General features: G+C 43.0%; 1 protein-coding gene and 1 pseudogene across 2 annotated transcripts; one reads left to right on the forward strand and one right to left on the reverse strand.

Moving 5' to 3' along the window:
• The first annotated feature begins 16,298 nt into the window (after nt 1-16,298).
• Nucleotides 16,299-17,384, forward strand: LOC147433510 (uncharacterized; annotated as a pseudogene).
• A 2,382-nt stretch (nt 17,385-19,766) lies between these two features.
• Nucleotides 19,767-54,038, reverse strand: LOC147433511 (uncharacterized). 2 transcript variants are annotated; one of them, XM_086489731.1, is made up of 7 exons: nt 53,970-54,038; nt 53,340-53,464; nt 53,146-53,249; nt 20,717-20,854; nt 20,533-20,631; nt 20,327-20,458; nt 19,767-20,229 (listed from the first exon to the last, which is right to left on the reverse strand). In XM_086489731.1, the coding sequence occupies exons 2-7, from the start codon at nt 53,446-53,448 to the stop codon at nt 20,011-20,013; spliced, it is 801 nt and encodes a 266-aa protein (XP_086345857.1). In that variant the 5' UTR covers nt 53,449-53,464; nt 53,970-54,038; the 3' UTR covers nt 19,767-20,010. The 2 variants fall into 2 exon arrangements, with proteins under 2 accessions (XP_086345857.1, XP_086345858.1); XM_086489732.1 differs by lacking the exon at nt 53,970-54,038 and having other exon boundaries at nt 53,340-53,963.
• Between the last annotated feature and the right edge of the window lie 18,051 nt (nt 54,039-72,089).

The raw sequence follows: 72,089 nt of genomic DNA on the forward strand, positions 1-72,089 counted from the left end.
TCCTCTGCAACAGTGTTTGTCACATTTATTTCTTGAATCTTCACTGAGGACTTGTTCTTCTCACCATGGTCTTCAGCTTTCTCTTTGCCTTTTTCTGCTTTCCATTCTCTGCAGTCTCTTTTCATGTGACCTTTCTTGCCTTAATGGTAGCATTCTATGTCACTCTTGCCTTTAACATTGCGGGACTTGCTACGAGACTCATTCCTCTTTCCACCTTTGTACTTTTCTTTGGTCCTTCCCCTGACAACTAAGGTTGTTCCTTTGCCTTTGTCCATTGTCTTTCTATTGGTTTCTTCAGTAAGCAGACTTCCTTCTACACCTGCTATGTTCAAACCATCTGGAGGTGCAGAATTACTCAAAGCTGTGCGAAAAGTGTCCCAACTTTCCGGCAATGTGATCAACAAGAACATAGCTCTAACAGGTTCATCAAACTTGACACCTTGAGCTGACAACTGACTGTAGATGGTGTTGAATTCATTCCGATGATTGGACATAGGTGTCCCTTCTTTCATCTTCAAGTCGACAAGCTTCTTAAGCCAGTATACCTGTGAAGCTGCACTCTGCTTCTCATAAAGATCACTCAGCTTTATCCATGCTTGATAAGCCGACATCTCGTCTGCTACATTGAAGTAAACGCTTTCTGCCAAAGTCAGCATAATGGTAGAAAGTGCCAATTCATCCATTTCGCTCCATTCATCTTCGTCCATATCTTCTGGTTTTATCCCCTTCAGCTTTATAGGTTTTATCTGCTTCTTTTGTACCAACACGTGCCAAATCTGCTTCTTCCACAATGGGAAATTGGTTCCATCCAGCTTCTTGATATTGTAAAGAGCAGTGTCCTGTGATCCAGCCATAGCTACGCTTCACAGTGGTTTACTTTCCTGGGAAAAATTAGGCAGAGTTTCCCCCGTAAACTGACCTCTGAACCAATATCAACCTGTCAAATGAACCAAGAAAGCTTCAGATTCTGCATAAATTTCGACAGAGTCTCCTTTGTAAAATGGCTCTGGTGTACTCAAAAAACAAACCAAAAACAGCTCAAAAAACACTGTCTCTCTGACACTGTAAGCTGCGGGTAAACCTGTCCTGCACCTGTACTGTCTCTCACTGTCCTGTCACTATCCTGTAAGCATAGACTGCGACAATGCCTCAACGGCAGTAAAGCAAAGATGCAATCCCAACTGTCTAACTCACAGTCAATACATCCTAGCTGCCTATCTAAGGGTGCTCGAGGGATCGCTCCAAGACCTGTATCACCGAAAGGATCTCAACATTCGAGAATCCCCCAGCTCAATAAAACCTCACTCGACCCTCAACAAAGTCTGCAGTAAATCTGACAGTACATAGACTTCCCACAAAGTCATACATCCACAAATTTCCCACTATATGTTGTAACCGATGCGGCGGTTGTTTGCTGCGTGACTCGCAGCCAGCAAACCCTCAACAGACATACATCATCTCTCACAATACATCCCATGTGGAAGTACCTGCAATGTCAGGATGAAATCTGGAATATCAAGCAGCAAACACAAGCTACCTGATGAACTAGTGGATGTCGCCTACAGTCTATGTGTAGATACGCCCATGTCGTATGTGACACGCCTCCAAGAACTGTGAGCCGTCCTTCGATGTGTAGACAGCCATAAATCAGCACTCTGGAAGTGCAGATATCCTCAGCACTTGCAGTCGTAGGCCGAAACCCCAAATTTGCAGAGTCGGATCTGCACCCGCTGAGACCACGTAGTCGAAAATGGCCTGCGCAGAACTTTGTCGAAGCCGAACGGTGGCCGAGATGACCTCAGAATGAAATTCTGAGAACACCGGGTCCAACGGGTGTTCCCACAAGGTTTGGGGCCGTGTCTTCGCCTGTCGAATTTCACTCCAATCTGAGCTGGTGACTCTAGCCTCCTGCAGTGCTGCCCCGAGCCTCGATCTGAGCTCTGATACCAGTTGAAGGAGTACGAGCGGAAGTGCGACGTGAGAGAGAGTGCGAGAAGAAGAGCACGACGATATGGTGAACTCGCTCTTTTGTAATGTGTAGAGTAAATTCAGCTCGCTGTATTTACTGGTTTTTGCCCTGTTTCAGCCCCAAACAGTCCCCTAGTTGTCCTCTGCTAGTGGGGCACGATTCCAAAGGGTTCTAGCATCCGTATGGCTGAATAATAGTCAACTTGAATTGGAACAGCCTACTCCACCTGACAGGTCAAATGAAGATCTGTTGGAGTGGTTGGATGCTACCAAATCTATGCCTTGTTATGGAGTCTCTATTCAAACTTTGCCTAAGGGTACACCCTCTTCCAATGTTTCCACAGTAACTAAACCCAATCAACCTTTTGAGTCACCTCAAAGGGTGGAGGTCATAGCACCTACTCACCATGCACCCTTGGTGGGAAGCCTTTGGATTGGGTGAGCCTACAAAGATTCATAGTAGTTCAACTCCCCCACATCATCAGCCCCATTGGTGACTCCTTCTCCGACCAAGAATAAGCTCTCCTCTATGTCTAGAAAACTCCCCTTCGTAGAGCTTCCTCTAGACGGGATACAACAAAATAATGTTGATTTCAAGCTTGATGAGTTCCTTGCTCATGGTGTCTCTCTCGCCCTTGACACAACAACCTCTTCACCTACAGGGCATTCTTTAGCAGTGCCATCTCCAGACCCAGTAATAAAAGGAAGACACTTTTACAACTCTTGTACCCACCCCATGCTGCTAGCCAAGATGCAGAGAAGATTGCTATGGTCCGTGTCACAAAAGATAAGGTTAGCTTTATTCAAGGTTATAGAGGCATCAAGCAATACTGATTTTGGACAAGACTGGTTTGAAAAACTAGCGGGAAAACTAGATAGTATGCTACTCTGTGGACCCTCTGTCAAGAATCAAACCACCACAAAATCCAACTTTGAATGGGAGGTTATCTGTGCATGTGCATGTGCACCCACCCCTTCACCAACCCCCCTAGACCCTACCCCCTACTCGCCCCTACCCACTTGCTACCCATCCCCTACTCGCCCCTACCCACTTGCTACCCATCCCCTACTCGCCCTTACCCACGCTCCCTCCCTCCCCCTCTTGCCCCTATCTAGCCCCCCCTCGCCCCTACCCACGCCTTTTCCCCCCTCGGCCCTATCTTCTCCACCCCTACCCACCCCTTTTCTCCCTGGCCCCTATCTAGCCCCCCCTCGCCCCTATCTGGCATAACCCCCTCACTCTATCCACCCCCTCCCTTGGCCTCTCTCTAGACCCCTCTCGGTCGTATCCCCTCACCCTACCCACCCCTCCCCTACCCACCCACCCACCTACCCCTTCCCCTCTAGAGTGAAGTAACAAGGCCCATGAATACATAAGAAGCCCAAAATGAATGCTGCGAGAATCATTCATGTGCACAAATTGCACAAATTGCACAAATTGCACAAACTGCATTTACACTAGCTTTGTGGGATTTGTTAATCTTGGTAGTCTTTTGTTGCTACCTTCTGGTCAGCTTACCTCATTGGCCAAGGTCATTACTTCTTCAGCATATCTTGCAAATATCGACATTGCTTCATTGGTACTTCTTCCTGGGAGCTCAAAATCTTTTCCAAACATCACCTTCTTCAGTTCAGAGTGTACTACATTTTCTTTGGTGTTCCACTCTACTCTCTAGTTTCACTGTTCTTTCTCACTGGGACGGTGTGGTCTTGTGGCGGGAAACCTGTATAGCAGGGCTAAGGCTACAGTGTCATTGACATGGGACAAACAGTTAGTTGCAGTTGGGCTTGAGTTCACACTGGTCGGACTCTTGCTTGGGCAGTGACACGTGGCAAGGGCTACAGTGTCACTAGCATGGGACAAGCAGTTGGTTTCAGTTGGTGGGCTTGAGTTCACACTGGGCGGACTCTCGCCTAGGCAGTGACATGTGGCAAGTGTTACGGATGGTGGTCTAGTGACACCGTGGCCAGATCACCACCACCTCAGTAAGGAGATAGGCTTAGCTGGATTGGGATATCTGCCAGTTGTTGGTGGCCCTTAGGAGATACATATGTGTGGTTGGTTCTAGTGGGGGATATGCACCATTATCCACATCGTATGGTTTAGCATCTAGTCTTGAGTCCTGAGTCTAGAGTTCTGCACGCCATTGGCATCCTCCCTGCACAATGGAGCCTCGACACCCCCATTGTACCTTGAGTCATGAGCTTGGAGTTGTGTGTGCTACTAGACATAGTTGTATGGTTCTTTGAGCTTGTCGAGTTCCATTGAGTTGAGTCTGCAGTTGTGCTTTGAGTTGTATCGTGTCTTGAGCCATATTTCGCTTCTGTGTTTGAGTCATGTTCTTGTGTGATGTTTCTTCTGTTGGAGTGAGGTTTCATGCATACTGCATTGAGGAGCACCAACTCTAGAGAGCACGACACCTTTTCCTCGCTACATGGGGTCATATGACATAACCCATACCCAACAGTTGATCTCATTGCTCCCACTTTTGAGATCTCCACATGTTAAAGTTTGCACATTCCTTGCCAAGATAGCTACTATGCTGCTAAGATATTATTTGAAGTACAAAATAGTCAAGATTCTTTTTTTTTTAATCATATGTCATGGTCTTAAAGAGATTGATGGCACCACAATAGGGTTACAAGCAAGGTATGCCTGTTTGACTTGACAATCAATGTAAATTATGTATTTGAAATTCTTTTTCATTTTGTATAATAATGCCAATGGAAATGTCTATTAGAGTGTTTGAGACTTACTCAAAGACAATTGTTTCGCTTCAAATCTATGCTCTATGTATGTATGCAAAGGGCTTTATTTTAACAAAGGGGCTTGTAGATTGCAATGCTCTCTATGGATTCGCAATGCAATATTCCAAGCCAAGGATCAAGGCCCTCCATTCATAAGACACAAAATATGGTATGATATGCACTACAATTTAAGAGAAAATGCCACCCTTTTGCTATTTTAGGCTTGAAAATTAAGTTGAATTGATGGCCATCCCATCAATCAAGGGATAAGTTCGAAAGCTTTGCTGGCCATGTATAAAACAAGGCTAGGAAACCTTTGAACGGATGAGCACCGTAGCCAATCGATCAAACCGTGGGGTAGTAGACGGAAGGGTAAATGTCCCGGAAAAGACTTTGTTAGAGACACCCAAGGCCCATTATTAGTACGCTTTTCAGCAATCATAAGTTGACACACACAAGATTCCAAAGTATATTCCAAAAAAAATTCTCTAAATTGAGGGGTGTTTGACTTGAAAGGCACTTGTCTCACAATTGGCTCCTTTATTCTAGAAGCTAGGTTTTAAATGAGGTTTAACATATGGAAAAACATGAAAGAGGCACTACTACTACCACAAATGTTGCTCAATTGCCACCAATCGCTACCAACTTGTAAATTGCATATAAGGATCCTAACACTGTAAATCTTGGATAAGCCCCCCCCCCCCCCCCCCCCCCCATGAGCTTAATTTAGCATTGTAAATCATATATAAGTTCCTAACATTAAAAATAAAATTTTCAATTAGCCCATTAAGAGCATAGTCTAGGTGATAAGATGTAGAAAATTACTCACAGGGATAAATGGCCCAAGTCTTGTTACAATGGGCTACTTTGGAGTCCCAGCTCCAATAACCCTTTACCCACCAAAAAAGGGACAACACTTTTTGTGTCAAGCATAGAAGATTGAAAACCATTGGAAGTAAAATTTAAGAGTTGAACTAGGAAATGGCTAACAAGTTGTGAGGACAATTATAAAATTGGGGGATGAGAATGGAGAGAGTTTTTTAGGGATCTTTTTTGGTGATTTTTACTTGCAAGAGCAAAAATCAAAAAAATCTTCCTAAAAAGCTCCCTCGTGGAGAGAGCTTCAAGAGGAAGCTCTCTCTCTCTCTCTCTCTCTCTCTCTCTCTCTCTCTCGCGCGCTCTTGCACACACACACACACACATATATATATACCCCTTGAAGTGGATTGTAGCCAAACAATGCGTAGAGGGTACTATACTTCTTGTGGAATGGCCTTTGCGTGCCGTTCGGCTACAACCCACTTTGAGGGGTTTATATATATATATATAAATATATATATATATATATATATATATAAAGAACATATAGATACATATATATGTATATATACACACACCTATACACATGTATATCTATATAAATATGTGTATAGATATCAAAATATATATGCTCTCACTCTCTCTCTCTCTCTCTCTCTCATGCTCAAGCTCATTCAAGAGAGAGAGAGAGAGAGAGAGAGAGAGAGAACGCTCATGCTCAAGCTCATTCTCAAGTGTGTGTGTGTGTGTGTGTGTGTGTGTGTGTGAGAGAGAGAGAGAGAGAGGTACACACACACACGTGCACAGAACAAGAAGGGGGAAGAGGGAGAGAGGGAGAGAGAGAGAGGGAAGGGGGAGGAGAAAGAGCAAGAGAGGGGGGGAGAGAGAGAGAGAGAGAATGTGTGTGTATGTGTGTGTGTGTACATATATATGTATCTATATGTATATTTATGTTCTTATATATATATATATATATATATATATATATATATATATATATATATATATATATATATACCCCTTAAATGGGGTTGTAGCCGAATGGCGCGTAGAGGCCATTCCACAAGATGTATAGTGTCCCTTTGCGCACCATTCAACTACAACCCCCTTTAAGGGGAATATATATATATATATATATATAAACCCCTTAAAGTGGGTTGTAACCGAACAACGCGCAGAGGGGGACTATACTTTTTGTGGAATGGCCTTTGCACGTCGTTTGGCTACAACCCACTTTAACGGGTTTATATATATATATATATATATACAAAGAATATATATATACATATAGATACATATATGTGTACATATACACACACATACACACATGTATATCTATATAAATATATGTATAGATATCAAAATATATATGCTGATCTCTCTCTCTCTCTCTCTCTCTCTCTCTCTCTCTCTCTCTCATGCGAGAGAGAGAGAGAGAGAGAGAGAGAGAGAGAGAGAGAGAGCTCATGCTCAATCTCATTCTCAAGTGAGTGAGAAATAAAATGAAATGTTATATTAATGTCTTCAAAAGGCCAAAATGACTTATGAGACCAAAGCGTTACAATGTGGTGAATCTGATACAAGTAACAAAATGAAATGATGAAATAAAAGTACTATGACAGAGAGAGAGGACAGAGGAGAGAAACGGTGAACAAGAAGGGGTAAGAGGGAGGGAGAGAGAGAAAGAGAGTGAGAGAGCAAGAGGGGGTAGAGAGAGAGAGAGCAATGATATGTGTGTGTGTGTGTGTGTCTATACATATATATGTATCTATATGTATATATATATATATATATATATATATATATATATATATATATATATATATATATATAAACCTTTTAAGGGGGTTGTAGCGTAAAGGCGCGTAGAGGCCATTCCACAAGATGTATAGTGTCCCTTTGCACATCGTTCAACTACAACCCCTTTAAGGGGAATATATATATATATATATATATATATATATACACACACACATATATATACATACACATATATATGTGTGTGTGTGTGTGTGTGTGTGTGTGTGTGTGTCTGTGTGTGTATTATATAAATATGTATATATAGACATAAAAAAATAAAATATAAAAATATATAAAATATATAATCCCCTTAAAGGGGGTTGTAGCCGAATGGTGCACAGAGGAACACTGTAATTCTTGTGTAAACAACTTTGCCCGTCGTTCCGCTACAACCCCCTTAAGGGGTTTATCACTACAACACTAATTGAAGATATCGACGAGTATATATCGACGGCCATGCTTTTCCACGCGTATATCGACGACATTAGCGGACGTCGCTATACGCGTCGCTATACATGTCGCAGTGTGCGTCGATATACGCGTGGAAAGGCTTTTATTTGCCACGCGTATATCGACGCGTATAGCGACACAAAAAAATTTGAGAGAAAAAAGCGAAACCCGCGCGCAAGGGCCATTTTCCCCTGCTCGGGTCTTGGTCGAAACCTGCTGCGCAGGTATTATGTCCATCTCCACCCTCCCCAACCCCTCCCTCTCTCTCTCTCTCTCTCTCTCTCTCTCTCTCTCTCTCTCTCTCTCTCTACATCGTGTGTGTGTGTGTGTGTGTGTAGGAGAGAGAGAGAGAGAGAGAGAGAGAGAGAGAGAGAGAGAGAGAGAGAGAGAGAGAGAACGGTGTGTGTGTGTGTGTGTGTGTGTAGGAAAGAGAGAGAGAGAGAGAGAGAGAGAGAGAGAGAGAGAGAGAGAGGTGTGTGTGTGTGTGTGTAGAGGAAAGAGAGAGAGAGAGAGAGAGAGAGAGAGGTGTGTGTGTGTGTGTAGGAAATAGAGAGAGAGAGAGAGAGAGAGAGAGAGAGAGCGGTGTGTGTGTGTGTAGGAAAGAGAGAGAGAGAGAGAGAGAGAGAGAGAGAGAGAGAGAGAGAGAATTAATGTATGCTTAGGAAATTAAAATTAAAGAAAAAAAAATTAAAGAGAGAAATGAAATGAAATGTTATATTAACGTCTTCGAAAGGCCAAAGTAACCTATGAGACATGAGACATGAGACAAGAAAGTTACAATGTGATGGATCTGATACAAAGTCAGAGTAAGAAGATGAAAAAATAAAATATTATGGAATCCTAAACTGCTGGGTGTGGACTAAACGGCTAAACGAGCTAGTTGGGATAGGTAGATCTCCTCCATGGCCAGTACTCTGACCGGGCGTTGTGCATGTCGAGCCAAAGTGACCTAGCTAGATCCTCTGATGCAGCCTTTGTCGATGTTGTGTAGTCCTCCGTAGACGTGGGCGTCTAGATCTCCCTAGATCAGTCGCTCGTTCGATCATTAGAGAGATAGGGAAGTAGAGAGAGAGAGAGAGAGAGAGAGAGAGAGAGAGAGATAGATAGATAGATAGATTTTATTATCGTCCTCGGAGGTCAAATATGACCTATGGGACCAAAGTTACATGTGATGTAGTATGTGTATGGCGGATGAGTGACTCTCGATGCTCCAAAATTGTAGTGATGAGAGTCGCAATGGAGAGCCCACACTTTGGCTGGGAGAGGAAAGTGTGTAGGTCTAAGTTATGGCTGAAAATGTGAGAGAAGCAAGTTCGGATGTGATCAAAAGCTGAGCACTCTAGTAGTGTGTGGTACTCAGACTCTCGAACTTGCAGTGAGCATAATGTGCACAATCGATTTGACTCTTCTCCATTGCCCCAACGCCCTATCTCGCATCGAAGGAAATGGGAGCTAAGCCGAATTGCTGCGATAGTGCGTATCGCGGACAAGGGAATAGGCTCAAGCATGTAAGTGTGAGTACGGTTTCCTCTCTCAGTGAAGAACATGGTTTTGTAGTTGGGGGCAATATAGGTGGTGTAATGTATGAAGCGTGACCCACCGGATTTCTCCCAAGCCGTAATACATTGGCGTTGTAGAAAAGCTTCATTCACTTGAGAGTCAATTGAAGCATCATGTAGCAAGTGTAATGCATCCCATCTCCCAAACCACTTCTTTATGTCTTGCATCCATCCCGTGCTCAAGATCTTGCTTTTATGCGTCTTTTGAACTTTTTTGCTTGCTTCCCATGCAATTGTAGGAAGTCGATGTGAGGGGTTTTGACGCATCTTTATCATGTACTCCACAACCCTTTCCATGCCCATAACCTCAATTGGAAGAGATCCCGACTCAAGAAGTAGGAGCATATATGGTGTTTGTGTCTTAATTTGGAGAAAGTTTGTAAGAAAACGCTTTTGGACATTCTCAAACTCTTTCCAAGTAGACTTTGAGATGCTCCCGCCCCACACTTCAACTCCATAAAGAAGAACCGGTGTCACCAATGCATCAAAAAGATACTTCTTGAGAACCCAACACTTGATGTTTCCCACATTACACATGTTCTCAAATGCATAATATGCTCTCTTTCCCGCTTCCAAACGACGCATAGCACATTCATGCCACTTGTGATTGGATGGAACCTCAAGGCCAAGGTACTTAAAGCTCTCAACAACTTCAAGTGTCTCGTTGTTGTACACAATGCATGGCTTCTCCTTATGGTTGGTTTTCACAAGCATAACCTTTGTTTTGGATTCATTTACAATCAGCCCACTATGCAAGCAAAAGTTCTCAAGGACAACCATAAGCTTTTGTGCATCTTCTAAAGTGTGCGCTAGAAGCACTACATCATCCGCATACAACAAAAGCATGATTACCGCATTGCAAATAGTGACCTCTTCAATGCCTTCTTCTTGCATAAAGTCAAGTACCATTTGTTCCAATTGATCGATGCATAGACCAAAGAGAGTTGGTGACAATGGACATCCTTGTTTAACCCCAATAGTGCTTACAAAAATTTCTGAAATTTCTCTTCCCATGCGCAATTGACAAATCACCTTCTCATAGATTCGAGAAACCGCAAGCATAAACTCACTTGGCACTTGGAGTTCTTCCATCCTTCTCCACAAATTGTTACGTGGAATCATATCAAAGGCTTTCTTAAAGTCCACAAAACAACAATACAATCGGAAAGAGAGAAAGAGAGAGAGAGAGATAGGAAATAGAGAGATAGAGAAAAAGAGTTTTATATATATATATATATATATATATATATATATATATATATATATATATATATAGAGAGAGAGAGAGAGAGAGAGATAGGGACGTGGAGCTCCAGGAGTTATGGCAGAGAAATAGGAAAATAGAGAAATAGAGAGAGATAGGAAAATAGGGAAATAGAGAGAGAAAGAGAGATAGCGAGAGCGAGAGAGAGAGAGAGAGAGAGAGAGAGAGAGAGAGAGAGAGAGAAAGAGAGATAGCGAGAGCGAGATAGAGAGAGAGAGAGAGAGAGAGAGAGAGAGAGAGAGAGAAAGAGAGATAGCGAGAGCGAGAGCAAGATCGAGAGAGAAAGAATGAGAGATAGGGTACGTAGACAAAGAAGAAACTATGGAACTAAAAGAGGCAAAGGGTTTTTGCCTGCTACATGCATTGCCATGTACACCTGGGAGTGCACGTATGTGTCTACCCATATAGGATTTGACCAATAAAGACGAGATTTTGACCCGGTGGTCCTGATCTCCGTACACCTCTAGACCGAGGTGTACGGAGATTGGGCAAGACTAGAGAATGCGAGGTATTTTACATTGTGAGGAGTATATATATATATATATATTAAAACAACATTCATAATCATTGTAGAGGGCAACATCATCAACTAACATGGAGGAAAAGATTGCATGCTCGTGCACACTCTGCAAGTATCAAATCATGCGCAAGCATAGGATATGTAATGAGCATGTGCACAAGTACGGAGAGTTTGCTAGAGAAACCGTACAGAATCTACGATACGACTCCTATGGAACGGGCATTGATTTCCGCGACATAGCACCTACATCTGAGAGAGAGAGAAAAAAGATTATGCGTGAAGGTCCGACCAATATAGAGCCACGGATGGAAGCAAAAAAGGGCTTACAGACAAAAAACGACGGCATGGAGGAGATGCTGGATGCCTTCTTCCAGACAAGCGAGGAGAACGCGAACGAAGCAGCACCAGAAGCCGTGCGCCTATCTCCTGAAGACATGTTGAGGAAGTTGGCACGTCAACCAATCTATGAAGGCGCCAAAATATATGTGCTTCGTACTTGTCTGGCGTTTTTGAATCTTCAGTCAGTGTACGGGTGGTCAGATGCAAGCGTCACTGCTTTTTTTAGGTACGTAATTTACAAAAGAGATTTTCTGATTGTAACGGTGATATGCTCGGAGAGCTTTTTAATTTAATGTGGCTTAAACAGGTTATTGCGGGAGAAACTTCTCCCGGCTGGCAATGAAATGCCCCCCTCCAGGCCAGACGCAAAGCAATTTCTGACCTCAGTTGGCTTGGACTACAACAAGATTCATGCATGTCCAAATGATTGCATTCTTTTTTGCAATGAATTCGCAGATTGTCTGTTGTGTCCTAAGTGCGGAGCAATGCGCTACAAACAAGATGCAGTTGGCGAGACAGTGCCAGCTAAAGTGTTGCAGCATTTCCCTATTATTTCTAGGATAAAAAACATGTTTCGTTGTGGTTCCATTGCAAAGTTGATGCAGTGGCATTCTACGAATAGATCCACTGACGCAACATTTAGGGTGCCCGCTGATTCGAAGGCTTGGAGGCACATTGAAGATACCTGGCCACATTTTAAGAGTGAACCACACAATTTGCGTTTGGGCATGGCAATGGATGGAGTCAATCCATTTGGCTTGAGAAGCTCGTCATGGAGCACTTGGCCTGTGTGCCTTATCAATTACAACCTCCCGCCGTGGCTTGCTATCAAGAAGGGTCATTTGATTTTAAGCTTGATTGTACTTGGTAAGTTCAAGGCAAAAAACATGGATGTTTATCTAGCTCCACTAGTTGACGAGCTCTAGGAGTTATGGCATGGGATCGACATAGCAGATGCGGTTGAACCAGTAGGACAACAGCATGCAAGGATCCATGGACTTCTTATGTGGACTATGCATGATTGGCCAGGATACGGAGAAGCTTCTAGTAATGGTTGTTGATTTACAAAATTCTCGCTATTCGCAAGCCCTTTGCCTTGGCCTGATTCATGCTTTGATATATGCAGGACTAACAACTTCGGGATACAATGCATGTCCAATTTGCGGGCAGTCTTTGGATGTGCGCTATTCTACCTCTCTTCGAAAGACAATTTATCAAGGCCACCACCGTTATCTTCCAAATGGCCATCACTTGCGTGAAGACCAGCTTGGTCACGTCGAATGTCTTTCTATGCATGTACAAGAGTGGCGTCGCTGATGGGAGCAACATGAGGGGCAACCTGTTCCAAGAATGAAACGTTTGTCCATTCTCCATACGTTGCCGTACTGGGCTGATCTACTAATTAACCATTTGTTGGATCCAATGCATATATTCAAGAATGTGGGAGAGCTCCTCTGGAAGACAATCATGGGAATGAAAGACAATCAAGCTTCACGAGATGATTTGCAGTCGGTTGGAAAGATGCCAGAGCTGTGGCCTTTCACCAATGCAGCTGGTCAGACAAAACTTCCAAGAGTGCCATGGGTATTGCTAAAAAACGAAGAGCGACAAGTGAAAAGGGTGATTTCAGAGTTCAGGACGCCAACAAGATATATGCGATGTCTCAAGACAGCATTCACCCGTGACGATCAACTGTCAGGGTTAAAATCGCACGACTGGCATAAGTTCTTGCAATTCATTCTTCCAATTGCGATCAAGGGGTGTTCAACGGAGGAAGTGCGGACCTGCATATACAAGATTTCAGAGCTAGTGCGGTGGATCTCTTCCAAGGAGATACAGGAGGAATCTATTGCAATCGCAAGGGCTAACTCCATTGAGGCAGTTTGCATGATTGAGAAGTATCTACCCACGAGCTGCCTAACTATCCAAATGCACTTGCTCGTCCATGTAGTAGATGAGGTTGCAGTGGCAGGTACAGTCCACAGCCGTTGGATGTTCTTTCTAGAGCGGTTCATGAAAACACTTAAGGGTTTTGTTCGCCAAAAAGCGCGTCCAGAGGGGAGCATGGCAGAAGGATGGCTGGTGCAAGAGTCTCTTGTATTGACGATCGAATTTCTATCCATTTCTGACCCAGAAATGCCTCGACTGTGGAGCGATGAGGAGGATGCAATACTAGTGGGAGAGGAGCAGCAAGGGCAAGGGGTGCCGAAGAAAATGAACCTGGCCATGCAAGAAAAGATCATGAAGTTATGTATACTAAATTCAGCACCGATGCAAAAATGGCTTGAAAGGTACGAAGAAGAGAAAGAGAGACGCAATCTAGAGTGACAGGATTTCAGGCGAAGTCGAACGACTAGAGGCTTACCCTTGTCAGACTATCTTGCTCCTCTACCTGAATTCCCTACAATGGCATGGTTGGACAAGACAGTGAGAGCAGCTCGACAGATCGGAGAACCCATATCTCTAGAAGAGGAAGAGCTGGCTATTGGATGTGACTGGAAGTATCATACATACATGGCACTGTGGTCGCATGGAAAGCATTTCAGAACACAACAAATTGACAGGAGAAGAAACACGTTTGATAGTGGGGTAATGGTTAGTTTCATGCAAAAGAGCAGGGCCAGTGCTAGAGACACGAATGAGAGCACTAGCAACCTGGATTACTGTGGTCTGGTATCAGATATCCTGAAAGTAAGCTTCAGGCGGTTTGAGATGTTTTTGTTGGATGTGAAATGGTTCAAGGTGATTACTTCTGGTCGCAATGCAACGATACGCAGAGATGGAAACAAACTTGTGCAAATAGATTCTACAAAGATTTGGACAGATGCGAGCGACACATTTGCTCTCCCCGAACATTGCGAGCAAGTGGTCTTTGTACCGGACTCTCGAGCGCGACAATGGTGGTTTGTGGTTCAGGTTGCTCCAAGAAATAAACAAGTATTTGAAGGGCAAGATCTCTTGGAGGAAAGTCAGTCAGACGACGTCCATACTATTGTGACATTAGATGAGATGGACGAAGGTATGGCAGAGGAAGCTGACAGATATACAAGGGATGACACAGATGAGCCAGAATTGACACTTGTAGATGAAGATGCAATGGATGAAGACAATCTGTCAGAACGAGTTGGGGCAGAGTTATGTTTGCAATTAGAGATAGACGATGATACGGTGCAAGATCTTATCGATGATGCCTCACTCGTCGAGGCCTAGGCCTGTAAGTGTTTGTGTGAAGACTTTGATTTAAAGTTAAGCTTAAAGTTAATTTAAACAACTGTGTTCTGATGCTTTATTTTACTTTCTTTGTGCAGGACTTTAGTATGGCAGACGAGATTCCAGATCCCGCTTCCATGAGTGCAGATGCATTCATGGGCTTTGTTACACCAAAATCTTGTGCTAGACTGCAATTTCTAGAATTTGTTTCCCCGATTATGGATTCTGATGAAGCGAATGCCTTGGAACATCTTAAATGAAGAGCTGTATCATGCTTTGAAAGCACTAGGGAAGGGGAAAGCTCCAGGATGGGATGGTCTTACTGCTGAATTTTTTCATTCTTTTTGGGATGAACTGAAAGATGTTGTATTGCTCATGATAAACAGTGCATGGCTGGAACAGTAGCTTCCATCTTTATGGAAACAAGGTTTGTTGAAATTGCTCCCGAAAAAGCATTTGGCTGAAATCTTTGATGACTGGAGACCAATCACTCTTATTATGCCAGTTGTATACAAACTTGTTGCCAAGATGCTGGTGCACAGAGTAAGGGAGATTCTTCATCATGGCCTTCATCCTCATCAAGATGGGTTCATTCCGAGACGTCATATTATTGATAATATTGCGAATGCTATGATAGCCATTGAATATGCAAAATATTCCTCTCAGGATGTACTTGTATTGCACGTAGACATAGCGAAAGCCTTTGATTCGGTTCGCTGGGATTTTATTTCTCAGATTATGTTTCGGTTGGGTTTTGGTCCTAAATGGATTAATGTCGTTTACTGGCTGTATTTTGAGGCTACGACTCGTACTATCATTGCGGACGGGCTCTCTGACCCTTGGGAATTGGGTCGTTCTGTTAGACAGGGTTGTCCATTGAGTGCTTTGCTTTATGCAATTTTCACTCACCCGTTGCTTTTATATGTGGACAAGATGGTTGACGCTGGTTTGTTACATGGAGTGCAAATTCCAGGGAGTCCTTCTTTTCCTCCTCAGGCATATGCGGACGACTCTTTTTTTATGCCTAAAAATGATCGTGCGGATCTTCAAGCTTTGATGAAGATTTTGTCAGATTTTGGGCTGGCAAGTGGTTTGCATATCAACTTCAAAAAGTCCATTTTTGTTGCCTCTTAATTCTTGCGACTGGCACTTTATTTTATGGCCTGGACAACTGCTATCACCACATGATGTGATACGTCACCTTGGTTATCCGATTGGTTGGTTCATTACAGCGACACAACAAATGGAATGGGTGACTGCTAAGCTTGCACAGAAACTGAGATATTGGAAATTGTCCACTTGGCCTCTTCATGTACAACTGTGAATAGTACAATCCATTGTGATGGCACATGTTCAATTCTATTTGTCGTTGTTGTCTTGGACGCATAAAGACATTTCAGCCTTTATGTCGCAGGCAATGGAATTGTTATGGAAGACACATCCCAAACGCAAAGCTTTACGCTTGTTGAGAATGCAGTCTACTTGTACACCAAGATCGCATGGTGGGCTTAATATATTGAACATACATTTCCATCTTTTGGCACGCAAAGCCACACTGCTGGCTGATTTTCTCGCGCAAGTACAACCTTGGTCACACATGCTAGCTACTATGTGTAGTTCTATGAACACAAAGGCATATGGTAATTGGATCACTTATCAATGGGAAGTTGTATTGGGTCGCTTTGAAGGTACCATACTTGGCTGCCCTCACTCTACACGATTGATACTGGATTGAAAACATGTACTTTCTCATATTAAGTGGTCCGGGAGATCCTCTTTGAATGGTAACTCATTGCGGAAAGAAAGCCCTCACTGGTCTGCAGTATTTTCTTTTCCCTTGGCAATTACTCAACCGGTCAAGGCTTACAACTTGATGAAAATGGGTATCAGACGTATTGAGGATGTTGTGGATGAAAATGGTTGCGTGTTATCTTTTCCCCATGCTTGTCAGACACTTAATTTGGGCATGCACCATCGGCCAATTTGGAGGGACATATGTGCTTTGCTTGCTCCTCTTATCCCTATACCAATACTCAATGAGGAGGATAGGCTTAAAGATTGGGAACTCATTGGTTATTCCCCAGGTTCCAAACTTGTTTCTATGCATAATTGGACTTCAAGGCAAATTTACAAAGCTATTGTGCCTCCTCCGTGGATACAGTCTCATGGCAATTTGCTTTGGCACATGCATAAGTCAATGCGGTGGTGGAAAATGGTTCTTTCCATCAATTGGAAAAGCAAGTTGCCATTAAAACAAAGAGTGTTTCTATGGAGATGCATGCTTGGCATATTACCGATGGGTAAGATTTTGGCTTCTCGTCGCACTGCCTCTTCATCTTGCCGAAGATGCTCGAATCAAATGGAATCAGTTCCTCGTCTTCTTTGTTTTTGCCCCGACTCTCGGGATTTCTTGCTTGTGCTTTCAAGGCAATTGCGTTCAAGGTTTCCTTCTGCTGCATTTGGGAAACTTTTCTGGGTTTTCAGAAAACTCACACTGCAATTGCATCCACATGCGATTTTCATGCATTGCGTCAGATCTTGGGCCTTCTCCTCGATCTGGTCCAAAAGAAATGTTACTCTTTTTGAATCTCGACAGTTTCAGCTCTACGCTCACTTTACAGGCTCTCTACGGCAATCCTTGTTTGACTGCTGTAGACTAAAAGACATAGACATCACGACTTTGACACTTTTCTATGACTGTTTCTAGTTTGGAAGTTTGCTCCTATATGGAGTGACTTCCGCATTTTCGGTTGTATAGATCTTTATGGTGGGTTTTCCTCGCGTTGAGGCTTCCCACATGTAAATTAATCCAATAGATTTACACCCAAAAAAAAGTATGTATGTGTGTATATATATATATGTATGTATGTATGTATGTATATTTATGTTATTTTAATATATATAAATCCCTTTAAGGGGGTTGTAGCCGAACAGCGCACAGAGGTGTTTCCAAAAGAATTATAGTAATGTGGGTTTATATATATATATATATATATATATATATATATATATATATATATATATATATATATATACATAGAGAGAGAGAGAGAGAGAGAGAGATGGATAGATGGAGTTAGAGAGAGAGAGAGAGAGGAAGATAGATAGACGGAGTTAGGGAGAGAGAAAGAGGGGGTAGAGATAGGGAGATAGATAGACGGGGGGGGGGGGGGGAGGAGAGAGAGAGAGAGAGAGAGAGAGAGAGAGAGAGAATAAGAAGAAGAGGAGGAGAATTTTAACGTCATAGGAAACTATCCCAAGAGACCTTAAAGATCTATCCGATGAGGAGAGTTAAACTCAAGACCTATTATGAGTGAGAGAGAGAGAGAGAGAGAGAGAGAGAGAGAGAGAGAGAGAGAGAGGAGGGGGCCCAAGAGGGAGCTTTCTAGGAAGCTTTTTTATTTATTTTTGCTAGTGCAAGTAAACATCATTAAAAAAGCTCCCTCAAAAAGCTCTCTCCATACCTCTACTCATAAAATAGAATTGAGAAGGATAAGATAGGTCCCTCACCTATGTCCTATCTAAAGCTCTCAAAAGAGCTCATTCCCCACAGTGATACATGGTCCTCTATGCGCGGGACTCCTAGAGCATGACAATGATAGTGAGAGCAATGCAAACATCCTAGTGACCATTCTTGATTACTAAGGAGAATAGGAGGCCAAATTTGATATTGTACTTGTGCCAAACTCCAAAGAGCTAGCTCACGAGAAAAAGGGTGTCCAAACTTAAAAGCATCAATGTCAACACCAATGGCAAGCACAATTGCATTAGCTTAGTTGTTCAAGGTCCATCCAACCCAATGGAATGATGTAGCTGGCCTTTCCACACTCAATAACTTCATCTCAACAAGCATGAAGAGAAGCTAAAGGAGGCCTTTAATTTCTAGAGACTAACGAGGCCTGACATGAGAAAGAACGCCTTGCCCGTAGAAAAAAAAAAATAGCTATCTTAGATACACGAGCTGATGTGAGCATAGCAACCAAAGCCACGTGGAAGAAATTGGGTAAGAAAGAATTACATGAACTCCGCATATGCTTATAGCTTGTGTATGGCAACTCAGAGAAACCCAAGTGTGTTAGGAGACATCAAGATATTTTGGCTTTGAGCACTCTTTTGTCCTAGTGGAATTTGGCCAGGATTCGAACTATGCGATGATTCAAGGACATCCATCTATGCATCAGGTCAGGGTAGTGTAACATTGGGATTTTGGTCATGTCTATCTTTGTGAAGACACCATGACCAGAAGGGTCCACCTAATAACTCATCACTACCGAGATGTAGCAAAACTACCATTTTTTTTACTGATTTTGAGCCCACTACATCTAATGAATATGAGGTTCAAAGGGGTCCTATGATGAAGACAAATTCTTGGATGTTGGAGGCAAGAAAAATGGATAGTGTGGTTCATGAAGCACTCACGGTCGATGAAGCTTCCATCAAAGCTGATAACTAGATGTGTGTGAGCCTTTTCCAGAGAATGAGTTGGATGCATATCCTCCGGCCTCATCGGACATCTCATTTTTGAACATGTTGCACACATGAAGCCATTGGGGCTGCTTAGTTCAAGGGATAACCTTCCATGCATTTAGAAGTTCAAAGTGTATTTTAAGCATTTTGCACTTCACATTTGAGGATTTCATGCTTCTAATACTAAAGAGCAAGTGACATTTGATAGCTTAGTCATGGACCGTCTTGAGCATATGAATTGAGAATAGTCATATCAGTTGTGCGTTGCAAAAATTAGTTTCTCATGTTCGTTGCAAAATTCAAAACTACAAACACTATGTAGCATGGTCTACTCATCATAGAGAATCTGTTTCTATTCTGTTTATCATCCCCCATGATACCCCAGTAGCTCTTCAACGTTTCTTTTTGTACTGAGTCGTACGATCTTCAATAACAAATTTTTCCTATTCAACTTGCAACATTACTACAATCCAGCAGCGACTTCTTTATGAGATCGACCAATTCGAGAGTATTTTATTACTAAAGGGCCAAGGTAGTATGTTTTTATTTGCAGGGATTAGCATCCCACCTTTACTAAAGATTGGTTGAGTGCTTTCATGGAAGTGCTATGGGGGACTGCAGCAACCAAACGTTTGTTCTGACCCAGTTAGATTTGTATGTCGTACTTGTAACTCATTGTGATTTATAGTTTCAGTATTAAATGTTGCAGATCCCTTTCCACTATTCACTATTACTAATGTGTGGGTTGCCCACACTTAGTGCAAAGAATGCTACACTGGCGTTTTTCGATTTAAACAACTCAACAATAGCGATATGACCTGTGATGCAAGCACTCTCTGGATTAACCAAAAATTGGAAGTAGAGGCTCATATCTTTGTTCCAACTTGCTGTGTCTTTTCAGCCTCAAAACCTATCAAGGCTTGGTTCAAGAAATTGGTGTGTGTCTTTGCTGGGAAGACCACATTTTGTCGTCTATAGAAGGTATCCCTTATGATAGGCTTCTTTGCATAAGCTGGCTTTGCATAGTTGAAGTTCTTGGCTGATCTCCCTACTTCTTCTGATGCCGTTGTGATACCCCCTCTCTCCTGCATTGATACAAACATTCACATTTGCTTAACCATTTTCTCACTTCAATGAATGCTATAAGCACGCACTCGCGCGCGCACACACACAGCTAATTACCTTGTCCAAGTGAGGATTTCCTGTTCCATACGCAGCACGATGTGGGCAAAAGTAGGTGTCTTTATGACACCTCATGCAGTGGGGTGTCACTGCGCTTCGATTGATATCGTACAGATATTGAGGCCCATCAAACTGTTTTCGAACAAGCACGATGTTGAGTGAGAATACATTTTGACTATGTCGTTAATTTGCCTGGATATGCATACCCTTGTGCGCCGAGGCTTCTCCAATTCGTACTTCTCTTTCAGCCTTTTCAGATTCTCATTGGTCTCCTCTATGGTCCTCTTAGCATGCTTGTGCTCCATCTATTCAACAATTGACCAAACTGCTTCAATAGCTTGAAAACCGTAATAAATGATTACCCAGAACATAAGCACCCTGGCAACATACTTGGAGAAGCTCTCGATACTGCTCAGTGCGGATTGTGTTGGAAAACTCATCTCTCTTCGAGAAGTCTGAGTCCATAAACCCTTTGTATCTATCATGTTGTGTATCAACATATCTTGTATGATCAATGTAATGATCACCCTGTCATAAAACACCCCAAGTTAATGAGATTTTACCATGAAACTTGGAGCTCTTTCCCTTGTTTGTGAGGCAAAATGATGGGACAAAATCAAAGAATTGATGATCAGCCCTTGGTGCAGAGAGTTATGTATATGTAAGTTGTTGCAAAGAGAAAAGTAGGCAACCAGTTAGTATAGACCACAATATAGTTCTGTGAGAAATGTAATTCACTTATCACATTTGAATTATCAGAACTAGATAGCTTTGTCATGGAATTCTTCTCCATGCAGCGATACGAATTTGGAAATGCATCCCAAGGCACTTAATTCATACTCTGAGTACAATGCTCACCCGCCATAAATTGAAGTGTTTGGCACATACTATACAAACATAACAACAAAAAGATAAAACTGGAACTAAAGCTAAGGATTAAGGGGTAACCAATTCAGGTATACAATAGATGGGAGAGGGAGTGTAGTATAATGTAGAGAAGGATGGACCTCTATGACTAGGGGACTTGGAATGCAAGCTATATGTGTCGGTCATACAAGCATGATATGCAGAATCTACCTAGCTTCATCTGGCACCTTAGTGAGGGTGTAAAATGGTATACAACATTTGTTTCTTTTCTTTTTTTTGGTTTGGGGGGGGGGGGGGGTGCGGGCGGAAGCATAAAGCCGAGAGAGAGAGAGAGAGAGAGAGAGAGAGTCTGCTGAACCGTGTTTCCTCTAAGATAAGGAATAAATACATTGATGGAGTTTTGGATCTTAATAGTCTCTCCTATCTGACATTCCTCGATTCTATGAGTGACTTTTGTAGTTTCAACACTTTTTGCATACGACCTGAATATGATGAGTGTAACGGGATGAGCACCACGTGCCAACGGAAAAGAACAGATGAGACAACTTTAAACACTTCAAAACGTCTGAACTGAGAGAGAGAGAGAGAGAGAGAGAGAGAGAGAGAGAGAGAGAGAGAGACGAGACGAGACGGGGAGTGGCGGAGTTCCACCCCAAGAGCGCACTGACCCCAAACCCTGGCGCTCCTTGCGGTATTTCTTTATATTGCTTGAGCTCAGTACAACCCTGCGGGACTCTGGCACTCTGCTCTGCTTCACCTTCCTGGTTGAATGCTAGAGGAAGAGCCCAGCCCATGTTTATAAAGGCCCTTCTAAAAAAACAGTACATGAAAAGCACTAACTCTTAAAGCATCTGGACCAAGAAGCTCCTGCTCCAATCTGCCAGCACAAAAGCAAGAAATCCGTGCCCTACCACGTCCGCAGTTGTCAGCGCGATTCGCGGCATCCATACAGCCATCAGCGTAAAACGAAAGCGTCCATACAGTCATTTGCGTCATCAATGTTTACGTAAAAGCCTTTTTTGTGTGTGAGTAGGTCCTGCTTTATTTTATTAGTGCCCTTAGGCACTTGGGCCCAATCGGACGGGGTACCATAAGTTGGTGAAATTTATTTCGTAATTTGGAAACCCTTTTTAAATGCTTGGCCCACTCGACAAGGAACTGTAAGTTGGTGGGAACTTCTATTTCTTCTATTGCTTCTAGGGTTTAGACCCCTCGGCCAGGGTCTACGAATCAACAATTTGTGACATCCCCCTTTCTTGAAAGAGAGTAATCGTCCGCGATTATAGTATAACTGCAAAACAACTCAAGTTAGCTCAAAAATTTCCGAGGGCCATTCCGAGGGACAATCATTTTTCTCATTCCATATTGGAGCTCTTGATATTTCGGCGTAGCAAAATTAGCCATCACACCAAGACCGCGCTGATCTTGAACAGGTGCTCGATGCACTAGTACTTACATACCCATGAATATCACCCACTTAGGAATAATCAGTGGTTGGCACATCGCAATGCAACAAGAATGCTCACATATGCATGTTACAAGATATAAAAACATATAGCCGCCGTTGAACACTCCCCCCACAAATAACCATCTTGGTTCGGGCCATGAGTTGTTCAACGACTCCCTCACCACTCCTCCCACAAATAACTTAAAAAGGTCCGGGCTATGAGATAAAGAGGCCTTTTACAACCAAACACTCCCCAGACCACAGCCTACGTCACTTGGAGGTGCTGAGAGTAACCACTACTCAAACTTATTAATACTCTTCCCATAAATAACCATCGAGGTCCGGGCCATGAGTAACGACAACGATACTCCTATTGGAATTAGGGTTGCAGGGAAACACGCACAGCTTGGAGAAGACGAAGGAAGATCAAGGCACACAACGGAGAGTGTATTACTTAGTGTGCAATGGAAAGATAAGATAGCCCTAGAGTGATGGGCATATATACAATGCACGGGGAAAAAAACCTCCTAGTGAGGGAAAAAATGCCCCGGTGGTCCTAAGTATGTTCACACACATCACTACCACATGTATATGGTAACAAATCCCCCTTGGGGAGTGATGCGGTGAACGAGAGCTGGCACATAGAGTATAGGGAAGTGCCATACATTAAGGACAAGATCAATCCACAAAGGGGAGCAAGCCCAAAGCTTTGCGGAAAGCTTTGAACTTCTCACAAGATAATGCCTTTGTGAAAAGATCTGTAAGGTTGTCCTGTGTTAGCATATAAGCCAAGCTGACCTCTAATGTTGAGAGTCTCTCCCTGACATAGTGATAATGCACCTCAATGTGTTTGTGCGAGCATGAAAAATTGGGTTCCTCGCAACTGCCAATGCGCTCTAATTGTCAGTGTAGATAATGTTGGCAGTGAGCTGTCCAACACCCAAATAGGCGTATGAGCCATACACACTCCACCATAGTTGTGAAGACTGCCCTGTACTCAACCTCACAACTAGAAGTGACCACAGTAGGTTGCTTCTTGCTCAACCATGATATGCATGAATTGTCGAGCATGAAACAAAAACCACTCGTGGATACTTGCGTGTCAAAACAACCAACCCAATCTGAGTCCGAAAAGGCATGTAAATTTGGCCGTAATGATCCCCCCTTGGGATAAAACAACCCAAGATGTAAAGTGCCATTGAAGTAGCGAAAGATCCATCTGACAGCCTGCCAATGCTTAGACCTCGAGCTATGCATAAATCTGCTGACTTGTGAGATTGCAAATTGAATATCTGGCCTCGTATTGCATACATAAATAAGGCATCCAGCAACAATTTGGTAAAGAGTGACATCAGCATGATCACCACCATCATGAAGACTCAATTTCAAACCTGTTTCCATGAGAATGGCAATAGGTTTGCAATCCTCAACTCCAAACTTACATAGCAATACCACCATCATACTGCTTAAATTTCTATGCCCAAGTAATGATGCAACGGTCCCCAAATTTTTCATCTTGAAAGTAGCATTCAAATCAGCCTTAAATTCAACAATATGTGTTTCATTCGGACCAGTGATCAGCAAATCATCTACATATAGAACAACGATGAGAAGTGCATCACCCTCACGCTTCACATACAAAGTGCTTTTTGTTGGACTGTTACGAAAGCCTCGTTTGACCAAATGAGTGTCAGCTTTCTCATACCAAGCACGAGGAGTTTGCTTCAACCCATACAAAGCTTTCTTACATTTGCACACTTTGTCCTCGTGTCCTTACTTGACAAGACCGCGAGGCCACGTTACATAAACTTCCTCAAATATGTCACCATTCAAGAAAGTAGTAACAATGTCTGATTGATATATATCCCAACCAAAATGAGCTGCCAATGCGCATAGAAAACGCACAGTAGTCATACGACAGGTGGGAGCAAAGGTCTCTTCATAATCTATGCCTTTTTGTTGTGCATAGCCTCTTGCAACAAGTCGAGCCTTATAGCTATCAATTTCACCATCCGGCTTACGCTTCAACTTGTAAACCCACTTCGTATCATTGGCCTTTTTGCCAGGAGGCAAATCACAGAAAGTCCATGTGTCATTTTCTATAAGTGCATCATATTCTGATTGCATGACAACCATCCAATTTTCTGAGTTTTGTGCTTCATCAAAAGACAAGTTCCTCAACATCACATAAACTGGAATCAACCAGAGAATAGCAATCTGATGCATAAGATGCATGGCGAGAACTTGAACGAGTGTGACTAGACAAAGGTGCATCCAATTTAATGTCACGCAAAGTATACACCAACCATTTCGGCATACCTATAACCTGCTCATTCTCATCCCTTTCCTCATCAAGTACACCATGTACATCTACATCAGAAATTGGTTGATCTGTAACATTTTCAAAAACCCCCATAGGCTGTACATTTGCCTCATTAGAACTTATATTCGAACTTCCACCACTGAAAGAGACAATAAATTGTCATAAATGTCTTGTAAACTCTGAGCTTACATTATTGTCTCTAGTACATGACAGCAAAGGGTGAACAAAATTTTTCACAAACACAACATGCCGCGAAACCAAGATACGCTTTGTTTGCGGATGGTACAACCTGTAACCTTTGCTTTCAGCACTATAACCAACAAAAATGCACTCGACAGCGTTATCATCCAATTTTCTTCGCTGCGTTTGTGGCACCAAAGCATAATCCAAACACCCAAAAACGCACATGTGATCAATAGATAGCTTTCTATCATGCCATGCTTCATATGGAGTCATAGACTGCAAAGCTTTCGTAGAACACCTGTTGAGTACATAAGTGGCACACATGATGGCCTAAAGCCAAAACGAATGTAGCAAAGCTTGACTCTTGACCATACATCTTGCCATCTCCGTAAGCGACCTGTTCTTCCTTTCAGCAACATCATTTTGCAGAGGCATATACGGCACTGTACATTGGTGTTTTATCCTACGACTAGCCAAAAATGCATTAGATTCATGAAACATATACTTCCCCCCTCGATCGGAACGGAGGGTGCCCATAATACTCTGCATTTGCAAAATTCTTCCCACACTTGTCATACAAAGTGAGCTTATACAGCTCACGACATAAAATGCCCGATGCAACAATCTCATCACCAAAACTGAGATCATGAGTTGTACATCTGTCATCCACAAATTTCACAACAAGACCTAGTCTAGCAAGTGCAGATACAGACAAAAGGTACTTCTTGATCCCAAGTACATATAGTGCATCAACAAGTGTAAAAAAGAACTGCCATTTGCAGTAGTCAACACAATCTATAACAGACTTGGACACTCCAAGTCAAGATTCTACCGCAACACAACAGGAATTCCCTTCAAAACAGTTCACACTTCACAATTGATTCGACATGACCCGGCGTAGTTCCGTGCCTAGAGATATTGGCCCCAAAGACTGGCGCCCCTTTCGGTATTTCTTTTTGTATAAATCTGCAACTCAAAGTACAAGGGAGTGGGCAGGTCTCACTCTCAGACTCTGCGTCCAGATGCTCTGAGAAGTGGGAGCGCTGCCCACACTTATAAAGGTTTTACAAGGGATGCCAAAACCAGAGCCCCAAAAGCTGTAAATAAAAAGCCTTGCAATAATTAAAGCAAAAGCTCTCTCTCTCTTTCTCTTATGCCTTGCGTAAACAAAAAGCAGGCCCAAAAGCTGTCATCCATACGCTGTTGCCACATGGCTGCCTTTCCGCAAAACGCATTGCGTTTTCTGCCGCAAATTTTGGAGGGTCGTACGACAGTGCCACGTCAGCATTCAGTCCGCATTTCTAGGAGTCCCTACAAAGGGAGAGTGTGTGTGTGTGTGTGTGTGTGTGTCACAAAGTAATGATGTGGCGGACAGCAGAAACCCTAATTTCTGCCAGAAACCCTAAAGTTCCTGCAAACCCTAATTTCTGCCAAAAACCCTAATTTCCGAAAATCGCGGAGGCTAGAAAAAAAAAAGTTTTTAAATGATGAGCGACGCAAATTTTGCTTTTTCTCTACGCAATGAGAAAGAGAGAGAGAATGCTTTTGTTTTCAAGTTTTGACTCTCTGTGAGAGAGAGAGAGAGAGCAATTGCTTTTGATTTGAAGCTTTTGGGACTCTGCTTTTGGGCATCCCTTGTAACCTTTTTATTAGTGGTGAGGGCCTCACTTCTCAGAGCATCTGGACGCAGAGTCTGAGAGTGAATCCCAACCCACTCTCTTGTACTTTGAATTGATTAATATAAAAAGAAACACCTAAAGGGGCGCCAGTCTTTGGGGCTAATATCTCTAGGCACGGAACTCCGCCGGGTCAGTGCAAATCTATTGTGATCTATGAAATGTTTTGAAGTGGTTATTTGGTGCTGTCGCGGTTGATTCTTGACTTGGAGTGTCCAAGTCTGTTACAGTGGTATTAGAGCACAGCCGATTTCTCTTCTACGAGAAATCCGATCCCCAATTTTTTTCCGCGGCACCTATGGCTTCACGCAAGGATCAGTCGACTCCCTCTGCATTTGGAGATGCGAGCAGGGATCACAACGAAGATTCTGGTAGAGAGTATGGCCCGCCTCGGCCTACTCAATTTTACGAAGGATCCGAAATTGGCAAAATATATGAGCGAGACTTCTTTTCTGGAAGTGCATTAGCACTGGCAGAAAACCACTACACCCACTCTCAAGAAACCTTCTGCTCACAAGAAATATTCAGAGAAGGAATTAGAAGAGGTGGTTGATGCACGGATTGCTCAGCTTTTTGACGCGCAAAAGAAAGCCAAAAAGCACAGCAAAAAGCAGAAGAAAAGCACTGACTTCTCGAGATATTTGGGTCGTCAGTCGACATTTGACAAGGCAAAGAAACACAAGAAGCGTGTTCGATTTGAAGGAGTACCCAGTTCTTCTTCTTCTTCTTCTTCTGACAGTTCTTCTAGCTCTTCAGATTCGAGCGAAGAAGACAGAAAAGGTAAAAAGCGAAGCAAGAAACAAAGCTTCGGAAAGGGCAAGAAAAAGGAAAAGAAGGCTTAAATCTCGCCCAAAGACTAACAGTTCTACTGAGGACTCGTCTACAGAGAGCTCAGATTTTGATGAGGGAAACTTTTATGCGAACAAGAAGAATTTTTACAGAGCCAATCAGTATGACTTTCTCGAAGATAAAAGCAAGAAAGTCCGAGAGTTTAAGGAAGGTGGCCACTCGATCAAGTTTGATACTTTTTCAGGATACTCAGATGCTTCGAAGGCTTTGTCTTTTATACAGCAGTTTGACATCACTTTCGCGGGAGGACGCTATTCAGAGCACTCCAAGATTCGGAGAGTTGCCTCTTAGTTTAAGGGGAATGCTCCTACTTGGTGGTCCACGCTTCTTTTAAACAAGACTGCGCCAGTTAAAATGGCTGAAATTTAAGAAGCTTTTTATTTCTTCTTGGTTGACGCAAGAATATGAACGAGATATACGAGCTGCTTGGAACCATCTTCGGATGACCAAGAAAGATACAATCAATGCTTACTGTGAAAGATTCTGGAGTTCTCTTCTACCCGCCTCTTCATTCAAGAAGATCTCGTTCAGAGAACAGATTGAGCGGTTCACCCTGGGTCTACCTACAGAGATCCGAGATCACTGCTTGGAACAGAAGTCGGCTTCTATTCAAGAGTTGATGAGTCATGCGAAGCGGGGCTTTGCCATGCACTCTGGCAGTCTGACCTACCCCACAGATGAGGCCATGACACAACGAGCTGAACAGACTTCTGGGAATGAAAGTAGAAAGAAAAAGAGCAACCCAGAGAAAAAGGATGCATGACCCAAGCTTACTCCTCAGGAGCGAGCTCGATTCATCAAGGAGGGGAAGTGCTTTGGATGTGGGGAACATGGACATATCTCCGTGAAGTGCCCTAAAAAGGCACCGAAAGAGCAAAATGATAAGGACGACGACAGGCCTGAGAGTTCGAGAGCAACCGAGGAACATGGCAGAAAAGGCAGATAGAAAAGCAAAACTAGTACCACATGGCGTGGGACCTACACCGAATCTAATGAATGAAAGTACAAACTTTGCCGCTTTTGGGGCAAAGTGAAGGATCAGGAAGCTCTTTTGAAAGAGCCAAGGCCAACTTCTTTTCACTTGGAATTGGCGGCTCGATTTGGAATTACGCCCGACAGACTGACGCCATAGGCGGAGGTAGTTCGACTGGCACCCGGATGGGATGTTGCCATTACACCAAGCATTGGCAAACTTCGTTTGCAATGACAGGGGTGTTCAGGGCACGTGAGTGACGTTCTACTCAGGATCCCTTGGTACCACAAGAACTACGCCGTGGTTGACTATCGGGCCGAGAAAGCGACTTTGATAAATGAAGGGCTTAGAGATTGTACTTGATGAACTTCAGTTTCTTACTCATTCTTTTGGGAGAGAACTAAACGATGGATAAAGGTTGAATATGTTTTGACCTGATCAAAAGAACGCCAAGATTTTTCTCCACACTCATGCCGATTGCTTTTCAGAGGGCTTGAAGATCAAACCATTGATCTGATGCCTGGAAGCACGCCACCGAACCGGCCACCTTACCGTGTGAGCCGAGTACAGAATGAAAAGATTATGAACCCAATGAAGGACCTCTTGGAAAAGGGTCTTGTCCAGCATAGTACTTCACCGTATTGCTCTCCACTGTTGTGGATTTGAAGAAAGACGGATCTTGGAGAATGTGCATCGATTATAGCGCTCTCAACGAAATCACCATCAAGAACAGATTTCCGATTCCTAGGATCGATGATATACTCGACAGGTTACAGGGATCCTCGTGCTTTAGCAGGATTGACTTGAAGAGTGGATATCATCAGATCCGAATTGCGCCGGGAGACGTCTACAAGACAGCCTTTCAGACAACTTTTGGGTTATTTGAGTTTTTGGTGATGCCTTTTGGCTTAACCAATGCTCCTGCGACATTTAAACGGATGATGGACAGGATTTTTCAAGAGTAGAGGCTATTTGTTGGCACTTTCTTTGATGATATCATTGTTTTCTCCAAGAATGAAGCAGACCAAAGAGATCATATGCTTCAGAGATACATTTTCCTGGGGACACTTTGTCTCAGCAAAAGGAGTCAAATGGATCCGGCCAAGATAGACACTATCTGTGATTGGCCCGATTTGAAGAATGTCCATGAAGTTGAAAGCTTCTTGGGACTATGTTCGTACTACAGACGGTTCATTCGAAAGTTTGCAGAGGTTGCTTCCCCTTTGCATATCTTGATACAGAAAGGAGTCCCTTACTTGTGGGGATCCACAGAGGTGACTGCCTTCCAGACATTGAAAGAGAAATTGACTACAGGACCAGACTTGACTTTGCCGGACTTGCAGAAGTCATTTGAAGTATTTTGTGATGCTTATGGTCGTAGTCTGGGTGCAGTCTTGATGCAAGAAGGCTATGTCATTGCTTACAAGAGCCGATTGTTCTCTAGGCCGGAGATGACATCACAGATTTATGAGAAAGAGCTTTTGGTGGTTATCCATGCTCTTACTCAGTGGCGGCATTACCTACTCGGAGAGGATTTTACTGTCTTTACAGACCATCAGAGTTTGCGCTACTTCTTGCCACAGAAGCAGCTTTTGGAAAAGCCAATGCGGTGGGCGAACATCTTGTCACAGTTTCACTTCCAGATTGTCCATGTGCAGGGACAGAATAATGTGGTGGCAGATGCTTTGTCCTGGAAGCCGTTGGTTCTAGCTATTTCCGCGATACATCATAGGAGCTTCGAGGATATGGTCGATCAGTATGCCACAGATACAGATTTTGCAGATATTTTCACACGGATACGGGATGGGGAGACAGTAGCTGGATACTCCCTTCGGGAAGGCTACTTGATGAGAAAGACTATGTTGTGCGTTACACAGCCGTTGCGGGAAAAGGTTATGATTGAATGCCACTGTCCACCTTTTACGGGTCACCGCGGCATTGCTACCACCATGAAGAGGTAGAGAGATACTTCTTTTGGTCGAGACTCAAAAAGGATGTGGAAGAGTTTGTGCGCAGTATGCCAGAAGGTCAAGTTTGGCAGGCATAAGACACAGGAATTGTTACAGCCTTTACCCATACCCACCCGCCCTTGGGAAAATATTAAAATGATTTCATTTTTGATCTCCCAAGAACACAGAATGATCACGATGATTTTCCGATTACATGGCACGTCTGAGACGATTGTCTCCGACAGAGACCCCAGATTTATGAGTTTGTTTTGGAAGGCAATTTGGGAGAACAAACTCAGTTCTCGTCATCGTTCCACTTCCAGACTGACAGGCAATCTGAGATTGCCAATTCAGTGGTTTTAGATTTATTGAAGTCTTGTATCTCGGATCAGAAGACTCAATGGGAAAAGAACTTACCTTTGGTGGAATTTGCCTACAATAACAAGATACACTCTTCGACGGGGAAGACGCCATTTGAGATTGTTGAAAGTGCTGCGAAGGTTCCATCCTTTCTGAGCACGAAAGATTAGATATTTGAAGCGGATGAATATTCGCGAGATTTGGATACGGCTTTTGCCAAGGTTCGTGAGACTTTGCAGAAGTCTCAAGAACGACAGAAAAAGGCAGCGGATCGCCATCGTCGCGACTTGAAACTGAAGGAGGATGATTGGGTGCTCTTACGTTTTGAGAAGGCACGCCTAAGAAAGAAAAAGGGAAAGGAGAGGCTTTTTCCAAAGCTTAGTATGCGATACTACAGACCTTTCCAGATTACTGAAAAGATAAATGATGTCTCCTTCCGATTGAAACTGCGAGATACTTGGAGGATTCACAATGCATTGCATGTGAATCTCTTGAAACCTGTTAAGGGTGATGTGCCTGATGATGGGGAGCCTGATGAGCAACCCGTAGTGGAAGAAAACGAGGAGACCCTTGTTCCTGAACAGATTTTGACACATACGGATACGAAGAAAGGTAAAGTCCGAAGGTGGTTCTTGGTTAAGTTCAAGAACTTTCTTGCATTTGATGCGAAGTGGATGGAGGAGGAGGACCTAGCAGATACTCCTCGGATTGTGAAACTTTACCTCGATGTTTTGGTTTAGCATAGTCTACTCCAAACGGAACCCAGAAATTCAGCTTGGCCAAAGATCTCGTGCAGTGGGATGCACAAGAGGGGAGTTACTCCGCTCCTTTGTCAACAGATGCCTTGATTTGGATAGTAAAGTCATTGATGTCTCTTTGAGCTTCAGGGATACTGAGAACTGACAGTATTCTGCTGGATGACTTTATGAAATGGAATTCCTGATAATGATACTGATTTGTTCTTGACTTCTTTTGAGTGCAAGAACTGATAGCCGAAATGACTGTAGCATTTTGGTTTGATTGATCTCGAATAGACATGGTTGCAATAGGGTGTTAGTCAATCGGACATCGATGAGGTCCCGATTGGACCTAGATGTGATTGCTAGCTACATTGCCGATAAATCATGGTCTAAGATCCGAATAAATGTTGAATGTCATGTGATGTCCTGTGATGTCTGGTGATGTCCTGTGATGTCGTGTGATGTGACTGTCGATTTTGTACATGTGCTAGATGTGTGTTCCTAGTACGTAGGTACTAACAGTCAGTGTCTGCTGAGACAGTTTATGGCTTTTGTCGGTTTTGCAGGCGTAATCGCGGTTGATTACAATGCTTTCAAGAGGGGGGTATGTCACGAAGTGATGATGTGGCGGACAACAAAAACCCTAATTTCTGCCAAAAACCCTAAATTTCCTGCAAACCCTAATTTCTAGAAATCGCGGAGGCAAATTTTGGAGGGCCGTACGACAGTGCCACGTCAGCATTTTGTCCGCATTTCTGGGAGTCCCTACAAAGGGAGAGCGTGTGTGTGTCACAAAGTGATGATGTGGCGGACAACAGAAACCCTAATTTCTGCCAGAAACCCTAAAATTCCTGCAAACCCTAATTTCTGCCAAAAACCATAATTTCCGAAAATCGCGGAGGCTAGGACGCAAATTTTGCTTTTTCTCAACGCAATGAGAAAGAGAGAGAGAATGCTTTTGCTTTCAAGTTTTGACTCTCTGTGAGAGACAGAGAGAGCAATTGCTTTTGATTTGAAGCTTTTGGGGCTCTGCTTTTGGGCATCCCTTGTAACCTTTAAATTAGTGGTGAGGGATCTGGACGCAGAGTCTAAGAGTGAATCCTAACCCACTCTCTTGTACTTTGAACTGATTAATAAAAAGAAATACCGAAAGGGGCGCCAGTCTTTGGGGCCAATATCTCTAGGCACGGAACTCCGCCGGGCCAGTGCAAATCTATTGTGATCTGTGAATTGTTTTGAAGTGGTTATTTGCTGCTATCACGGTTGATTCTTGACTTGGAGTGTCCAAGTCTGTTACAGTGTATGTGTGTGTGTATTGGGCAGCCACGTCACCAGTTTGTGACATAACCCCCTCTTGAAAGCATTGTAATCGCCCTCGATTACGCTTGCAAAACAGACAGGGGCCATAAACTATCTTAGCAGACACTGACTGTTAGTACTGACGCACTAGGAACACACATCTAGCACATGTACCAACTGACAGTCACATCACATGACATCACAGGAGATCACTAGGCATCACAAGACATCACATGACAAATCACATTAAAAAATTTATTTGAATCTCAGACCATGATTTATCGGCAACGTATTTAGCAATCGCATCTAGATCCAATCGGGACCTCACAAATGCCCGATTGACTAATCCTTATTGCAACCATGTCTATCAAGATCTTTCGTACCAAAATGCTGCAATCATTTCGTCTTCCAGTTCCTGCACTCAAACAAGTCGAGAACAAATTAATATCATATTATCGAGAATTCCAATTGATAAAGTCATACAGCAGAATATTGTCAACTCACAGTATCCCTGAAACTCAAAGAGACATCAGTGACTTTAACATCAAAAATCGAGGCAATCTCTTGACAAAGGAGCGAAGGAACTCCCCTCTTGTGCATACTCGCTGCACCAGATTCCGCCCAAGCTGAGTTCGGAGTTCCATTTAGAATAGACTATGATAATCCAAATGCTTCAAGGTAAAGATTCACAATCTGAGGAGTATCTGCTAGGTCCTCCATCCACTTCGCATCCAATGCAGGATAGCTCTTAAATTATCACTTTACCCTTAATCTTTCTGTCTTTATGTGCCAATATCTGTTCGGGAACAAGGATCTCCTCATTTTCTTACACTTCGGACTGCTCATCAGGCTCCCCATCTTCGGGCACATCGCCTTTTAAAGGCTTCAAGAGACTCACATGAAAAGCATTGTGAATTCTCCAAGTGTCGGGCAACTTTAGTCGAAAGGAAACATCATTTATCTTTTCGAATATCTGGAAAGGCCCGTAGTATCGCATACTAAGCTTTGGAAAAAGCCTCTCCTTTCCCTTTTTCTTTCTCACGCGTGCCTTCTCAAAACGTAAGAGCACCCAATCGTTCTCCTTCAATTTCAAATCGCGACGATGGCGATCTGCTGCCTTTTTTGTCTGAGATTTCTGCAAAGCCTCGCGGACCTTGGCAAAAGCAGTGTCCAAGTCACGCATGTACTCATCGGCTTCAAAATCTTATCTTTTGTGCTTAGGAAGGGTGGAACCTTCATAGCACCTTCAATAATCTCAAATGGCGCCTTCCCCGTCGAAGAGTGTATCATGTTATTGTAGGCAAATTCCACCAAAGGTGAATACTTTTCCCATTGAGTCTTCTGATCCGAGATGTAAGACTTCAATAAATCTAGTACCACTGAATTAGCAATCTCAAATTGCCCGTCAATCTGCGGGTGGAATGATGACAAGAACTGCAACCCCGTGCCAATGTTCTCCCAAAAACAAACTCGTGAATATGGGGCCCTTGTCGGAGACAATCGTTTCGGGCATGCCATGTAATCTGAAGATCTGGGCCACAAACAGTCTCGCTAAGTGATCCGGCTCGACTGTTTTCTTCACTGGAATGAAATGAGCTTGCTTGCTAAGTCTGTCAATAACATTCCACTACCATCGTGACCAATCTGTGTTCTCGGGAGGTCAAAAATGAAATCCATTGTAATATTTTCCCAGGGGCGGGTGGGTATGGGCAAAGGCTGTAACAATCCCTGTGCTTTATGCCTATCAAACTTGACCTTTTGGCATACCAAGCAACTGCACACAAAATCGTCCACGTCCTTGAGTCTCGCCCAAAAGAAGTCTCTCTCTACACCTTTCAAGGTGGTAGCAATGTCGCGGTGACCCGTAAGAGGTGGACAGTGGCATTCGGTTATAACCTTTTCCCTCAACGGTTGTGTAACGCACAACATGGTTTTCCTCATCAAGTAGCCGTCCCGAATGGAATATCCCGCTACTATCTCCCCATTCCATATCCGAGTGAAAATATCTGCAAAATCTGTATTTGTGGCATATTGATCGACCATATCCTCGAAGCTCCTATGATTTATCGCGGAAATAGCCAGAACCAACGGCTTCCAGGGCAAAGCATCTGCCACCAAATTCTTCTGTCCCTACACATGGATAATCTGGAAGTGAAACTGTGACAAGATGTTTGCCCACCGCATCTGCTTTTCCGATAGTTGCTTCTATGACAAGAAGTAGCGTAAACTCTGATGGTCTGTGAAGACAGTAAAATCCGCTCCGAATAGGTAATGTCGCCATTGAGTAAGAGCATGGATAACCGCCAAAAGATCTTTCTCATAAATCTGTGCTGTCAATTCCGGCCTTGAGAACAATCGGCTCTCGTAGGCAATGACATAGCCTTCTTGCATTAAGACCGCACCCAGACTACGACCACAAGCATCACAATATACTTCAAATGACTTCTGCAAGTCCGACAAAGTCAAGATTGGTCATGTAGTCAATTTCTCTTTCAATGTTTGAAAGGCAGTGACGTCTGTGTGTCCCCACAACAAAGAAACTCCTTTCTGTGTCAAGATATGCAAAGGGGAAGCAACCTCTGCAAACTTTCTAATGAACCATCTGTAGTACGAACACAAGCCCAAGAAGCTTCTAACTTCATGGACATTCTTGAAATCGGGCCAATCACGGATAGTCCCTATCTTGGCTGGGTCCATCTGCACTCCTACTGCTGAGACAATGTGTCCCAAAAAGTGTATCTCGGGTAGGAAAAATTCACTTTTCTTCACATTAATCACCAACTTGTGATCTCGTAATGCCTGAAAGACCTGTAGCAGATGTTCTCTATGTTCTGTCTCATCCTTGGAGAAAACAATGATGTCGTCAAAGAAAGTGCCAACAAATAGTCTGTACTCTCGAAAAATCTTGTCCATCATCCGGTTAAATGTCGCGGGAGCATTGGTTAGGCTAAAAGGCATCACCAAAAACTCAAATAACCCAAAAGTCGTCCGAAAAGCTGTCTTATAGACATCTCCCGGCGCGATTCGGATCTGATGATATCCACTCTTCAAATCGATCCTGCTAAAATACGAGGATCCTTGTAGTCGGTCAAGAATATTAAGGATCCTAGGAATCGGAAATCTGTTCTTGATGGTGATTTTGTTGAGAGCTCTATAATTGATGCACATTCTCCAAGATCCGTCTTTCTTCAAAACCAACAACACTGGAGAGCAGTACAGTGAAGTACTAGGCTAGACAAGACCCTTTTCCAAGAGGTCTTTCACTTGGTTCATAATTTCTTCGTTCTGGGCTCGGCTCACACGGTAACGTGGCCGGTTTGGTAGTGTGCTTCCAGGTATCAGATCAATAGTATCATCCTCAGGAGGAGCGGGTGGTAACTCGCCAGGCAGGCCCTCTGAAAAGCAATCGGCATGAGTGCGGAGAAAATCTTGGCGTTCTTTATCAAGTTCAGACATTTGTCCTATTCTCATCATTCAACTCTCTCAAAAAGATCGAGTAAACAAACAAACTTGATTTCATTAATTTTGAAACGGCCAAAGCCGATACGATAGGGATAGACTCGCCCTTAAGTTTTACATCAAGTACAATGGTTCGGCCCTTCTTTGTAGTCAAAGACGCTTTTCTCGCCCAATAGTCGGCCACAGCGTTGTTCTTATGGTACCAAGGAATTCCCAAGAGGACATCACAACCTTCCAAGGGCATTATGTAGAAGTCCTCATGCCCCAAATACCCCTTGACAATGCAACCGAAGTTTGTCAATGACAGGTGTAATGGCTACGTCCCTGCCAGGTGCCGCTAGAACTGCCTCTGCTAGTGGTCCCATCCGATTGGGTGTGCTCTCGAGCCGCGCCGCCAATTCAGGTGAAATGAAGTTGGCCTTGGCTCCTCCATCAAAGAAGATCAGGGCTTCTTGGTCTTTCACTTTGCCCCATGCTCGGCAAAGTTATGTACTCTCGTCAATCGTGCTTGGGTCAGTACCCATGCAATCTAGAACCATTCCTGCTTTCATCTTGCCTGTTCGTCCACGTTCCTCAACTGCTTTCGAACCCTCTGGCCTGTCTTCATCCTTGTCGTTCTGTTCTTTCGGTGCCCTTTTTAGGGCACTTCACGGAGATATGCCCAATTTCCCCGCATCCAAAGCACTTCCCTCTTTGATGTAGAGAGCTCTCTCTCGAAGAGAGCTTGGGTCGTGCATCCTTTTCTTTCTTTTCTGGGTTGCTCTTCCTCTTTCTACTTTCATTGTTCGAAGTCTGTTCGGTCCTTTGCGTCATGATTTCATCTGTGGGGTAGGTCAAATTGCTTGAATGAATGGCAAAACCCCGTTTTGCATGACTCATCAGTTCCTCAATGGAATCTGACTTTTTCTCTAAGCAGTGATCTCGGATCTCTGTAGGAAGTCCCAAGGTAAACCGCTCAATCTCTTCTTTGAACGAGATCTTCTTAAATAAAGAGGCTGGTAGAAAAGAGCTCCAGAATCTCTCGCAATATGCGTCCAATGTATCCTTCTTGATCATCCGAAGATGGTTCCAAGCAGTTCGTATGTCGCGTTCGTACTCTCGAGTCAGCCAAGAAGAAATAAAAATCCTTTTAAATTTCAGCCATTTAATTGGCGCTGTCTTGTTCAATAGAAGTGTGGACCACCAAGTTCGAGCATTTCCCTTGAAGTAAGAGGTAGCCCTCCGAATCTTGGAGTGCTGTGAGTAACGCCCTCCAAAGAAAGCTATGTCAAACTATTGAATGAAGGCCAAAGCCTTCAAAGCATCTCGATATCCAAAAAACGTGTCAAATTTAATTGACTGTCCACCTTCTTTAAACTCTCGGACTTTCTTGCTTTTATCTCCAAAAAGTCATACTGGTTGGCTTTATAGAAATTCTTCTTCTTTGCATAAGAGCTGCTGCCGTCAGAGTCCGAACTATCTGAAGACGAGTCCTCTGTAGAACTGTCAACAACTGGCGAGATTTAGACTTCTTTGCCTTTTTCTTGCCCTTTCCGAAGCTTTGCTTTTTGCTTCGCTTTTTTCCTTTTCTGTCTTCTTTGCTCGAGTCAGAGGAGCTAGAAGAACTGTCAGAAGAAAAAGAAGAAGAAGAAGAAGAAGAACTGGGTACTCCTTCAAGTCGCACATGCTTCTTCTCCTTTCTTGCCGAGGCAAAAGTAGATTGAGGACCCAAATAACCAGAGAAGTCAATGTCTTTCTTCTGCTTTTTGTCGTGCTTTTTGGCTTTGTTCTGCGCGTCAAAAAGTTGAAAAATCCGGGGTATCAACCACCTCTTCTAATTCTTGCTCTGTAAACATCCTTGGAGAAGGAGGTTTCTTGAGTGCCGGTTTGAGGGGTTGTTCTGGAGCTTGCCGCCACTGTGAATGCACCTCGTCGAAGGAGGTCTGAGTCATAAATTTTGCAAATATCGGGTCCTTTGCAAAATTTAGCATCTTTGTTGCATCGGCAATCAATCGTTGAAGCTCCATCTCTTCAAGCTCCACCTAAGTAGGCCGAGGCGGGCTGTACTCCTCGCGTGAATCTTCTTCGTGATCTCTTCCCGCATCTCCGAATGCAAAGGAAGTCGATTGATTCTGTCTGAATCCATAAGTGCCACGTAAAAAGGATCAGATTTCCCGGTGGAGAGAAATCGGCCGCGCTCTGCCATTGTAACAGACTTGGACACTCCAAGTCAATATTCTACCGCGACACGACAGGAATTCACTTCAAAACAGTTCACAGTTCACAATTGATTTGACACGGCCCGACGAAGTTCCGTGCCTAGAGATATTGGCGCCAAAGACCGGCACCCCTTTCGGTATTTCTTTTTGTATTAATCTGCAACTCAAAGTACAAGGGAGTGGGAGGGTCTCACTCTTTGCGTCCAGATGCTCTGAGGAGTGGGAGCCCTGCCCACACTTATAAAGGTTTTACAAGGGATGCCAAATGCAGAGCCCCAAAAGCTGTAAATCAATAGCCTTGCAATAAATAAAGCAAAAGTTCTCTCTCTCTCTCTTTCTCTTATGCTTTGCATAGACAAAAAGCAGGCCCAAAAGTTGTCGTCCGTACGCTGCTGCCACGTGGCTGTCTTTTCGCAAAACGAGCCGCTTTTTCCGTTGCAAATTCCGGAGGGCCGTATGGCAGTGCCACGTCGACATTCAGTCCGCATTTCCGGGAGTCCCTGCAAAGGGAGGGTATGTGTGTGTACACTATACTGGGCAGCCACGTCACCAGTTTGTGACACAATCTTTCCAACTACCTTGACCTGATAAGAGACATTGTTGGCACAAGTAACTGAATCCCCATGAGAGACATCCTCAAGAGAGGTAAACAAGTCACGATAAGAGGTAATGTGCTTTCTAGAACCACTGGTAAAGTACCACACATGAGCATCTGCACCAACTGACATACATGCATTATGGACAAAAGAATCATAAGTGCACTCTGCACTAAAAGCTCATTCTGCATCAACATCAGCATCACAATCTCCTTTCACAAAAGACTTAAACAATAGCTGCATTTGTAGAGGAACCAGCCTCTTTTGCCTTCAACTTAGGACATTGCTTGATCAAGTGATCATTAGCTTTACAATAATGGCAACACTTCTTCTTTTTGCCCTTTTCACCAGAATTCCCATATAAATTGCTGCCAGAAGAAGCATTAGGAACAGGTGATTTACCACTCACAGAAGAACCATGAGAAGTGGCTACATTGTTGTTACCATCTTTTCTGTGCATAATGCATCAACTTTGACGACTTCTAGATTTCCTTGGGTCATAAGTCTCCAAGCACTAGCAAAAGTCTCGTAAGAATCTGGCAAAGCATCAAAAACAATCTACACAAGGGAACTGTCAGAAATGACTTCGCCTGCAGAAATAAGTTGCTCATTAATATCCTTGACACCAACAAGGAAAGTGTCCATCTCATCTTCCTCATGCATAATCTTCGACTCGAGCTCTTTACGCAGTAATGCAATTTTAGCCTCATTGTGACTTGCATAAAGACCAGCCAGAAATATCCAAGCCTGTTTTGCAAATTTTGATGAACAAATGTGAGGAGTAATTGTGCGCTTCACAAACAACGCAATGAATGCATGAGCCTCCGCATCTTTTACATCCCAACGAGCTTGCTCAGCCGTAGACAAGACAGCTCTGGCAGCAGCAACCCTGCCACCAAAACCTGCAACATCCTCAAAACCAAGACGTACATCAATGCACTGCACAATATTCCAAACGCCCTTTGACACAAGGACATGTTGCATCATGGAAGCCCACATAGGGTAATTGTCCCCATCCAATCTATCCTCAACAGCAAACATCTTGAACACATCTGTGTTGTTGTCAGCCATGGCGAATGCCTGCACCTAATGAGAAAACTGCCCGAAGAGGAGAAACAAAGCAAGACCAACACGTGTTATATAGCACAACCCGTAGAGGACTGTAAGGGACCTGTTATGCAGAAAACGGCACTGACAAAAAACTTCATAATGTGGAAATCGGCTTTTCCATGATATCCTTGGATAGTCATTGGAAGAGCACCAATTAGTGGTACCCCTTTTTGAGTTTTCCACGTTGCTAGCTCGGCTTCAAGTTCTCCACCCTCTGCATCATAACCAAAGTCCATCTACTTCGGGAACTCTGGATGGATGAAGTTTTCGATAGATCCTGGGTCGAAGAAAATCAGGGCTTTCAAGCCGTTTACTTTGCCATATGCTTGACATAATTCACTTGTACTTTCAAGATTTATGCCATAAATGTTAGGTACAAGGCCAATGGTAGGTTCAGCTCGTTTGGCTGGAGATGGTCCTAGGGTTTGTGGACCGTCCGTCGACGCAAGCATAGGCTCCGCGGGTCTGTCAGTGCGAAGGGGACAACCAAAATAGTTATGCCCTGTTTAAAAGCATCCAAAGCATCGGCCTTCTTGTAATAAGGTATCTCGTTATTGAGGCGTCAAATAAGGCCTTTGAGATTGACTTTCATAAGACTCCCAAGGATTTGTTCGTTGTTGCTGGGAGGTTTGGTTATTGACTAGAGTTGCTTCTGTAGTAAAGTCTAGCTTTCCTTTCATCAGTTTGTAGCCGACTGTTGCATGGTCCATAAGCTCTTGCATGGTTGAGACTTGTTTGGACAAACAATACTCCTGTAACGGTAATGGCAGTCCAAGGGTCTATCGCTCGCACTGGTCCAGGGAATGAACTTAAAGAAAGACACTGGAAGATAGACGTCAGTAGCTGAAATAAAGCTTGAGACACACAAGACCCATCCCAATATAACAAAGAAAACATACAAGTGGGTCCCTAAAGCTTCTTTAGCGACCATAGCAAGTGCTAAAAGACAGGAGCCTGGTAAGAGACATCCCATTCGCCCCAAGAAATGTAAAAAAATGTTGCGTTGGATTCCTAAAAAACTATTGGAAGCCCAAGGCTACTATGAAGGAAATGATTAAATCTAGGTGCCAAAACGTAAATTGTGCTCTTACTTGTCACCGGGCCAATGTGAGCTCAATCTTGTGGCTCCAAAACGAATTGAAGATCGCGGAAAGAAAAAAATCACGGAATGTTACACACCCGCTCTAGAGCTAGTTTGGATACCAAAGAAAGAACGATTTGTTCCAACTAGCTCAGGAACAGGGAAATCAAATGAAGCTTCTTGCTCTTCATGTAGTTCCTATACGGAAATAGAAGCTTCGACACAACCTCCACATACCATTGTACATATCCATACAAGCAAGAAAGAGTTTGCACCTCACGTTGTAAGTTCACCACCTACAACAATGTTGCAAATAAAATCATGGGAGAGTACCTTACCACCCTTGCAACTAGATGAAATGCATAGGGAGGTCAAAAACTATTGGTTAAAGCCTTCGCCCATAACAACTTGGAACAATTGGTTTCAAAAGGTGACGACATCATTCCAAACGATATGATCTACCCAAGGAAGGGGGGAGTGTTTACTGATAGTCATCGTTCACTCACTCCCCTCTCAACCTTTCTCCCTGAATTCTTAATCTTGAATCTTAGGGAATGTATATATAAATCCTTACACTTACAAAAACAAGATAAAAAAGTAAAAGAGCAAGAGACATAGCACAAAATCATAAAAACACATTATGCACAAGAACACGACCCTTGTAATATTTGCACTCTAACCATCATCTATTTGCGTGTACAGATATGGCTAGTACGCTAGAGTCATCCACTCCTGCCTTGGGTGAGAGGTACCCTCGTCAAGAAACCATTGATTAGAGTTGTCCATGGTCTCTATGGCAAGCATTTTCAAGTTAAATTATGACAAGATCTGGACTTCTGAAGGGAAATCATTTAACGGCGTGCAAAAATTGCGTTGAAAGCTTGCCAGGTCCTTGGAGCATGCGGTTGTGTCGCAATTAAACTCCACAACTGTAGTCTGAATAGCGTTATCTTTAAAAAATCCCGCAGCTCAAGAAATCTTGGATTCTTCTTAATAGTTCCCCAAAGCATAGATATTGTCGAATTGTTGTAGAAACTCCAATGCTTTCTTTCGATCTTTCACCCTAGAAAAGGTGAAAAATTTAACTATCGTGCTACCATCTTTGAAATCCTTTGGCTAGTTAGGTGCGTACCCCAGTACAAATAATAAGGTTATCCATACGAGCTCCAACCGTTGTACCCTGGTGGCGGTGGCGGTGGCAACGCCGATGGCAAAGGAGGTTGCACTAGATCAGGGTCAGACAGTTGCACCATGTTCTCCCCTAATCGGAACAGACGGCTACGAAGGTTTCCCATTGAACGCTCTCGCACTTCTGGTGCCGAAGGAGGAGGTACCACCTGGGACATCAAAGTGGGTAGCATGTAGTTCAGAAACTCTTAAAAACCCTATAGCATCGAGAGATTTTGCTGCGGATGCCATGAAAGAATATCGCGAAGCTCGTCAATAGAAATTGCATGTACTTTACCGAATCCATGAATGCCATAGTGCTCTGTCTGTTCTGCTTGGGACCGGTATGAATTCAAAAAAGCACACACCTGAAGCTTTGATACCACTATAACGGGACGAGCACCATGTGCCAAAGGAAAAGAATAGACGAGACAACTTTAAACACTTCAAAAAGACTGAAGAGAGAGAGAGAGAGAGAGAGAGAGAGAAAGGGAGCAAGACACACAAGACGGGGAGTGGCAGAGTTACATCTCAAGAGAGCACTAGCCCCAAACCTTGGTGCCCCTTTCGGTATTTCTTTATATTGCTTGAACTCAATACAACTATGCAGGACTTTGGCACTCTACTCCGCTTCACCTTTCTGGTTGAATGCCAGAGGAAGAGCCCAACCCATGTTTATGAAGGCCCTTGGCCTCTGTCACCAGCGTGTGACTACTATCTATCCTTTTTGTTGATTTCTTTCTTATTATCTATTTAATTTCACTTTTTGGAAACACCCCTCGGGAAATCTAACTGCCCTGCATTGCATAGCTAGTGTGGAACTGTCCAGAGGGAGTCCAGGCCTGAGGGCAAGAGAGCACTAAGGTTGGACAAGGACTATGGTTAGCCAAAGTGGAGTCATCTCCTAGCCAAAGTGGAATCCTTTGCTACAGAGGCTACATTTCAGTTCTGGATGTGGCCGCAGTGTACAAAGAGGGTCGGATGACCTAGAAAGATACAATGGCAGCATCTCCTAAAATTTAGGGAACTGCAATTTTGGGACCTGAAAATGTGTTGACGTCATTACCGCCGGAATGACAAGGGGAACATTTTCTTACTCTGCCGTGAAGTCAACTGGGCAACCGGTTGGGATATTTTTAGACGGCAACCCCGAAACGGGAAAATGCTTATAAATGTGCCAAGTGGCACCTTCTGGTGCACTTGCCTCATGCAACAAGAAGTGGCGCTGAATTTGAAGGAGAGAGAGCCTCATTTTCAGTTTTTGTCACAGGTTAAGAGCTATGGAGTGCTTGCTTTCCCTCTTATGCACAGTGCGGTGCCAGGAGTGATGCCCTGCACGCTACGCACTGCCCTCTCTCTCCCCTTTGGCAGTATGTTATGCCCCTCTAGTGGGCTCTTCATTTGACCAATGTACAGTTGTGTGGGTTCATGCGTGATTGCCGAGGCAAGAGCCTCTTGCACAGGTACTGGATTAGCTAGCGGCTAATCCCCCCGCAGGTACAGGTGAATTCGGAGAGGTTTCACGCCAGAAATCTCATCCGATTCAAAGGGCAAGTAGCCCTACAGGTGCGGGAGCTCGAGGACTTGCTACGGATGCGACCGGCACGCGAAACAGAGCCCGAAACAGTAAATTACAGCGTGCTGTGTATTTTTGCAGGTTTAGGGTTTTGGCCCTAAACGGACCCTAATACCCCGAGGAGGTTCGGGGACGCAAGGGGACCGCTGTACAAGTGATCTGGCGCATTTTCAGGGCTGAAAACAGAGAATTCAGCGTGCTGCAGATTCTCGCCAGGTTTTGCAAAGTGCCCGTATGCGTCGGGAAAGTCAGTCAATGCGTGGGAATACTGACTGTGAAGGGTCCTGGTATAGTTATGCTGCCGAAATCAGGCCGGAACAGCTGAAATTCAGCCCAGGTTGTGCGGGGCAGCTTGTAGGGATCCCTCTTTTAAAGAATAAAGAAATACCGAAAGGGGCGCCTAAGTTAGGGGCCAACCTGGTGTCCGTCTACTCATACAGGTGCGATCTAGCAGCCTGTATACTGACTGTGAAGGGTCCTGGTACAGTTATGCTGCCGAAATCAGGCCGGAACAGCTGAAATTCAGCCCAGGTTGTGCGGGGCAGCTTGTAGGGATCCCTCTTTTAAAGAATAAAGAAATACCGAAAGGGGCGCCTAAGTTAGGGGCCAACCTGGTGTCCGTCTACTCATACAGGTGCGATCTAGCAGCCTGTATCCCTCTCCCCTTTGTTGTGTCTTGAAAGTACAGGTATAATAGACGACTAATAATGGGTGAAAGCTAAATCAAGGTTTAAAGTAAAGTCTACCGCCCTTTTTGGATTGACAAGGCCGGTTTCATGGTTCCATCGACGGGATTAAATCACTTTTTCCCATAGAAGTGAGCCTTGGTAAGATTGGGCTTGAAGACACAGGGGATCATAGACCAGACACAGGGAATTGCAATTATGGCTGACAGACCAGATGATGTGACTAAAGAGGTTTCCTCTTCACGGGGTCAACAGACACATGAAGTGGGTGAGTCCTCAAGACCACCACAGACAGATGACGATATATTCAGGACCCAGTTGGCTACTGCTATGGCTATGTTCACACAAGTAATGCAGAACCCGAGGTTTTTAGCCTTTCTGCAACCTCCTGTTCCGTCTCAGCAAGTTGGGTCACTGGATCATATTCAAAAGCCTGTTAAGGCTCGAGCACAGGTGATTCATACCGCACAATCAATGGAAACACCTGTACACTTGACGGAGAACATGCAGTCTCCATAACCTGTGCCTAAGGTGCAAGAACAGGTGGCTGAGATGCCAGTCTTTCAAGCTGTACCAGTTCAGCCCGCCACCTTTCAGCAGCCTATAGCTGGTTCTAATGGACAAGGAAGCAACCTACAGGCTATGCAACAAGTCTTTCCACCACCTTCAGTACATCCTGGCTATTTTGGAGGTGGATCGGTATTCCAGAGCATGGCTAGTCATGCACCTGGAAATCAGTTTTACACGCCAGGAACAGTGTTTGGGGGTGCTCAAACGATGATGCCTAACCCCATGTACAGTGTCATGGGTATGCAACCAGGGTTTCAGACCACTCAGGGCCAATTTGGGATGCCACAGGCAAATTTTGGTATGGCTGGAATTACAAATCAGCAGCCAAATATGGCATTTCCTGGTCAAGATAATAGCGGCCAAGGAACATAGATGAACCCTAATAGTGTTCCCATGTTTCAGTCACTTCCATATGACAATTTAACGCCGCTGGAGAGGCCAACTCTGTACAAAGAAGGTGGCAAAGGTGTGACATTCACGACCTTTACAGGGTTTGATGACAGGAAGAAGGCTCTTTCATTCCTCCAGCAGTTTGACAAGGCCTATGCAGGGGGGAACTTTACAGAGGCTTCAAAGGTTCGCAAGGCAGCCACTTTCTTGACAGGGAATGCGGGACAATGGTGGACAACTTTATTGCTTCAAGGGCAAGCTCCGTCCACATGGATTTACTTCAAGCAGATTTTTGCAGCAGCATGGTTATCTGATGACTTTGAAGCAGATGTCATGACAGAATGGCACCAGCTAAATGCTGCCACTTGCAGAAATCTGGATGATTACAATCGGAAGTTTTGGAAAGCTCTACTTCAAGTAACTTCCTATAGGTTTGTGCCATTGACAGAACAGATTGAAAAATACTGTTGTGGCCTACCCAAAGGATTGAGAAAGTACTGCACAAAGACCAAAGTCACTACTTTGACGCAGCTCATCGAGGTAGCAAACACTGGCAATGGTTTGCTCAAGGGAGAAGATTGTGAATTTAACACTGGCGTCAAGGCAGGATCAGGCAAGAAAAATTCTGCCAAGAAGCACGTTCCCAATGAGGCTCCTAAAGGGACTCAGGAGTCAGCCAACGCAGGGAAAGACAAAGCTACGGCTGAATCAGAAAAGGGACCAGCAAAGAAATGGAAAAGACGTTTTCCTCGCAAGTCAGAAGAGCAAAAGAAGGTCCTGAGGACAGAGAACAAATGCTTTATATGTGAGCAGCCTGGCCACATTGCTTACAATTGTCCTACAAAGAAAAGGCCAGTTGATTCTGATGACAAGGAAGACAAGAAAGGAAAGAAGCCCATGGCTGGTCTAGTGCCAGATATGGTGGGCGACAAGCCAAATTCAGATGCAAGTGAGCTTTGCAGAGCATGGGGAAAGGTCAGGGATCAAACAGTGCTTATCTTCTTTGATCCAGGTGCCAAAGCCAACTTTATTTCCCCAGAATTGGCTTCAAAGTTGGGAATCAGACCTGAAGAGATGGGGTATATAGCAGAGGCAGGTTTGGCATGTCCTGGCCATACAGAGGCTGTGACACCCATCATTGGAAAGTTGCGTCTACATATCCAGTCCTATGTAGATGCTGAAGAATTTTACATCATGCCACTGGACGGATGTGATGTGTTGTTAGGTATTCCTTGGTTGTTTCGTGTACAGGGAATCATGGATGCCTACAACAAAAAGATCACTGTACAGAGCAGGGGAAAGACTCACATTCTGGATGTAAGCTTATAGGGGAGTCTATTCCTACTGTATCAGCTTCTGCTATTACTTCTGTAATGAAAAAGCATCTTTCTGCGTACTTGGTTTTTGCACGTGAAGTGTCAGATTGTGATGAATCAAATTTATCTGTGCTAGATAAAGAAAGGTCAATATTTTTACAACAGTACAGTGACTGTTTTTCCGATTCATTACCGTCTCAATTACCGCCAGAGAGACCCGAGGACCATGCGATAGATTTGGTGCCAGGCAGTAGCCCACCAAATAAGCCTCCGTACAGGGTTAGTGCGGCTCAGCAGAAAGAGATAATGGGCCAAGTACAGGAGCTGTTAGAAAAGGGGCTCATTCAGCCTAGTTCATCTCCATTCTGTTCTCCAGTGTTGTTGGTGCAGAAAAAGGATGGCTCATGGCGTATGTGCATCGACTACCGTGCACTGAACAAGAATACCATCAAGAATAGGTTCCCTATACCTAGAATTGATGATATTATGGACAAATTAGAAGGAGCAGCTATGTTTAGCAGGATAGATCTAAAGAGTGGGTACCATCAGATCCGCATTAGATCAGAGGATGTGCACAAGACTACTTTTAGAACAACGTTTGGCCTTTACGAATTTTTAGTGATGCCCTTCGGTCTCACAAATGCTCCTGCTACGTTCAATAGAATGATGGACAGAATTTTCCGTCCACACAAGCAGTTTGTTGGTACATTCTTTGATGACATGATAGTCTACTCAAAGAATGAAGAGGAGCATAGGCATCACTTGGCCATTGTGTTCAAAGAGCTACGCAGTCATAGGTTGCTCATCAATGCAAAGAAAAGTGAGTTTTTTCTGGAAGAGATTCACTTTCTGGGACACATTGTCTCAAAGGATGGTGTTAGAATGGATCCTGCAAAAGTTGAAGCGATCAAGTCATGGCCAAATTTGAAGACGGTGCATGATGTCCGAAGCTTTTTGGGACTATGCTCCTATTACAGAAGGTTTATCCGAAATTTCGCTGAGATTGCTTCACCTTTACATGCTCTTCAAAAGAAGGCAGTCACCTTTAGATGGACACAGAAAGAGATTTCAGCTTTTAATCTCTTAAAGGAAAAGATTACTTCGGATCCAGTCATTGTGTTGCCAGATCTTAGGAAGTCATTTGTTGTCCAGTGTGATGCCTGCGGTAGTAGCATTGGTGCAGTGCTAATGCAAGATGGCAAGGTAGTAGCCTATGAGAGCAGAATTTTGCAAGGGCCAGAGATGACCATGCAGTTCTATGAGAAAGAGTTACTGGCTGTGATTCATGCGCTCTTAAGTTGGAAACACTACCTGCTAGGTGCAGATTTCGTTGTCCAAACGGATCATCAGACCTTGCGATACTTCTTGACACAAACAAAGTTATCTGAGAAGCATATGCGATGGGCAAATATTTTGTCCATGTTCCATTTTCAGATTGTGCATGTGGAAGGCAAGAAGAACGTTGTGGCTGATGCCTTGTCAAGGAAGCCACAAATTTCAGCTGTGTCGATTCCTTATCATCATGAACTTGATGATATGAGAGAATAGTATGCAAATGATGAAGATTTTGCAAGGGTCTTCGAGCAACTAATGGATGGACAACGTCATGAACACTATTTTCTTAAAGACGGGTTCATGATGATGCATGGCAGATTGTGTGTCACAAAGCCATTGCGACGCAAAGTCATGGAAGAGAGTCATGTCCCACCGTATGCAGGGCATCATGGTATTGATGCTACAGTTAAAGCGGTTGAGACATTCTTCTATTGGCCTACATTGAGAAGGGATGTGGATGCCTTTGTGCGAGAATGCCTAATATGCCAAAAGGTCAAGTTTGACAGGCAAAAGGCACCAGGGTTATTGCAACCACTACCTATTCCAGATAAACCATGGGAAAGTATTGCTATGGATTTTATCTTTGATCTTCCGAGAACGCAGACAGGAAACGATGGTATTTGGACCATTATTTGTAGATTCAGCAAACAGGCTCATTTTATTCCTGTCAGGAAGAAGATAAAGCCAGATCAGATGGCACGCTTGTTTATGAGCAATATTTTCAAGTATCATGGCATGCCACAGTCGATTGTTAGCGACCGTGATCCACGCATGACAAGTTTGTTCTGGAGAGGCTTGTTTGAGAATATGGGCACCACGCTCAAATTCTCTTCGTCATTTCATCCTCAAACAGATGGGCAGTCAGAAGAGGCAAATTCTACTGTCCTAGATCTGCTGAAGTGCTATGTGGTAGAGCATAAAGGAAAGTGGGAGCAATATTTGCCATTGGTGGAGTATGCATACAATAATACAGTGCATTCATCAACTGGCAAGGCACCCTTTGAGATAGTTGAAGGTGGCAAGAAAGTTCCTCCCGTACTGCAGACAAAGGACAAGATATTTGAAGCAGATAAGTATGTTCAAGACATGGATGAAATGTACAAGAAGGTCAAAGTGGCCTTAGAAAGGACTCAGGCAAAGCAAAAGAAAGCAGCTGATCATCACCGTCGTGAAGTGGTATATTCACTTGGTGATTGGGTGCTTTTACGCTTTGAAAAGACAAGGTTAAAGAAGATGAAGGGCGAGGAAAGACCGTTTCCAAAGCTCAGCATGCGTTACTATGGGCCTTTTCAAGTATGCGACATAATCAGTGATGTTGCATATAGGCTGAAATTGCCTGACAGTTGGAAGATTCACAATGCGTTTCATGTGAGTCTTCTCAGACCCTATGTGGGTGATGTGAAAGAAGATATGCCAGCTAAAGATCAGCCGGAAGTCGAGGAACTTGACGAGATCTTGGTCCCTGAACAGATTTTGGCACACAAAGAAAGGAAAGTGAAAGGCAAGGTTGCTAGGCGTTACTTGGTAAAGTTCAGAAACTATCCACCAATGGATGCGAAGTAGATGGAAGAAGGTGAACTTGCAGAGTCACCAACTGTGTTATCACTTTACCTGGAAGCCTTCGATTTGCAACCTACCTTGACCCACCCCCTTGAGTTTCAAAGCTACATGGATTGTCAGTGTGACAATAGCTTCTGAAACAAATGATGTACAAGGTATTTAAAGTGAGCTCAAATGAAATACCTGTTACGTGAATGTTAGAGCTGTACAGATTGTCAGTTTGGCAATTGCTCTTATGGAATGTCCAAAAGTTTGGTTAGTGCTATAGAAGTGAGTATTTCTTGTCAGTTTGTCAAGGATACATTGATTGCTTCTATTAAAGAGTACATGTGTAACTGCATTCTTAAACTGTCGGTTTGGGTATGCTCGAAAGTGTTACGGGATCCAACGTGTACTATAAGACAGTGGCAAAATGTGCAGCTACCATTTTGTCATTGGAAAGTTAGTGACTCAAAGCAATGGCAGAGTGCGCAGCTACCACTATGTCATTGGGACAGGGTTCACACGCAGGCAATACATGAGTCGACGAGGTGTTGAATACACCAGGGTTGACAATGAGCATGTATGTGTCGTACATGTGTCGACAGGTGTTGAATACATCAGTGTTGACTAGGAGCATGAACGACATAGATGCAAACGAGGACGTTTGAGATTTCAAGAGGGGGGTATGTCACCAACGTGTGACTACTATCTATCCTTTTTGTTGATTTCTTTCTTATTATCTATTTACTTTCACTTTTTGGAAACACCCCTCGGGAAATCTAACTGCCCTGCATTGCATAGCTAGTGTGGAACTGTCCAGAGGGAGTCCAGGCCTGAGGGCAAGAGAGCACTAAGGTTGGACAAGGACTATGGTTAGCCAAAGTGGAGTCATCTCCTAGCCAAAGTGGAATCCTTTGCTACAGAGGCTACATTTCAGTTCTGGATGTGGCCGCAGTGTACAAAGAGGGTCGGATGACCTAGAAAGATACAATGGCAGCATCTCCTAAAATTTAGGGAACTGCAATTTTGGGACCTGAAAATGTGTTGACGTCATTACCGCCGGAATGACAAGGGGAACATTTTCTTACTCTGCCGTGAAGTCAACTGGGCAACCGGTTGGGATATTTTTAGACGGCAACCCCGAAACGGGAAAATGCTTATAAATGTGCCAAGTGGCACCTTCTGGTGCACTTGCCTCATGCAACAAGAAGTGGCGCTGAATTTGAAGGAGAGAGAGCCTCATTTTCAGTTTTTGTCACAGGTTAAGAGCTATGGAGTGCTTGCTTTCCCTCTTATGCACAGTGCGGTGCCAGGAGTGATGCCCTGCACGCTACGCACTGCCCTCTCTCTCCCCTTTGGCAGTATGTTATGCCCCTCTAGTGGGCTCTTCATTTGACCAATGTACAGTTGTGTGGGTTCATGCGTGATTGCCGAGGCAAGAGCCTCTTGCACAGGTACTGGATTAGCTAGCGGCTAATCCCCCCGCAGGTACAGGTGAATTCGGAGAGGTTTTGACGCCAGAAATCTCGTCCGATTCAAAGGGCAAGTAGCCCTACAGGTGCGGGAGCTCGAGGACTTGCTACGGATGCGACCGGCACGCGAAACAGAGCCCGAAACAGTAAATTACAGCGTGCTGTGTATTTTTGCAGGTTTAGGGTTTTGGCCCTAAACGGACCCTAATACCCCGAGGAGGTTCGGGGACGCAAGGGGACCGCTGTACAAGTGATCTGGCGCATTTTCAGGGCTGAAAACAGAGAATTCAGCGTGCTGCAGATTCTCGCCAGGTTTTGCAAAGTGCCCGTATGCGTCGGGAAAGTCAGTCAATGCGTGGGAATACTGACTGTGAAGGGTCCTGGTACAGTTATGCTGCCGAAATCAGGCCGGAACAGCTGAAATTCAGCCCAGGTTGTGCGGGGCAGCTTGTAGGGATCCCTCTTTTAAAGAATAAAGAAATACCGAAAGGGGCGCCTAAGTTAGGGGCCAACCTGGTGTCCGTCTACTCATACAGGTGCGATCTAGCAGCCTGTATCCCTCTCCCCTTTGTTGTGTCTTGAAAGTACAGGTATAATAGACGACTAATAATGGGTGAAAGCTAAATCAAGGTTTAAAGTAAAGTCTACCGCCCTTTTTGGATTGAACAAGCCGGTTTCAGCCTCTCAAAAAACAGTACATGAAAAGCACTAACTCTAAAAACATCTGGCCCAAAAGCTCCTGCTCCAAATCTACCAGCACAAAAGCAGGAAATCCGCACCCTGCCACATCAGCAGCTCATAGCGCAATTCGCGGCGTTCGTACAGCCTGTGAAGGTAAAATGCGGGAGCGTCCGTACAGCCAGCTGCGTCATCAATTTTTTCGTAAAAGCCTTTTTTGTGTGTGTAAGAAGGTCCTGCCTTATTTTATTAGTGCCCCTAGGCACTTGGGCCCACTTGGTGAGGAACTGTAAGTTGGTGGGAACTTTTGCTGCTTCTAGTGTTTAGACCCCTCGGCCGGGATCTGCTAGTCAGTTCAGGTCTTCAATGGCTTGACACCTCAGCAGTTTGTGACAATCAGATATGTTTTCTCTCCAAGAGAAAAAAAGGTCGTGATCTCCACAAAGCGAATAGAACACCATATCTTTTGCCAGGATAGACATTTGAACAAATTTAAATGTCGAAATCAGGCACTTTTATCTATAGTATAGGATCCATAGAAACATGGAACCCGGAATGGGAACGGGATCAGAAATACGGCACAAGGGGAACGGAAGACCCAAAACGGGGAAAGGGGAGGGGAGGGGAGGGGAGGGGTAGATAGTCTTAAAGAGACTGAAAATTAGAAGTTCCATTGAGGAGCTAGGCCTTCATGTCCACAAGGTCACTAAATTAACTCTTTATTGGCCATTTTCTGATCCCGTAATGTGTCGGAACAATATTGAAACACATTTCCGAACAAGGTAAAATGCGTTCCGCATTTGAAACGTAAATCTAAACTGCACACACCTTTATAGGAATGCCTCAGTCTGAAACATAATCTGAGCACACCAAGAGCTTGGAACGGGCATTCTCTATTGCTGATTTTTTTCATGGAATGCTTGATTTATAGCTCAAAACTCCAATTTTCTCATAAAATATCAAACTCTTCCACTTACATCTGAGACCCAAGGCCATTCCTTCTGGAAGAGCACCAGAGGTAGTCTTCCTTTCTTAAGAACTTCAGTCCCAAACTGTTTTCCGCCAAAATTTGATCGAGGTGCTGTAGAAAACAGGCCATTATTAGTGGCTCACCCTTAAATGAAAAGTCCAATGTGCGGAGGAAAAGAAGATACAACCATACTGTGCATACCTGGTTTTAAGCCATACTCCAAGGGATTGTCTTGCGTGCCAAAGTTGATGTAATCTGAGATCTCAAAGACATCTCGCAAGGCCCTTTCTGTCAACAAATTGTGATTCATGGCTGCTAACCACTACCTATGAGGCAAAAGTTTAATCAAAACTGACTCTGTGTGTGTGTGTGTGTGTGTGTGTGTGTGTGTGTGTCACATCCATTGGGATGCTATTGCAGCTGTCATGGCAAGGATGGGTCATTCTTGGTTAGGAACTTTCCATGCCCTGGAGTTGGGATGCTTGATGCATCAAGGTTGTCCGTTCAATGCATTAATTCATGCCAATTGCCACATCTCATGCAAGACTGTATGGAGATCCCCCGTGTATGCACACCCTGTTGTTAGCAGATGTCACCCAGGAACAAGAATCGAGCACATACACACACATACACAAACTAGCCACATACAAAAAACCCACACACCCACCAGCACGCACACGGACTGGCTCTCTCTCTCTCTCTGGAAGGCTCGTGTGCGCGTGTGAAAGATCAATATGACATGCACGCACGCAGTGTGACGACAACAGGGGGTCTGTGTGTGTAATTCTGAGAGAGAGAGAGAGAGAGAGAGAGAGAGAGCGAGCTCCAGACCTCGTTCCAAATGGATGTGCACTGAGAGGTTTGATTGAATCGTTGCCTGCAATTGAGTTTTGAATTGAGGATTCAAATCTCAATTTAAATTCACCCTTCAACACAAGTTTGTCCAAAGAGCTAAGAACTATGTGACGGGGGGTAATTTTTTTTTGACATGTCCAAAAGGTTCTCCAACCCTTATATCGGGGTTTCCTTTTCACTGGGGACCTGTGGTGCCGGAGTTGCAGCACCATTAGCCTTCATGGGGGAATCCTTGGCGAAGTGTCCAAAGTTGTTGCATTTAAAACATGCTCCAAAGTACGTCCCAAAGTTTAGTGGAATAGTAACAAGCCCAGCTCCAACATTGATTACCATGCTCTTAGGTGGCGGTGTGACGACAACAGGGGGTCTGTGTGTGTAATTCTGAGAGTGAGAGAGAGAGAGAGAGAGAGAGAGAGAGCGAGCTCCATACCTCGTTCCAAATGGATGTGCACTGAGAGGTTTGATTGAATCGTTGCCTGCAATTGAGTTTTGAATTGAGGATTCAAATCTCAATTTAAATTCACCCTTCAACACAAGTTTGTCCAAAGAGCTAAGGTTATCCCTTTTAGCAAGAACTATGTGACGGGGGGTAATTTTTTTTGACATGTCCAAAAGGTTCTCCAACCCTTATATCGGGGTTTCCTTTTCACTGGGGACCTGTGGTGCCGGAGTTGCAGCACCATTAGCCTTCATGGGGGAATCCTTGGCGAAGTGTCCAAAGTTGTTGCATTTAAAACATGCTCCAAAGTACGTCCCAAAGTTTAGTGGAATAGTAACAAGCCCAGCTCCAACATTGATTACCATGCTCTTAGGTGGCGTTTTAGAAACATTCCAGCCTATACAAACCCTATTTGAGGTTCTACCAAACCCTCTCTTGCTAGGTATAAATAAGGGGGTGCCCAACTGACTGGCAAGCATCTTGAGATTATCCCATAGCCAGCTAGGCAGTCCCACAAACTCAACCCAGGCACGATTAAACCCTTGTAGAAATTCAGCTGAGTCAAACACTGGCTTCCAAGGCACCACACAAACCGTAGTCCTATTAAATACAAGGGGCCCCTTGTCAAGGATTGTTTCCACATCGGAGGCCTCTTTGAATCTCACTGAGCCAAAACCTTTAGCTAGGTATAAAGTACTTTCAATTGCTCCTCCATGTCCAAGAACTTGCGGGCCTTGAAGCCATTGAATCATCTCAAACCTGTTTGGGATTCTTCCACTGAACCCAAATACAAGCGTTAGCTTAGCTTGCCTGGCTAACTGTTTTTTGATAAGTGTTGGTGGAATTTCCACATTAATAGCCTTGGCAACCTCCACCTACTGTGGCAAAGACTTTTTTAAAGCAAAAAAGGCCCGATCTGCCAACCCGTCTTCAATCAGCCCGCTGCCATCTACTTGAGAGCAAGTTCTTTTGTTGTTTTTAGGGCCAGACTCAATCATTTTGTTGACTTCCTTGAGCTCTTGCTCGAGTGTAGCTCTTGCACTCTACAATTTTTCAATATCTGCTTCACTTGACAACCCTTCTGATGGACCTTTTCCATAGTCCTTAGAGTCGGGGTCCTTGAGTATGCTAGCAAACAAAATACCTGGCCTGCGAGCTGCAGATACACTTGTCGCCTTACTTACGTTCGTACAGATGGGACCCTGAGGAACCCCGGCTTTGAGGGTTTTTACCTCGAATTTAAACCCTTGAGCTGATCCCATTTTTTCTCTTATTTCTCTAGAGGAAACTTTTTCAGTCGAAACAATTTTGTCCTTTTTCCTAGTTGGAGCCGAATTGGGGCGCAACATTTCCGCATCATACAACGGTCTCAAGACCGAGCCCTCTCCTTCTTCCATCGGCACGATTAACTCCCTTTCGGGTATCTTTTTCGCTCTAACATATGTGAGAATTTGACAATATCTTCATCTACGGCCAGAGTGTCAAGTTCCATTACCAAGTAGCAGAGGACAACTTGGTGCCAAGAGAACAAAAGGTTGAGAGGGAGAGAGCCTTTAATCAAAGGCTCAATTCATCAGTAGGGCCAAAAAGGGATTATTATCTAATAGCGATCAAAAGGCTTTGAGGTTTTGGTACGGAGAAGGTAAATAGTGAAAGGGAAGCCTCAAGAAAAAAAGGTGATTATTTTGGCACGAGCACAGGACTCAGGAGCGATAATTTACTCATGCAAAAAATTTGATTATTTTAAAAGGCAGCAAAGTTTACGATTCACAGACAAAAGACAATTATTAACTTGGTGAAAATCGTTATTATTTAGACGAAGTGCACCCAGAAGGAAAACGGGCTAGCCTGCTACTCCCTTGGATTCCACAACAGTCCTCCAAACACTAAACCATAGCGTGACCATAAGCATAGAAATCGCAAGGGCGTTCCAAGAAGGCTCAGCCACAGTTTCTCTTTATCACTCTTCAGAACCTTGCTGTGCGGATGTGTTCACCCAAAAGCCATCCTATTGGCTGCTATGTTCATGCGATCTCCCTCAAATCTTCAGATCTCAGCACGACAGTAATGTTCGCCCAAAAAGTAAAGAAGAAACCTTGTTCCTTTCGTACTTTATAAAAAATTTACACTAACTTTTAATAAATATCACATGGAAATTATAAATAATGTGCGAGCAATGTTTGCTTTTGATATTTACATCAAACTCTCTATCTACAATGTCAATGGATATATTTTTTATTGATTTCATAGAGATAATACATGTCCCTCTCCTTTCAATACATCTCTATCTCTTCTCCCTATTCTTCCACCCTCCCCCTCCCATAAGATTAAAATCCCACCCCCCACTTAAAATTTTAGAAGGGGAAATTATCAGGGACCTACCCCTAATTTATATGCTTATCTAGTTTTAAAAAAACACCCTTCCCTTGCACTCATGTGGTACGATAAAATTTTCATGTCAATCCCATGGGATTAATCTCCAACCCCCCACTTAAAAGATTAGAAGGGTAAATTATTAGGGACCTGCCCCTAATTTATATCTTATCTAGAATTTAAAAAAATGCCCCTCCCTTGCACTCACGTGGTATGATAAAATTTCCATGTCAATCCCTAGGGGTTAAGAAAATCCAACACTCTACAATGTGTCAACATTTAATTTTTCTCGTCTCGGATGTCTTCATCATTAGTCATGATTAATTAGTATGTCCATTATTGCAATTTACAACTTAGTTAAATTAAGATTAGAGATTCCTAGTCTTCCTTTCTTGATGAAGAGAGGATGGTACAAGGGCGACATGGGTGCTCTGAGAACTCTTCTTGATTTGCAGAGGAATTCACGATATTAGATGTTCAAGAAAGCATAAACTTGTCCAAAAAAAAAAAAGATGATGATGATGTTTTTGCACAAGGAAAGAATGCTATTAGATACTTTGCACTATGATGGCACAGTCTCTCACTACAAAAGCAAAGGATGACTCTCTCACTATTTTGAGAAGATTCAAAGTGAAGAGGAAAGAGGAAAAACCATTCAAACTTTTGTGGACAAGGTTTGGGATTTACATTTTAAAGCCACTATCTTAAAAAGAATAAAATTCTTTGAGCAACCCTCAATGATTTTGTGTAGGCCTTCCTAAAGATATGCATGCATACATGTCTATGCATATAAGACAGAGACCATATCACAAATTATTCATTACACTATGGTTACTTGAAGGATCTTGTAAGTGCCATGGTTGGTGAACCAATGTAGCATTCATGGTTACAATTGCACCATAGCAATAGCTAATTAGGTAGATTAGAAGAGAGAGATCAATATGATATACAAATGATAACGTGCTTGATTGATTGGAATGAGAGAGAATACAAGTTAATCATAATGGCCGTATATAGGCTTACTATGGAAGGTGGAAATAAACGGTAAAAGGGATACGCACCACATGTGGAAAAGGACAAATAGCATGTGGACTACAACAAGTAGCATGTGGCTATAATGACTAGTATGTGTGAGGCTATAGAGTCCCATGGGGAAAGTGTAACTATGCACATAATGGTGCATGTTTGCCTTTTAGGGATTGTTCTAACTGTGATTGAAAGTTAAAAACTTACTCCAATAGATGCCCTTGTAAGTTGAAGCTTACATTAAAATATTGGGCTATAATCATGGAGCTTAATGTGAGTAACTACATAGGGCTCATAATGATGAACATGATGTAAGAAAATAGTGTAAGTGGTACCTCCAAACTATGTGGTTTGGGGTAGTGTCTAAACACTTTACAAATGTGGGTCATTACTTCCTTTTGGAAACTTCATTGGTGGTGGTTTTGTACCATTTCTAGTCCATAAAGACACAAAAATTATATAGGATGGTCTTACTATGTCTTTGGGACAGACATTACATTAGGGAAAGTTTGGACTCAAATTTGGTCCTTTATCGCTAGAGAGAGAATGCAACGCGACCAATGGATGGCGGGCTACTGTAATGGTAACTCGGATTTTCCTTGTTTCTATCTCAGATTTTAGCATTTTCAAAAAACAATTTTTAGTTGCATAAAAAACCTTAACAATAATATACGTTGTGATTTTCTCGAATCTTTCTTGTCAGGACGGAATATAGGATAAATGTACCATAACTCACACTCAATGCAGTTGTGCACACTTTTTTGATAGGAGAGACTTCATAGTATTCCCGCTCATTCTCATTCATTTGCGCTCAACTTACCTTTACCTTAACCAACAACCCAAGTTTTCTTACCTTTCTCTACAAATGGATCCCTTTCAGATCAAGATAGTGGAGGAGTTGCCTTGCTCTAACGAGGCACCCAAAGACAAACTGTACCATTTTCTCTATAGAATTGGGCTTCAGCAGCGGGAGCAGGAATTCAAACCTATTTTTAACCCTGCCTTCTCATTGCAAGAATTTTTGGCTTCTCCGTCACATTTCCTTGCAGAGTTTCATCAAACGAGCAACAAATGATCAGCAGTACATTTGAGTTTGAAGGTTGTCGATATATTCATATGAAGGATATCAGTTCTGACCATTTAAAGAAAGATATTTTCTACAAGTGCAGCCTTAAGTTTCCACTGCAGTCTTGCAGGAATGTCATCAGATGTCCCGTACATAATTAAAAGTGTCGAGTTGCAGAATACTATGTTGGGTTCATACTCTTTTTTAAAGTTAATTTGGACGATCATCGGGACACATCAGAGGAGGCCAAGAGCAGTCACCGTTTAGTCACTGGTGACAAGTTGGTGCAACCACCAAGTGGTGCTTTGTGTGTTTCAAAAGGTGTTCAGTTGCCAGAGGGAGCTTTGCCAACAAATGTGCTCCCTATCGTCCCCGTCGGTGATCGTCAGTATGTAATGCTTAGTGACATCATGGAATTGTTTGACTTGAGAGAGAACTACTACCTTGCTATAGTTTCTCAGAATCTACAAGATGATGGCACTATAATCAACCCTGTTGATGACAAGTATTTTGTCATGGATGCTCATGTAACAGCGAGTGAGTTTATCGAACCAACGGAGGCACTAGCAATGATATACAAGGATGCAGCCGCATGTGCCGTGACGCTTCCAACGGAGTCGGAGTTCAGGGCTGGAATCACAGAGATGGGGAGAATTTCTCCATCAATGACATTGATGCCGTCCTCATCCTCTGCAAACGAGAGTACACTTGACTTATGGAATGCTGCATTACTCAAAGAAGATGAAAATCAGAAGGTATACTCTTGCGTAAATATTTTCTTGCTTCCTTGTATGAGAGTTTCATGTGTATATACCAACACTTGTCTTTTATTTTTCGTAGCTCGTAGTCTATGATGATAAGTTCATTCCTTGTCCCCGTGGATGAGGTAAAGAAGACTTGGGAAAGAATTCCTTCCTTGGTCAGTACTTGGAGAATTTGAAAGCTCCAAACTCCCTCTGCTTCCATTCCAACTTCTCTGAGGATAAGGGTGAATTCCATCTTTTTGTATTGAAGACATTCTCAATATATCTAGGAGGCGCGGTCATCATATGGAATCTAGACAAGGTGATGCTACTAGACAAGCAAGCAACGGTCTCAATTTTTGGTGTAGGGTCTGGCATGTATGGCCTGCGCAGTCGCTACTTTTTGTCACATGCTGCGTATGGTCTAGCTTGTGGAATCACATACCCACGCCAGTTGCCACAATATGGAAAACATGATCTATTGAAACAAAAGCGGCCAATCATTCAACTTATAGAGGAGACCCCGCACGTTGAGGCATTTGAGGAGATCCAATTGTTTGACCTCAATGTTCTTGCGACGGATGCTAATGACAAGATGCATCATTCAAAGAGACCAAGGCACGAGGAAGAGGGTCCTTCAAATAAGGAAAAGAGGCCATAATATTTTGTATCATTTCCAGATGACTAGAAATAAATAGAATGTATTTGTTTTATGCATCAAAACTAGATTGATTATGTAACAATGTCTTGCAATGTACTTTTTTTGTTGCAACCATCATTCACATTATGAAAAGTTGAAATGATAGAGAATCAATGTCTAGCAATATTTTTAATTTTGTTGCAACCATCATTCACAATATGAAAAGTTGAAATTACATCGATTCTTCTAGATACATTAAGTTTGGTGTTTGGATCTCCTTTCTTCGCCGTTTTTTGGCTAATCTCACCACATGGCCAATCTGACTTTGTTTGACTTGTTCCTTGCAATGTGACATGTGCATTAGTTTTCGATACGTCCATTTTGTAGCTCCTCTAAGCTATTTGCTTTGTCCGCATCACTGCCATGTCGAGTGTGACTAAAATAACCAGTACAAGCTTGGTAATGGGCTTTTTCCATGCCATGTGTAGACCAAACACCCAAGCTGCCATATTGCCTTGCAAACGAAGGCATGTGATTACAGATAATATGCTGCACACAAAGCATGCAGACATTATAAGGATGAGTATTTTCAATTCAAAAGATTATCATGTCATCAAACCAATTATAGTACCATGTAGTGAGTAATATGTTGATTTGTCCATGCACTTATGAATGTCTTGTGGAAGGTCTCCACAGCTTCTTGGAATTTTGTATAGTCGCCATCAATCCATGAGTTCAATTTGCAGAACTTGAATATTGCATACAAGGTTTTCCATACCTTCGCTTTGCGAGTCCTTGCTGCACCATTGTCGGCATGCTCAACAACATTGTGCAGATTTTTCCACCCGTTGTATCTTAATGCTTGTCTTTCTTGTGCACTTTGGCTTTTGTGTTGTCATCCAATTGTGGGCACTAAAAGAAAGAGTCGGCTTTCACACCACCAATGGACAGCTTCTTTGGAACATCCCGGCCATTTTTTAATCTCTTCTCATCCTTGTCTATCTTAACATGTCTCCGTGCAAACCCATTTCTGAGAAGGCCATCTCTAAGGCTGAGATTTTCCTTTGCTTTGCAGAGAGAGGTCAAGTGGTCTAAGCAAAACAAATGTAGAGAAACATTAGTTTTTCTATTATTCTACAAAGTGCATGCATTGTGCATATGTGTACTCTGGATAGTGGGATTTGGGTCGAAAGTTAGGGTCGCACAAATGCCTATCCGGAGCTTTTCTCCAAAATTATTTCTCAAGGATGTGAACCCCTCCCATGCAATACAAGCAAGGGCTTTTGCTTGTTGCTCCTTTGGAAACATTGTACATGCATTTCAAGGGTTTTACGTCTCTAGCCATGTGCCACTCTACATTGTAGGATCCCATGCACTCCATATCCAATTCCTTTCCATTTCTCTGTTCGCTTATTGTTTCTGGTATGTTTGTTTGATAAAAACCCAATTTAATGTATCGAAGTTCTCAGTGGACACCTGAAATAATAATTTTGGACTTTTTATAATGCACATTTGAAAGCATTCAACTGAACATAACGATAAATTATCTCAAACATAACTTCTACGCACCTTGAACATCGCAAGAAGGAAAATGTTGTGCTCAGATTGCACACCAAAGTTTTGAGGATCATCTGGTCCAATGCTTGCATCAAGAGCTCTATTCATAAGTGTGATTGTAACTCGCTCAACCTTTGTCTCCTTTACAAGCTCGCACTCATCTAGCTTGATGACAAACTTCACGACGTCGTTGCACTCTTCAAGAGTAACATCGAACAATTGCACAATGTATGACTATAGCACGATCATATCATTAAAAATATTGTTATAATTGTCAAAGACCATTTCTTCTCCTTTTGGCGATATGTATGTCGATTCAATGTGGAAAGGACTTCCTAGCTTTTCAAGCACCTCCTTGTTGACTTCCCATCTTGTTTTTTGAATAGAGGAAGGGTTTGGAAGTAGATGTGCTTGATGCGAAACTTTTTGACCTGTCTTTGCACAGACTTGAGTAAGAGAAGTTCGGAATCAAAACCCTTTTCTAGTGGAACAACACTCCAAATGATGCAAAACCCTTTTCTAGTGGAATAGAACTGCAAATGATGCTACATACTTGAAAATGGAAGCATATCCCTTATTGGATATGCCAGCTTTATCCAAAATTGATTGAAATTTTGTGCAAAGGGTTGGTTCTCCTGTAAAGGTTCTCAAGCTATTTAGCAACGATCTTACCATAGTGCTTATCATCCAAGAGGCCAGCTACATTTTTGCGATTCAATATGAGCTTGTAATGGGCCAAGAGGTGGTTGTGTTGCACTCCACTTCCTTGTAAAGGTGAAGCAAAGATCTGCACAAGCATGTTAGCAGTAAGAGATGTGAGAGTTTATGAATATAAATCTAAGAAGGATAGATGCACTCACTTGATGGCTTGCACTCTTTTTTTGATTCCTCCCGAGCCAAATTTCAAGTCCTCGTGTCTCTTAGTTTTCTTTCTCCTTGGCCAAGACCTAGCGCTTCTTTTTCTCTGAGTTGTTGTGTAAGCTTATTGATGGTCTCCTTGCCCAAATTTGAGTCCAAATTTTTCCTAATGTCTAACTCCTTTGTGAACATTTCCATACAAGTGCTCATAGTTGCAATGTGGGAGCTTTGGTCACTCAAATAGTTGCATACATTACAATTATATCCAAAGTTGTAAACTAGGATAATTGGAGCCATTGAAGGGTTTTCAACCTCTAATTTGGGAGTTGCTAGAAGGCTTTGAAAAATGATCGTCATGCTTGAAGATGTCATTTTTGTTGCTTTGGGATTAATGTTTGATATTGCTTTGGGTAGTTTGAATTCTTGTAGGTTGTGCTTGAATGCTTTGATGCCCTTGGATTTTCTTTTCATTGTGATATGTGTAGGGTTAAGGTGGGTGGATTAGTGTGCCATTCATGCTAATGGCATGATTTGGAGAGGTTAGTGTAAAGCTTGAGAGAGAAACTAATCCACAATACAATATAGAGTATAATTGCAAATGATAGACTTACATTTTATTCAACAGAATGTGCCTCTATATAGGCTTATACAAAAGAGACACTCTTTTGACACATGAGCACAACATGTGGCTACCTATGCCCAAACACAAGTGGCTTTGCTTTACACATGGGTTCTAAGGGGTTCTTCACATGGGTTATTGACACATGACACTTTTCTATGTGGAAGAGATTATTCACACAAGAGATGCAACAAAACCTCACATCCCAACAATCCTCCCCTATGAGGGTTTTGGTTGCATATCACTCACACAATCCTTTCCTCAAAACACACTAGGGTTAGGCACACAATTCACAAGCCACCCCTTGAACACAAAGTTGCCTCCCCTAGACACAAAGGGTGTAGGCACAAAAAACATCAGGGTGTAGGCACACACAAGCTTCCCCTGGCACAAAGAGAGGGTAAGGTACAATTGAGGGAATGCTCATAGTGCATCATCATAAACCAAGCCAATATTTTTGTCGTTATCTTTGTCAGAATCTCCAAAGGTGGCAAGGTTGATTTTAGCTTTTGTTTGAGCTTTGAAATGCTCTTTGTGATTGGTAACCTGTGAAGATTTATTATTGAGTCTGCAATACTTTGTAGCATGGTTGTTCTTGCCACAAATGTGACAAGGGTTGATTTCATAGCAATTCTTTGAAAGGTGATTTGTTCTGCCACAGTGTGGGCATTTTAAGTTCCTTTTGTGATTGTGGTTGTAGCGGTTGGATGAGACCACATAAGCACCATTTGATTGTTATTGATTACCTTTGAGTTTCTTTTCGTGCTCTTGAAGAGAGTTTATCACATTTTCAATTGTGGGGATTGGGTCTTTCTCTTTAAGCACTATTACAATTTAGCCAAAATATGCATCTGGTACGACTTTGAGAAGCACAACAATTTGGTCTTCATTATCTCCCGGGGGATTCACCATGGAAAACTTAACGCACCACGTAAGTGCAAGGGAGAGGGGTTTTTTTACAAATTACATAAGCGTATAAGTTAGGGGCAGGCCCCCAATAATTTATCTCCTAAGCTTAGAAATAAGGGAGGGGGGTATCATACTTGGGGGGGGGGGGGGGGGGGGGGGGGGACTGACTCGGGTTGATTACTTGTAAACAATTGGTCACTGGTGTGCACTAGAACTCGGATGAATTTTGGGGAATTTTTTTATCAGGTCACACATCAAATTTTGCATCAAGCTGGACAAAGATAAGGGCTGATTTGGAGTAGGTCAAGGGTTGATTTACACCAGCTTTGGATGGGTCATAATTGGACAAGTAGCCAGAGTACAGGCTGATCCGGCACATAGTTTAAAATTCAAACTAAGACACATTGAGGGTACATCTAGTTATCAACAATTGTGGTTCCTTAGTACATTATCAGTCACCATGCTACACACTCGTTGACTAGTTTTACTCAGTTAGATCATGTGAGACCTAAATTTTATATGTAAGATAGAGATATGATAGTTTTCTTTATTGATTGTCGTATAAGTGTAGAAAGGGGGGTCATACTCCCTAATATGAGTCGTATATAGGGGTTTTATCAAAGTTGTCCACTCACAGGTGGCGTCTCGTTTCATATATAGAGTGAATCCCCCGAGCATTATCTACAGGGCATTTTATACATGTCAACTATGTGCAAATACTTTTGAGTCTATTGACTAGAGATGACACATCTTCTCTAGGCTCCATAAGCAATCCATAAAGTTGCATTTTTAATGCAATTTTAGAATGCTTGGCAATAGCACCAAAATGCTGCTCTAAAGTTATCCATGCATCGTGTGCAATGGTGCAATCATCTAAATAATGCACAAAGTTGTTGTCAAGGAATGTGAGTAGAATGCCGAGAGCTTGCTCATCTTTAGCTGCAAATTGTGCTAAGCTCTGACGTGTTTCCACTCTGTCATCGTCATTTGGTGGCTTAATGATGGACCATAACTGCTTTCGCATCAAGTAGCCCTTGGTTTTTGCCTGCCACATGTGAAAACCAAGTCCGATGAACTTGTCAATTCCTTTTTCTCCCATGACGATGCACTGTCGTGTACGGGGAGAGAAAGGTCTTACTTAAATAATTGGGCAGTGTCTAATCCTCATGAGCAGTTAATTTCAATGGTTTTACAAATTGATTGTAAAGCCACTCTCCAAATTCATGGAGTACCTCTTCACAAAACATGAAGAACTTTGGTGGGCACACGTATAAGCTCAATTGAAGAAGATAATTTTGGGAGTCACGGCAAGAGTAGCCAAGGCGGTTAAGATGAGTTTTTTTATTATTATTATTTTTATAATCCACCTTTAGAGCGAGTTCTATTTGCTTGTCGATGGGTTGCAAAGATTGAAAGGTTTTTTTTTTAATCTAAAAGAAGAGGCAAAGATGTTGGCTATGGGAATGACTTTTCTGGCCTTACTGAGGTACAAAGTTTGTGGCCGTGGGAATAGCTGCTTGCAAGTTATAAAAATATAAGAAAAAATTAAGTTATATACACACACGCATATATTCGACAGAGGTACTGGGCAAGAAAGCGTGTGGTTAGAGGATGATGCGAGGGTGAAGGTAGGTGTGAACAGGACGGTACAGGGGTCGCAAGAGTGACGGGTGTTAAGATCTGCAGAGGCTATGGCGGTAGGAGCTCGATGATGCAGATGGTTTGGTGGGTGCAGTACGTGACGACGTCAAAGCGTTATACAAAGGGGGCTTCGCAAGACTGTAGATGAGGGTGTTGATGAGCCGAGCGACTGGGCCAGGGAAAGCCAGTGCACTACTCAGACAGTCGAGGACGTGCAGGCAGTCGAGGTGTTGTCCAACAACTAGTTACTCAGACCAGCAATGATGGCAATAGTTGGGGTTGGCTGAGAATGCCAAGGACAGATGACGATGCGTGTAATATTGAATTGGGCTGATCCAGAAAGCAACACTACTTGCCGGCCAGTACACCAATGGGGAGTTCAAACGGTTGTGGAATTGAGTAGTTGGAGCCGACGAGTTGCAGGCTAGAATGTGTGAAGGAGGCCTGAAGTTGGTGAAGTTGAAGGCCTTGTGATGTGAGCTTCAAAGCTTCTATTGTGGCTGAAGGCAGAGAGCAAAAATAGGCCATGTATAGAGCTTGCAAAAGCTCCACCAAAGTCGGTCGAGTAGGTTCAAAAGCTTTCCAGTGCACGTGTTTGGTCTTGAACCATTTACTAATAATGATGAAAATCAGGCCCTCTTCACTTAACTTTCTCCTCCTAGAAAGAAAAAGAGGTGGAACTTGCCCCTTTTTTCCATAGCCACACACATTCACATACACAAAAGCAGTTGTAAGCTATTGTTATGCAAAGATTGCACATGCTAACGATGCACTTAATCATACAAAATTGTCCGACTAATTGGTTGCACTAACAAAGCCCAATTAGAACAAGGTGATGCTCAATGGAAAGCTCTCAACAGACACCTTCTTCACACACAAGTAATGCAAGCGTATTGTGATTTCAAAAGAACACTTTTGAAGATCAAAAGTGTGTAGAAATCGACACTAAAAAGAAAAAATAATTGATAGAGTATGCAAAACATGCGGAATTAAATCCCTCTCCTCTAATGATCATGGGTAGTGGAGCATGCTCTTATGTCGGATGAAAATTAGAGAGTGATATTTATTAATAGTGCAAGAGAATAAGCGTAACCAATTGAGGTATTAATAATGATCAAAAGGAAGAGGTCAATACGCCTAGGTATGGAACCATCATCTCTGATACCAGTTGTAGGGTTAAGGTGGGTGGATTAGTGTGCCATTCATGCTAAGGGCATGCTTTGGAGAGGTTAGTGTAAATCTTGAGAGAAAAACTATTGCACAATACAATATAGAGTATAATTGCAAATGATAGACTTGCAATTTATTCAGCAGAATGTGCCTCTATATAGGCTTATACAAAAGAGACAACCTTTTGACACATGAGCACAAGATGTGGTTGCCTATGCACAAACACAAGTGGCTTTGCTTTACACATGGATTGTAAGGGGTTCTTTACATGGGTTATCGACACATGCCACTTTTCTAAGTGGAAGAGATTGTTCACACAAGAGATGCAACAAAACCTCGCATCCCAACTCTATGGGGATCGTGGCTTAATGCCTAGGCGAATAAACTCTTAATGCCTTAATGCTCTTAGTGCCATGAAAAAGGGCCTTGGTCACCCAAAAAGAGATGAAGTGGAGCCAAATAGTGTTGGAACAAGGGCTTGCTCACTTCAAGGAGATGGCGCAATACAGGGAGTTAGTGAGTGTGGAAATTGAGGCTTAAAGAAAGCTCCTCATAATAAAAAACGATTGCCAATAAATAAAAAAAGAGAGCTTCACAACCAACAACTTTCAATTTCAAAATTTGAGTTGGGCAATTTTTAAAAAATGCTTTTCTTGGTTTGTCTTCAAAATGGTTCCTACCACTTGCATTGACTAAAACAAAATTTGTTCTCAAGGGCACACACTCACACATCCAAAATGGGAATGCACACTTAATCAAGTGAGTGCGCGCGCACACACGCTTGCTTGAATAAATTTACATACACACTAAAGCAAAGTTTAACGTCCAAAAAATAACAAAAATGAACCACAAAATCATAAAGATTTAATTGAGGTGTTGATGCTTGATGTTTAAGCCAAATGTGGAAATGACTAGTGTATTGAAAAACTTACAAACGCATCTATGTATGAACATACGTATTGATCCCCAATTAATGCACTCAAGCAAGATGATTTGGATTTAAAAAAAGCAAGAAAATACAAAATGTAATGAAATTATGATCACGACCATAGGCGGAATGAGAAATCCAAGCGGTTTAGCAGAGAATTGATGCTTCTAATGCTCAATTTTCTTGAAAGCTTGGTAGTGGCCCAAACATCTTTAGCCTTTGTGCATATCCAATAGTGCATAATTCAATTGAGATCTTGATGCTAATTACTAATCTACTAGGGTTATAGAGGTGATTAAGAAGTGCTAATCACACTCCAAGCTCTGATACCACATTTAAGTGCTATGGTGGGTGAACCATGTTACCATATACATGTGGTAGTGATGTGTGTGAACAAACTAGGACCGCTGGGGTATTTTTTCCATCTTTAGGAGGTTTTTTCCCCCATGCATTGTATATATGCCCATCACTCTAGGGCTATCTATCTTTCCATTGCACACTAACACACTCTCTATTGTGTACCTAGAGCTTCCTTCATCTTCTCCGAGCTGTGTGCGTTTCTCTGCAACCCTAATTCCAACAATGGTATCAGAGCAGATTGCGTCCTCCCGGGCTCAGTCACCGGCAGCTCCGACACACGTCTGTTTAGATTTTTTATTCGGGCTCATTTTGGCCTCTGTTTCCACTACAGGCAGTATTGCACAGGCTATTTCGTCATTTTGTGCAGAATTTTTGTCAATGTCGTTTTCTACATAACAGGCGTCTTACAGTCTTCTACGGTTTGTGCTATATAGCACGTGTTGTTCTCGCTTCGTTTCTCCTCTTTTCGGGCAGTTTTCACATCAGGTCCAACATTTACCATGGCTGACAACAACACAGATGTGTTCAAGATGTTTGTTGTTGAGGACAGATTAGATGGGGACAATTACCCTATGTGGTCTTACATGATGCAACATGTTCTTGTGTCAAGGGGCGTCTGGAATATTGTGCAGGGCATTGACGTACGTCCTGGTTCTGAGGATGTAGGCGATGTTGAGGATGTCGCAGGTCTTGCTGGAAGGATTGCTGCTATTAGAGTTGTATTGCCTACGACATAACAATACTGTTGGGATGTAAAGGATGCGCAGGCTCATGCATTGATTGTGTTGTTTGTGAAGCGCACCATTGTTCCTCACATTCGTTCAGCAAAATGTGCAAAACAGGCTTGGGATATTTTGGCCAGTCTTTATGCAAGTCACAATAATGAGGCTAAAATTGCTTTGCTACGTAAAGAGCTGGAGTCGAAGATTATGCATGAGGAAGATGATATGGACACTTTCCTTGTTGGTGTCAAGGATATCAACGAGCAACTTATTTTCTGCAGGTGAAGTCATTTCAGACAGTTCCCTTGTGCAGACTGTTCTTGATGCCTTACCAGATTCTTACCAAACTTTTGCTAGTACTTGGAGACTTATGACCCGAGGAAATCCTGAAGTTGTCAAGTTTGATGCATTATGCACATTGTTGTTGCAAGAGTCACTTTCCAGAGAAAACAAGACTAGACAACGTGCAGTTGAACAGACTTTTATTGCTTCTCAAAGAAAAGGTGGTAACAGCAATGCAGCCACTTCTTATGGTTCTACTGCGAGTCACAAAAATTATGTTCCTAATGCTTCTGCTAGCAGCAATTCATCTGGAAATTCTGGTGATAAGGTGTGTTGCCATTATGGTAAATCTAATGATCACTTGATCAAGCAGTGTCCTAAGTTGATGGCCAAATAGGCTAAGAAGAAAGAGGGTGGTTCCACTACAAATGATGGTTCCACTATAAATACAGCCATTGTTAAGTCTTCTATGAAAGGAGACTGTGATGTGATGTTGATGCAGAATGGGCTTTTAGTGCAGAGTGCACTTACCATCCCGATATCCATAATGCATGCATGTCAGTTGCTGCAGATTCACATGTGTGGCATTTTGACAGTGGTGCTACAAAGCACATTACCTCACATCGTGAATTGTTCACGTCTCTCGAGTCTTTCCCTCATGGGGATTTAGTCACTCGTGCCAACAATGCCTCTCATCCGGTTCAGGGAGTTGGAAAGATTGTGCTTACTGCTGCAAATGGCAGTTCTTTCACACTTGCTAATGCACTTTATGTACCTGGGATCAATAGAATCTTTTGTCTGTATCTCCACTTGCTAGACTTGGACTTGTAGTCAAATTTGTGGATGACAGATGTACAGTTCATGATCTCAGTTTGGTGATGAAATTGTTGCATGTGGGCTTTTGTGTCATGGGATGTATAAGCTCACTTTGTATGACAAGTGTGGACAAAATTTTGCAAATGCAATTACAAATTCAAGGGCTATTTCATATGCAAAACTTTGGCATGCACGTTTTGGTCATGTGAATTTTGCCAGTTTGCTGCGTTTGCAAAAATTTGATATTGTTGCTTCTTTGCCGCCTCTTGAAGCACCTATCAAACATGTTTGTGAAGGCTGTATTTTGGGTAAGATGCAGCGTTTGAAGTTTCCAAAGGATGGTTCAGTTAGGGCCACATGCATGTTGCAGCTTGTGCATAGTGGTTTGTGGGCCCATGCAAACTCCGTCCTTGGGCAATTACCTTTACTTTGTGACTTTCATTGATGATTACTCCAGGCATGCATGGGTATTTCCGCTTAAAGCGAAGTCCGAAGTTTTTATGTGCTTTAAACAATTTTTGGCTATGGCTGAAAATGTCTTAAAATGTACTATGGGCACCCTCCGTTCCGATCGAGGGGGGGAGTATATGTCTCATGAATTTAATGCCTTTCTGGCTAGTCGTGAGATAAAACACCAAAGTACAGTGCCTTATACACCTCAACAAAATGGTGTTGTTGAGAGGAAAAACAAGTCATTTACGGAAAATGGTGTTGTTGAGAGGAAAAACAAGTCATTTACGGAAATGGCACGATGTATGGTCAAAAGTCAAGCTTTGCCGCATTCTTTTTGGCTTGAGGCCATCATGTGTGCCACTTATGTTCTAAACAGGTGTCCCAAAAGCTTTGCAGTCTATTACTCCATATGAAGCATGGCATGATAGAAAGCCTTCTATTGAGCAGAAGCGCGTTTTTGGTTGTTTGGCATATGCTTTGGTGCCACAAACACAACACAAAAAATTGGATGATAAGGTTGTTCAATGTATTTTTGTTGGTTATAGTGCTGAAAGCAAAGGTTACAGGTTGTATCATCCGCAAACAAATCATATTCTAGTTTCACGCAATGTAGTGTTTGTGGGAGATTCTATTCAGCCCTTGCTGTCATGTACTAGAGACAGTAATGTAAGCTCACATGACATTTATGACACTTCGTTGCCTCTTTTCAGTGGTGGAAGTTCAAAAGTAAATTCCAATGAGGAAATTGTACATCCTATGGGGGTTCCAGAAAATGTTACATATCAGCCTATTACTAATGCAGATGTACATGATGTACTTGATGAGGAAAGGGCTGAAAATGAGCAGGCTAGAGGTATGCCAAAATGGTTGGTGCATACATTGCGTGACTGTAAATTGGATGCACCTTTATCTAGTTGTACTCGTTCAGGCTCTTGCCATGCATCTGATGCATCAAATTGTTATGCTTTGGCTATGACTAGCTTACATGATGTTGAGGAACCTTTGTCTTTTGATGAAGCACAGAATTCAGGAGATTGTTTATGTAACGTAGCCTCGCATTTTTGTCAAGAAAGGACGAGAGGACAAAGTGTGTAGATGTAAGAAGGCTTTGTATGGGTTGAAGCAATCTCCTGGTGCTTGGTATGAGAAAAGCTGACACTCATTTGGTCAAACAAGGCTTTTGTAACATCCCAACAAAAAGCACATTGTATGTAAAGCGTGAGGGTGATGTACTTCTCATTGTGTTTCTTTATGCTGATGATTTGTTGATCACTGAACCAAATGAGAGACATACTGTTGAATTTAAGGTTGATTTGAATGCTACTTTCAAGATGAAAGAGTTTGGGGCTATTGCGTCATTACTTGGGTATACAGTTTAAGTAGCGTGATGGTGGTATTGCCTTGTGTCAAAAAAGTTACATAGAGACATTACTATGTAAGTTTGGACTTGAGGATTGCAAACCTATTGCCACTCCCATGGAAACAGGTTTGAAG

The sequence above is a fragment of the Adiantum capillus-veneris genome, chromosome 19, assembly GCF_014529385.1.
Source record: "Adiantum capillus-veneris isolate H3 chromosome 19, ASM1452938v2, whole genome shotgun sequence".
NCBI lineage: Eukaryota > Viridiplantae > Streptophyta > Polypodiopsida > Polypodiales > Pteridaceae > Adiantum > Adiantum capillus-veneris.

What these genes read in the sequence shown, in the direction of transcription:
- LOC147433511 (XM_086489731.1), bottom strand. Translation starts at nt 53,448, where the DNA reads ATGAATCACAATTTGTTGACAGAAAGGGCCTTGCGAGATGTCTTTGAG. An exon ending in GGAGTATGGCTTAAAACCAG is followed by an intron (nt 53,250 to 53,339) that starts GTATGCACAGTA and finishes TGTTTTCTACAG; the next exon opens with CACCTCGATCAAATTTTGGC. An exon ending in AGAAGCCTCGGCGCACAAGG is followed by an intron (nt 20,459 to 20,532) that starts GTATGCATATCC and finishes GTTCGAAAACAG; the next exon opens with TTTGATGGGCCTCAATATCT.